The sequence below is a fragment of the Bufo bufo genome, chromosome 2 (assembly GCF_905171765.1).
Source record: "Bufo bufo chromosome 2, aBufBuf1.1, whole genome shotgun sequence".
Taxonomy (NCBI): Eukaryota; Metazoa; Chordata; class Amphibia; order Anura; family Bufonidae; genus Bufo; species Bufo bufo.
The window spans coordinates 15188738-15260826 of NC_053390.1; the positions used below are offsets into that span (position 1 = coordinate 15188738).

Here is a 72089-nt window from a genome sequence, read left to right on the forward strand (position 1 = left end):
GGCTCCAAGGTACTGGGGTGTGTGGCCAATCTGGCACTGTTTACTACTGCTCCTGGCCCCTTCTTAGCTCGAGCCCTGAAGCAGCGACTTCCCCAGTATATGTCATGGCCTCCTGGGTCAATGTTTTTTGAGGCAGCGGTGAAGCTGCACCCTGGCAACGAAGCCAAGTCCTTTTGACCCACTCCATTATTGTGTTGGCCAGGCTCCTCCTTCATGGACGCTAACCCTTCACCAACAGCAGCAGGGCAGTGTTGCTTGAACTACCCCTCCTTCCTATTACATGTGTCAAGTCAAGCATTTCCACAATGTGTAGGAGCTGATCAGCTTGGGCCAGAGTAGCCAAATCTGTGAGCAGTTGCTAAAGTACTTCAAGCAGCAAACATCCGCTGGATGTCACCCCACCAACACCAACTGGGTCAAGGTGATCAGCGACAATGGTCGCAACAACCATGCCACCCTGAACCTGGGGGAAATAACACATGCTCCACCATGGTACACATCATGAAGAATGCTCTCCAGGACCTGCAGCGACAGAATGGCCTACTGCTACACTGCTTAATCCACAAATTGCCAACTCATTGGAATTCAACATTTCACATGCTCAAGCGTCTGTACAAGCAGCAGAAAGCCATGAAGGATTTTATCACACACCAGACAGCCTCAACAGCAAGGACCATGTGTTGCATTGAGGTCTGACAGTGGCAACTTATTTGAGACGTCTGTCGGGTGTTGAGGCCACAAAACCGTGGCATGAACAATGTCATCCCTCTGATATTTATCTTGGAACAGATGCGGACACTCATGCAGTAGGGGACAGTGGGGGGTGGAGCTGGAAAGAAGTGGCTCGTCGGGCACGCTGGCCAGACCTGTATGCTGGCTTGTCTGCGCAGTGACAGGCGTATCATTGGCATCAAGCCAATGATAGTCTGATAATTACTGGTATGATATGGTAGGCTTATTTTAAACATAATTCAATCTTGGATATACCTGGGTTGCAATATTTGGCATAAAAGCTAGATGGCTACCTAGGAGACCTCATGTATCTAGACAAGGAATTCCTCTGCTGGTTTTCCCATTTGGAGTACCCTAATTGTGTCCAGATATATACTATGAGGATATATATGTTACTCTTTGCTAAAACATGTCACATTCCTATTGGCCCATTTGTATCTTTAGGTTGTACAGGTGACACCCAGGGCTTTGCTAATAAAGAGAGGGTCTTCTGCTGTTTTGCAGTTGGAAGAGATGGAAGAAGACTCACATACCACCATGATTCATGTCTTCTCATTATTTTACCCCTAGACTAAATTTTAACATCTGAAGCTTTGCAGACAACATGGTTAGAATTTCTACCATGATAGTTTTTGGGGGCTCGCCCGGGATTCCTATAGCAGTCCGGAGGGATGATTGCAGAGGATTGATGATATTGAGCAACTTGGAATGCATAAAAGCCACGGTGAGGGATGAGCGAATCGACTTCGGATGAAACATCTGAAGTCGATTCGCATAAAACTTTGTTCCAATACTGTACGGAGCAGGAGCTCTGTACCGTATTAGAATGTAGCCGAAGTTATTGCTTCGCAAAGTCTCACAAGACTTGGGGTAATAACTTAATAACTTAATTTGTACTGTAAAAAATAATTTCCCGAACTCGGGTTCAGTTCCAAGGTACCACAGACTTCGCGAAGCAATAACTTTGGCTCATCAGAGCCAATACATTCTAATACTGTATGGAGCTCATGCTCCGTACAGTATTGGAGTGAAGTTTTATGTGAATCGACTTTGGATGTTTCATCCGAAGTAGATTCGCTCATCCCTATTGGTAATTTATGAGTAGAGATATTCTGTAATCAATTTGGTTATATATGGAATAAGTAATTGTATTAACTGATAGCACAGTTTTATTTGAGGGAACAGTTTTACTTTTAATGTTTAAGGGTACGTTTACACTAGCATTTAAGTTTTCCGGTATTGCATTCCGTCATAGGGGCTCAATACCGGAAAAAACGCTTCAGTTTTGTCCCTATTCATTGTCAATGGAGACAAAACTAACTGAACGGAACAGAATGCTTCAAAATGCAATCCGTTTCTGTTTACTTGCGTTCCCAGACCAGAGAGAAAACAGCAGCATATATTTTGCTTTCCGTCCTCGGAAACTGATCAAGACGGATCCAATGCAAGTCTATAGGGAGGGATCCGTTTTCTCTGCCACAATCTGCCACACTAGAAAACGGATCCGTCCCCCATTGACTTTCAATCGAGCTATGTTGGCTATGTTAAAGATAATACAACCGGATCCTGTGGTGAGCATTAATACAGGAACAGGACCTTTGATGACGTCACTCCGGTCATCACATGATCCATCACCATGGTAAAAGATCATGTGATTGATCATGTGATGACCGGAGTGACGTCATCAAAGGTCCTGTTCCTGTAATTAATGCTCACCACAGGTCCTGTTCAGCAAAGGAGACAGAAGGAGATGCCGGGCCGCGATCAAGTGGACTAAGGTGAGTTAAATAATTTATTTCTTTTTTTTAACCCCTCCAGCGCTGTTTTACTATGCATTTTGTATTCAGAATGCTATTATTTTCCCTTATAACCATGTTATAAGGAAAAATAATAATGATCGGGTCTCCATCCCGATCGTCTCCTAGCAACCGTGATTGAAAATCGCACCGCATCCACACTTGCTTGCGGATTCTTGCGATGAAAAACGCAGAATATAGAGCATGCTGCGATTTTTACGCAACGCACAAGTGATGCGTGAAAATCACCGCTCATAGAAACGCACAGCCCCATAGAAATGAATGGGTCGGTATTCAGTGCGGGTGCAATGCGTTCAACTCACGCATCGCATCCGCGCGGAATACTCGCCCGTGTGAAAAGGGCCTTAGTCCAAAGCAGCAGCACCCACGGGGGAGTTCTAATCCTCCTGAAACATAGGACAAGGAGATATCAATTAATCAATTAATCTCAGGTCCTTTATTGCTCCCTAGGTTAGAACCTCCCACTGTGCAATTCTAAGTAGCCTAGGAGAGACAATAAATTACTCCGGTCTGTTTCAAGAATCATTTTATTGGGCGAGTAAGTATGTGCTGCTGCTTTGGACTAAAGTAAAGAGAATTTCCTTGTCATCCTTCAGCAGCAGCAGCACCCACAGGGATTTAGCAATTAATCCTAAAGGCAGGGCTCCAATTATACCGTGGACTTTATTACTGCTCTGCCAAAAGCCGTCTCTCCCATCTGCCGCATATCCAGTCTGTAGTGCTTCACAAACGTATTGGACGAGCTCCATGACGCTGTTTTACAGATCTGGTCTATGGGAACCAAATTCTTCTCTGCCCATGTTGTAGCCATCGCACGAGCTGAATGAGCTTTTATAGGCTTAGGTACCTCAAGACCCCTCTGCTCATAAAATATATTGATAGCCTCCCTTATCCATCTGGACAAGGAGGCTTTCATCAGCGTTTCCCCTTTTGTCTTTCCCGAATGAGAAACAAACAGGTGGTCCGTCTTCCTGAATGCATCCGTTCTTTGGACATATATCTTTAGGGCTCTGCTCCACGTCTGAGAGTGAAGTCTAATTTCTTCCTCCGAAGACGTCTCTGGGAAAAAAAATGGTAACTCAATCTGCAAATACGCAACGGTGGCCATGTTGTCTGACTTGACTCTTATGGCTTGTCCCTGGACCTAGGGGTGGAGCTGTGTTAGGGCATTGAATACAGCTCTCATTTCTCTGAGATTCGAGGATAACAGTCTCTCTGTTGGAGTCCAGGCTTCTTTTGCCCTCTGACCTCTCATGTGGGGACCCCAACCTGTAGCCGAAGCATCGGTAGTAATTTCGGTCCATCTGGGAAGGGCAAACTTCCTGGCATTGTTTAGAGCCATCCACAACCTCAGGGATTCTCTCGTCTCCTTGGAGACGATTGTCAAGCTGTCTAGAGAATTGAGGTCTCAATCCCACTTTTGCAGAATTTTGCATTGTGTGTGCCAATTCGCCCACGGAATTGCCTGACTGGCCGCCGTCAAGACCCAATGTCTTCATCATCTGACGAAGGGATATAGGTCTGACCTGTCTCAGAAGCTGTACATTCTGGTGGAGGAATGTTCATTCTTTTCACTGGAAGGGAAACGGTCATATCCTTGGTGTCCAGAATGAACCCCAGGAACTGTTTCTGCTGAGATGGGACGATACTGGATTTCTGTCTGTTGACTATCCAGCCTAAAGCTTGAAACCTGTTGAAGATTAACTGGAGATGCGCTTTGAGTATCTCTGCGGTCTCCCCCTTTACCAGCCAGTCATCCAAATATGGGATTATTGTTATCCCCGATTCTGAGGCCTGCAACAACCGCTGCTACCACCTTTGTGAATGTGAATGGGGCTGATGAAATCCCAAACGGGAGCGCCGTGAACTGCAGATGACAACCGGTCCCCTAAATAAACTGCTATGTGTAGGAACTTTCAATGCTTTTTGTGAATAGGAATGTGCAGATAAGCAGCTATTAAATCTATTGTAGCAAGGTAATCTACTGGTTCTAGCAGGTTTAGCGCAGACTGAACCGTTTCCATACGGAACCTTTTCTTGCGCATGAACCTGTTTAGATACCTCAGATCCACAATAGTCCTCCACCTCATCTGAGGTTTTGGGACTAGGAATACCCTTGAGTATACGCCCTGAAAACTCTCTCTTTCTGGGAGAGGCTCTAGTACATTCATCTGAATGAACTCCCTTATGGCCAGCCAATAAGGCCCTGCTTCTATACCCTGTATGAGTTCTAACATACCTGTCTGGGGGCTGGGAAGAGAGTTCTATACGATAGCCATTTATTACGGTTTCTAGGACCTATAAGTCCCTCACTGACTCCTCCAACTTTGAATAAAAATGGTTTAACCTTCCCCCCACAGGCATACCTCTTACGACAGAAGTCCAATTTTCGCTTGGAGGAAGGGACTCCTCTATCACGCCCTCTTCTTCGCAGTGTAGAGGATCTTCTGGAGATGACGCCTCTTGATGCAGATGTCTCTCCTCTCCCCGATCTTCTACGCTCCTTTCCTCTATTGGAAGAGCGAAAGGAAGAATACCACTTCTTTTTAGCAGCTGACAGATTTTCCATGAGCAAGTCAAGCTCTGGTCCAAAGAGCCTATTCGGATGATATTCCATTGCACAGAGCGTATTCTTCGAGTAGACATCTGCCCCCCAAGATTTTATCCATAAAGATCTTCTACCCACAGTAGATAACGTCATAGACCGGGCTGCAAATCTGGCCTGCTGCACCGAGACATCACATATAAAATCAGAAGCCAGAGCAACCTTTTTAAAGGACAATAATATATCATCCCTTGGTACACCTCTATCAATGTCTTCCTCCATCTGGAGAAGCCATGCACAAAGGTTTTTTGCAACCGTATAAGAGGATAGGACTGCCTTTGCCTGGCCTGAGTCTGAGAGGCAGCTTCTGCGCAAAGCACTATCCAATCTTCTATCCATCGGATCCGTAAAATTAGACTCATCCTCACTAGGGACTAAAGTGCATCTAAATAATTTTGATATGGCAATGTCTACTTTAGGGGCATCTCCCCACAGTTTTTCCTCTTCTTGCTCTATCATACACATGGTCTTAAACATCTTGTTAAATATTGGCCCCTCATCTGGCATTTACCACTTATTGACCATAAGCCTATTCACCATAGGATCTACCACTCTGGATTTCTTAGGGATACCATCGTCCCCTATTATCTCCACCTGTAATATGGCTTCAGGCTCCAAGGATTTAAATAACTTTGACATTTTCTGCAATCAAAAAAAATTCAGTTCCTAATCACTATCTTCAGATTCAGAGGTATCAATCTCGTCTATGACCTGGTATTCGTCAATCATGTCAGATTCTCTGGAGGATGAATCTATCCTTCCAGAAATAGCCCCCAGCCTTATATGAGAACCTTCAGCTTCATTATCCTTAGCTGCTGACTGTTTGAAAAGTTTAAATGCATCACGGACAAAATCCTTCATCCATAGTAACACATCCTTATTGGTTAAGGGCTGATCCTCCACCGGAACATCGTTAGCTCTGCAGTCTGAGCAGAAATAGAGAAAAAAAAGCCTAAATACTGCCTACAAAACCAGCGCATTAGAGACTCTCAACACAGAAGAACTAAAGGACTTAAGCGTGATGCCTAGCAATCTGGACGCCATAGCTCCCCTCACATTCTAGGGAGTACAGCGGAGCACGGCAGAACGGTGTGGAAGGTGGGCGCCGCTTGTTCTCTCTCTCCTCCCCACGTAGCGGTGCATGTGAGGTGATGCATGCATGCAGCTCTGGCAGGGAGGAGGCAGAACTTCCAGAAGGAAGTGTCACTACCACCAACAAAGGTAAAGTGGAAGACACCCAGGACTTCCTATTCTCAGACACCCTCAATGCTCAGCCCCGCTCTGTGCAGTGTAGCTTTCAGCATGAGCTCTAGTTAACTGAATGGGTCCAACCATTGGAATAATCCAACTGAGGCAAAGTTACCAGTGCATTAAATAGGCAGAATGAGCCTGCATCCTAAGAGACATACTTAAGTGACTAATAATGAATGATAGTGTAGTGTCCCACTAGGTTAAGGTGGGCACTGCACAAAAGGGGTTAATGTGTTGTTATTACCTGTAATGTTATATGTATGCATTTCCCTGTGTTAACTGGTGTCAGGCCTATTAGGGTGCAGTTTAGCCTCCCAGACGTTAGAGGGAGCCAGAGAGCCCTGGTCATATATAGGTAGGCCCAGACAGGGGAAGTTAGTTCATTCCAGGGGACTAGAGGAGTTACTTCGTCCACCTGAAGCTCCTGAGGCTAGGCTTAGCTCAGTAGAGACACCCCAGTTGCAGGACAGCACCCCCTGGGAGAAACCTGCAGCTTCCCAATCAAGCAAGGATTATACAAGTCAGATAAGTACCCTGATGGGCAGAGGTTCTATAAAGTAAAGCAAGCGCCAATACTGGAGGAAGGATTTATATACCAAGGATTAAAGCCAGCATTTAGGCATCCGGGCCTTGGGATTCAGCCAGCTAGAATAGCTGAAGGGAATAGAGCAGCATTGCACTGCAAAGCATTAACTGTTGCACCCTCCAAGTATCTTGCATGATTAATTCCTGCCACTATTTAAAGTCTACCTGCTTGTGAAGTATTGTTCAAGGGACTGCGTTATCATCACAATCACCTGTAACTGTATGTACAAAGTTGGACTGTGTTCACCAAGTAAAGCAACGTTTGGTTTACCCACTGCGTACTCAGTTATTCCTCCTATAAATCGGTGTGCCACCGTTACAGGCACTGGCGTCACGAAACCAACAGGAACCTTGCCCCAGGCACTCAAAATACCTGTAACATCCAGGGCACCTCATCCACCATCAGGCCTGGTCCCTACAAACAGAGTGTGCCCCAGAGGAACTGTGTCTACCTCTCATTCACTGCCGCATGCCTGCCCAGGGTTCTCCAATACAGTGAGCAACCCTCGATTGCCCATAACCGTGACCTCACATCGCAATACCCTGCAGGTCTGGCGTGCTGCAATAGTACACAGTGACCAGCACTGCAGCCCTTCATGTAGAAGCTGAAAAACAGAAGCTAAAAAGGGCACAGACCTAGGGAGTAAATACAAGCTTATGAAGTTAGGAATAAAAAAACGTATACATCCCAACATCTCCACCTCCTTCATAAATGTTTTATTGTCCTGATGAAGAGCCGAAACGCGTAGACCTGGAATAAAGAATTGTTACTGTTTTACCGATACTAATCTGGTCCCACGTCTTCTGCATCAGCGCATCCTGTTTTTCTTCCTTTCTATTATTACTTCATAGAAGGAGGCCATTCAGGAAGGACAGAATAAAACACAGTAGGAGGTTGTAAGCTAGGGAGTAATAAAGGATCTGAGATTAATTGATGAATTGACATCTCCTGTCCTATGTTTCAGGAGGATTAGAAATCCCCCGTGGGTGCTGCTGCTGAAGGACAACAAGGAAAGAAAAGGGGTTTTATTGCAAAAAAAAAGTAGTAAAACTATATGTATTTGGCATCACTGTAATCGTACTGACCCAGAGAATAAAGATATTATGTTATTTATACCGAAAAATGAAGTCATAAAATTTATAACGTAAAAACACAGTGGCAGTATTGTTTTTTCCATCTCCCTCCAAGAAAGAGTTAATAAAAGTTAATCAGAAAGTTATGTGTACCCCAAAATGGAGCCAATAAAAACTGCAACTTTTCCTGCAAAAACAAGCCCTCATACAGCTATATAGATGGAAAAATAAAAAAGTTATAGCTCTTGGAAGGCAAAGATAAAAAAAGGAAGAAAAAAGCTTGGTCAGTAAGGCCCCAAACAGGTTGGTCACTAAGGGGTTAATCAGATATCTTTGAAAATTGCGTTATAGAAAATCCATGTAGTAAAAAAAATTTAACTCATTGTTTAATTTAAAAGGGGTATTCCCATCACAGACTTATTGCTAGGATATGCCCATATTGTCTGATAGGTGTGGGTCCCACCTCTGGGATCCGCACCTATGCCAAGAACAGAGCGGGGAGAGTGGTGGCTGGAGGACCCCGGGGTCTGGCCACCACCAAGCATTCTCCCTATACAAGTGAAGGGGAGCGCACCGCAGTTGCTCCATTCTCGGTGTAGGGGTGGGTCCCAGAGGTGGGACAAGCACCTATCAGACAATGGGGCACATCATACATTTGTAGGAATGATGAAGGAGACCCTGACATAACGTCTGATTAAAAAATCGATGCACTAATTGAATTTTCCTTTTATGGTTTGCAGCTCCAAGACATGTTTTAAAGTGTGAAGATAAATGGCCCCTTGTCTGTTTTATGTTTGTATTAGTACTGTTGTATGCTGTATGTTACATGTTAAATGTTGTATGTTGAGACATCTTGTTAGGACCAGTGTATAGTTAAACAGCAGAACTGATTTAGGAAACCAGGCTACATTTCGCCAGGCCACTTTGTGTGGACAAGTGATGTAATGGGGAGGAGAAAAGGTGATTCCCAATACCTCTTCTCTACTGATATATGATGTTCTAGGTAGGAACCTTCTTCTTAACTATTGTATCTAAACCAAGCCCTGAGACTTCTCGAGTATAGCAAAAACCCTTCTTTAAGTTTAATGACCTCAAACAAACCCTCAGTAAGCATATCAATTCTCTCCAAGTATGACACCTACCTCCTCATTCTTTCCAGTTTGATTGCTAGATGTTGTACTATGCTGAACTCTACTATAATAAGAAAATCTGAGGTTAGTTAAAGAGATAGATTATTTTGAAAACCAATGAGGGGGGGGGGACCAACAAAGATCACCCATCAGCGTGGTCTGCATGCTAGACGACCTGCAAGGGTACCTGACCACAGGTGTCACCATCTTGCATGGACCAGGAACCAGTGGGCTTCAGTCAATTCACACTGAGCAGAAATGATGGCCGCCAATGATGTTGGAGACGTCAAGGAGAGCGCTATACATCTGTTGTCACCAGACGAGCCTTTGGTGGTGGTGTTACAGTGTGGGAAGATGTCTAGTCAATACAGAACTGCCCTACACTGTGTGACTGGTACAGTGACAAGAACAATGAATAAAATAAACTTAGGCACTCCTTGAGATTTGTATTGTATTGTACTGATTTTTATTTGGTTTTCATATGCAAGTCAACTTTATCATGTACATGTGACGTTTCGGTCCCACTTGGACCTTTTTCAAACACTAGAAGAAAAAAGAGAATAGTGATTTGAGGAAGGTGAAATCTCACCATGTGGTCTCCTCAAAATGCGGAACGGGTGTGGAACAAAACATACGACCATCTGAATGAGCCTTTATGAAGAGAAGACAAGCGCCGTGCATGCCGTCTCCTGTCTCTCTTCCTGCTTGCTGCTGCTATGTCTCTATGTCTATAGCATGGCATGGCACGTGCTTCTCTTCATATAGCTGATCATCAGGGTGCCCGGTGTCAGACCCCTGCTGATATGATATCGATAATCTATCCTGAGGATAAGTCATCAATATTTTAAACCTGGAAAATCCCTTTAATAGTGTCCTCAATGCTAAGAAATATAGGCAGATACTTAGTCATCATCAGGGATGAGCTAATTGGCAGATTTATTCTGAAGCAGAACAATGACCCAAACACACAGCCAATGTCGTTAAAAATTATCTTTATCGTAAAGAACAAGGAGTTCAGGAATTAATGATATCACATCAGAGCCTTAATCTCATTACCATCTAGTCTGTCATCCACAGAAGAACAGTGGGTAGTGTTCCAAGATGTTTGGAGCAACCTACCTGCCAAGTTCCTTCAAAAACTGTGTGCAAGTGCACCTAGAATTGATGCTGTTTTGAAGGCAAATGGCAGTCACGCCAAATATTGATCGGATTTAGATTTCTCTTTTGTTCATTCACTTAGCATTTTGTTAATTGATAAAAAGAAAATATTAAACACATCTATTTTTGAAAGCATTATTACTTTGCAGCATTTTTTTTCTACTCCTAAAACTTTTCCCTTTTTATTGGAAAGGTTTATCCATTGTATTCCAAATGAGTGAAAATATTCAATACTCACTACAATACTTGCTGCAGTGAGAGAGAAAGGACTCGACAGAAACAGTTATGTTTCTCTGACTATAGCTTGTAACCCGTTTATTTTAGAAAATCATTATCTAAAAGATAGAAAATCATCTTTATACAACTCATTTTTATAGCAGAATTTTACCAATCATTGTGAAACGGTTAATTTAACATGCACATATCTCAGCGTGAATATTTTAGTGATGTTGGAAATACATTAATTACATGACTAAGGCAGGACATTAGGGCCTTATTTGGTTTATCAGCTACTCCCACTACTGGATGAACAAACCAGTTCAGACTGACCTATGCCATCTTCTAGCTGGTTAAAACGAATTTAAAGAGGTTCTGTCAGCATGATCAACCCTATTAAACCAGACACACTGCCTGGTAGGGCTCATCATGCTGATTAAAACTAAACCTTTCTTTTGTCTGTATGCTAAACAGCTGCAGAGATATATGTGTTTTTATTCATGGGGAAATTAGCAATTTGGAGCACCAGGAGGCGGGCTGAATCCTTTGAGCACTACTTTGTAACACCCCCTGTGCTTTGCACATTCCCTCCCCTTGATTGACAGTATTAGACATCAGCATACTGAGGGGAGAGCTGTGTCCTAGCATCTACATATCATATACACTATGTACTATAGCTTCACCACACTGAGATCTCCTCAGAAAGCGAATCTACATATTACTGCTTTATTCATAGGCACAATATATAATTATAGACACTAGTAATGTGTGTTAGCATGTTTTGCATGTAGAGATTCCAGGTTTGAATCTTGGGAGATACTTTTTTATTTTTTTCTTCGGATATTTTTTTCCTCGACATTTAGCCTATAATAAAAGTCTATGGAGGAGATTTATCAAACTGGTGTAAAGTAGAACTGCTATAGGCAACTAAGCCAGTTCTACTTTATACCAGTTTGATAAATCTCCCCCTAAATCCTTATGATATTGAGAATAATATTTTTAGGCTTAAAAAACTAATAAATATTGTTGGTGTCTTTATCATCATATATTGTGCCTGTGAATAAACCAGTGATAGGTTTTATAACTAAACAACTATTCTCAATATTGAAAGGCCTTTAATTATGATTAGATATTATCTATTACAATGTAGCCTTTTCTTACAAGCTAAGGGTCCATTCACACGTCCGTAGAATGGGTCCCGATCCGTTCCGCAATGTTGCGGAACGAATACGGACCCATTCATTCTCTATGGGGCCGGAAGAGATGCAGACAGCACACAGTGTGCTGTCCGCATTCGCATTTTCGGAGCGCGGCCCCGATCTTCCTGTCCGCGGCTCCCGAAAAAAATAGAACATGTTCTATTCTTGTCCGCAATTGCGGACAAGAATAGGCAGTTCTATGGGGGTGCTGGCATTTTGCGGATCCGCAATACACTACGGACGTGTGAATGGACCCTGAATGAGAGAGAAAAACATTTAAGCAAGTCTCTCCTGGAACTTTAACTTCGGATCTCAGGATCGGCTGATCACTTAGCACTGAGCTATAGGATTACCACATAGAAAATAATGTTTTTTTTATGCTTATAAGCTATCACGTATTACTGGTGTCACATATTGTGCTTCTGAATAAAGCAGTATTATGTTTTTTGTTTGTTTGTTTGGGCGGGGGGGCGATTATTGAAATTATTCAAACCAGCATATTCAGTACACCAATACACACGGTAGCGCACCAAATTACCTGTGAGTGATAAGGTGACTGATATTAATCGCCAGGCCTCAATCATATATTTCTGTTTATTTCTTTCTCCACATGGTCGGAATTGTATTTTTTGGAGGGGTTGTTCAATTTAATTAAACAAGCACAATTGCACTGAAAAACAAATATATCAAGACTTGGGTGTCACGAGTTGGAGGTCCCAGGAGAGACCACCGCGTCGTCATGCAATAAACAGAAATCAGGTACAGACACATAAGAGTTTATTGCACAAACAAAAACATGAAAGGCAGCACAGAGAAAACATGAGCTCTATGTACCGTCAGCACAGTGGGAGAAAACCCCCACTGCGCCACTGTCTAGTAATACTCCAGAGGGGCGTGACTAAGCAACTCCTGGTTTTCACTAGAGCCCTAGATGGTAGGGTTAGACTTTGCCGCAGGAAGTTGCCAGGGTCCACTCTGGAGCGTGAACTAGACAGTGACAGCAGGGACGAATGGACAACAGGTACCAGAAGGTACCAACGGCACATAGGCATACATAACATACAGGCAAATACAAAACAGGGCAACTAATAATACAAGCAGGAGTTCACGCAAGGGAGCAGGAGTGGCAATGAGCAGAGAAGGACTTGCTCCACCAGTAGTAAACTGCATGGCCTTGTCATGCCACTCTGCTGCAAAGGCTTGCTGAACACAGACATCAGAATAAACACAAAGTAACTAAAACATAACTGGCAGAACAGATACAAGCAGGAGTTCACGCAAGGGAGCAGGAGTGGCAATGAGCAGAGAAGGACTTGCTCCACCAGTAGTAAACTGCATGGCCTTGTCATGCCACTCTGCTGCAAAGGCTTGCTGAACACAGACATCAGAATAAACACAAAGTAACTAAAACATAACTGGCAGAACAGATACAAGCAGGAGTTCACGCAAGGGAGCAGGAGTGGCAATGAGCAGAGAAGGACTTGCTCCACCAGTAGTAAACTGCATGGCCTTGTCATGCCACTCTGCTGCAAAGGCTTGCTGAACACAGACATCAGAATAAACACAAAGTAACTAAAACATAACTGGCAGAACAGATAACAGAAAGACAGGAAAGAGGACATCAAAGAGGACGGGAAAGGACGTAAATGAACAAGTAGGGAAACCCACAGAGCACAGGCAGACAGACACGGATCCCATGGGTCAGCAGCATGGGAGACAGAGTACAAACCAGGAGCAGGACAAGACAACACAAACCAGGAGAGCTGACCCAGAACTGAGGAAACCTCAGCCTTATATACAGGTTCCATGGGTGCAGCAGAGAGACCACACCCATGGAGCAGACAGAGGATTAACTCCTAATAGGCACACGGGGGAGTTAACCCATAAAGAACCACAAATACACAGAAACAGAACTTCAGCGAGGAGCGCCGAACGAGCAAGGACGGAAGGTCACAGCCAGAGATAGTGGCTGTGACATTGGGTATATAGAAACCTGTCACTGAGCAAAACAAAAATAACCTTAAAACGTCACTGTCACGGACGTTCCCGCGACAGGTGGCAGGAGATCGGTGAGACTGGCAACACATGGTTTGATCTGACATGTTTTCTGTTTGGATCAAATGACATCTGTGTTTTTTCTGGTGCTTGCCGCACCTTCTTTCCTCAGATGTGGCTATTATAATCATCTAACCTTCTCTATAGTTGCTTCTCCCACAATGCTGTGCGGTTTATAGCTTCTGTTTGGACATTTGGATAGATTGTGGTTGGATCTCGGCTGAGTTCCTGGTGCTTCCATTGCTCTTTTGAAGTTAAGTCTTTCCTTTCCCTTTTGTATTTTGTTTGGGTTCTGTGTGTTGCATTTCCCTATTGTTTGTATTTGGCCTGAAGGAGACTCCTGTTCGTCCTTCCTTTTGGAGGAACAGGAGTCTCATCCCTGCCATTAGTACCAGGGTCCTAGGGCTAGATAGGACTCTAGGTATTCCTGCGTATGGACTCACCTACCTTTGGGGTCTGTTCATACTGGTAGTCAGTCAGGATTTTGGTTAGGGTTTTCCCTAGGAAGTGTTCATCTTCCTTCCATAGTTTTCAGGCACGATTCCCTGTTACCCCCTTCCCTCCTATGCTCGGTGTGATGTTTCCCTCCCACACCAAAGCGTGACAGTCACTTTTAATAATTATAGACTAAAATAATCCCACATCAAAAACAAATGAAAAAATATATATAATTTCAAATATCAGATAATGCAAAAAGAGACAATTATCACAGTATAGGGGTATGATGAGGTGTACATAAGTGTTTGCCACACATGTGGTCACTCGCGGTTCTTTGGACCTTAAAGGGGTTGTCCAAGTTATATTTATTGATGACCTATCATCAGGATAGGTCATCAATATCAGATCGGCAGGGTTCCGACACCCGGCACCCCCGCCGATCAGCTGTTTGAAGATAAGCCGCGCGCCATGCCAGCGCCACCTCCTCTTCGCTGTTTACCTTCTCGCCGTTGCATCTGCAGCGTTGAGCAGGTGTAACTACACCCAAGCCGTCCCATTCATTTCAATGGTACGGATCACTCCTATACAAGTGTATAGGAGCGATCCATCCCATTGAAATAGGGGTGTCTCCAAGTTGCATGCGTTCCGACACGTTTCCGCTTTATGCGGTACATCAGGGGACCATTTCTATTGACTGCACGATGGCGCCTAGATGAAAAGCCTGCAGCGAGAAATGGTTATCCACCGCAGGTTTAAATATCTTTCCCTGCCCATTGCCAGGATCGGCGTGTGTCCATGTCAGCCGTGCATGCGCCCGCACTATGTGTGCATCTGTACCTGTTGCACATGTGCCCACGTCAGAGATGAAGATACGTACTCCTGGTGAGTGGCATCCAATCATGATACAGTGCATGCGCAAACCGTAAGTCTGTCCTAGTATTAAGTTCAGTACCACAATGCCAAAATGGAATGCGTTCAAGCCAACATGAATTGTAAGGGGACATGATTAGTCGAGCATATATATATAATGCACACGCATTGGCTGAAACAAAAAAGGGGGTAGGAGAAAAGGTGCAGTATTTGTGTCAGATAGCAACAAAATTATTCAAATAGTTCTTTCTCTTGTAGTTAACTCTGTTGCCCTCAATATCATAATAAAATAAAAAGCTACAATTGTATAAATACGGTATATAAATTATATAAATGCAATGATCAACCACTTGACAGCCTAATAAAAGTAGAGAAAAAATCTCAATCATAGAGGAAGGTATGAAGGATACTAAACAAATAAATAAGGGGCTAGTGTATGGTATGTATAATAGCCATATACCTAGCCTGCTAGAAGCACTGGCTCAGATGTGGGTCATGAAAACCGACCAAAAGGAGTGGGTCAAATAAATTGCAAATAACACAAGTAGTACAAAGATAGTCAAAAAACTAACATAATTTTATTGGAAAATCACAAGGAGACACATGATTGACACAAGTCACATAAAGACATTTAATACAGGTCACAACATATTAAAAACCAAGGGGAACGATGGTGGACTGCCGGTATATATAAATAAAGTGCACGTGCAAAAAATCTTTCTGATTGGTCATTAGAAGAAAGGTATGTTATGCCTATATATTATGGCTCAAGATTTACATAATTTCCCTAAATGCTTTGTTTGTACAACAGATACCAAAATGGGAGTGATAATACACACCACAAATGGCTAACTGAGGTAATAGGGTAAATTAAATTATACCAGCACATAACTGACCACAGAGTTGTAATGTACTGAACAGCAACACCACCGGTCCACTCCCCAACGCACGTTTCGCGTACAGATGTGGGTTAGTGAGGGGACAAGGGAGATCACTGCTATAAACGTCAGGGCCCTCCAGACAGATAAACCCCATCTCTATTATTGACCAACCTTGGTCAAATACAACGCTTGCTTAATGGCCAACATATTTCTTTTTACTCTTGTGGCTATTTTGTGAAACATACTCAAAGTGTATCATGAAATTAAAGAGACTTAGAGTTAAAGGAAGCCTGTAAATGACAACGTTTCATTTAAACCCTGTGGATTAACAGATTTTAATCTGAAAATCCACTCAGTCTCCTTCTGGAGAACCGTTTTCTCTAGATCTCCACCCCTTGGGGATGGGAGGACTATTTCAATTGCACAGAACTTCAGGGATCTAGGATTTCCAGCATGTATTTCATGTACGTGTCTAGAAATTGTGGTGTCTCTTTTAGGTTTATTATCACCTAGGTGATCTCCTATTCGTCTCTAATGTCCTGGAGAGGGCAAGAGCCTGTGCACAGGTACACCACCCCCATACTTTTACAGTTGACAAAATCACGGATCTCATATGTCTTCTGGGTAGTGATGCTCGAGAAAGTCTTTGTGGCATGCACAAATGGGCATGCTACACATCCACCACATCTGTACATACCACAAGGTCTCCTTTTAAGCCAAGTGCCTTGTTTTATAGGGGGTTGGTAGTCACTGTGCACAAACTGATCTCTCAATGATCTCCCTCTTCTGAAGGTAATAGCTGGATAATCCGATATTACGTCTCTTATATCTGGGTCCATCTTGAGGAGATCCCAGTATTTAGATAAGATGCTCCGCACCTTTCTACTTCGATCATCATAGGTCCCTATGATGCGCATGACATGTTTTCTATCTATAGTGGTGTTCTTGTTCATGTTTAATTATGGGTCCAACAATTCCGTCCTATCCTTATTCAAGACAAATTTAAAGGCGCTGTTTAGCACCTTTTGTGGATATCTCCTTCTGGCGAATCTGGCCTGTAGATCCCTGGCCTGGTGGTGAAAGTCCTCCGTATTAGAACAGTTTCTGCGTATACGCAGATACTGTCCTTTTGGTATACCACAACTTAAACTGAGGGGGTGATGGCTTTCCCACCTTAAAAGACTGTTGGTAGCTGTCGGTTTCCTATAAGTCTGAGTTTGTATGGTGCCATTCTGTAAAGCAATGTCAAGATCTAGAAATGCCATAGGACCATCATCTATCTCATAAGTGAAGCGCATCCCGACGTCATTCACATTAATTGCTTTTTGTTTTTGATGTGGGATTATTTTAATCTATAATTATTAAAAGTGACGCTTTAAGGGTATTTTTGTTTTGCTCAGTGACAGGTAAATTAAACTAGCAAATAGGTGATCGCTACGTCAATACACAGGGTAGTGCTCAACCTTATCTATAAGGCCCAAAAATGTCCAGGAGACTGTCCAAGCATTTCAGCCATTCGTACAGGGCGAGGAACGCTCTCCTGGACTTGCAGCAACAGAATGGCCTGCTGCTACACCGCTTAATCAGCGACATGCCAACTCAATGGAATTAAACGTTGCACATGCTCGAGCGTCTGTATGACCAGCGTAAATCTGTGAATGATTTTGTCATGCACTAGACCACCTCGCCTTAGCAGCAGGGAGCATGTGTTTCTTCGAGATCAGTGGCAGCCTAGAGGCTGCTGAAGCCCTTTGAAAAGGCCACAAAGTTTGTCAGCAGGGACAACTGAGGCATGAATAATGTCATCCCCCTCGTAGTTATCTTACAACAGACGCTGACACTCATGCAGCAATGGACAACGGAGGAAGAAGAACAGCTAATGCATTTTGCTCTTCATCCTGCAGCTGTTGGGGACCCAAAAAAGGGAACCTGCCATGAATGAGGAGATGCCACTGCAACAGGAGCAAGAGTCAGAGGAGCAAGAGAACGATGATGAGGATGGCAAGGGCCAGGACACCCAATTATTTCAGTGGGAGGCAGAACAGGAAAGAACTGGCTCCTCGTGCACGCTGGCCAGAATGGCGATCTGAATGCTTGCTTGCTTATGCAGTGACAGGCAGATCGTTGACATCAAGCCGTCTGATAATTACTGGATAGCCATGCTTTTAGACCCTCACTATCAAAGCAAAATGAAGGCATGTTTTCCTCCCGCAGAACAGGAGGACAAATTATATTATTACCAGGAAACACTATGTGTGCAGCTTGCTGCAGCTTATGGTGAGCAGATGCCTGCCACCAGTGTGTATGAAAGGGAGGCCTCTCTCCACCCCCCTGCTGCTGCCACAAGCAGCAGAAGCCATAGCAGCAGCTATTTGAGTCTCCTCAACATGATAGAGCAGTTTTTCCATGTGCTGTGCCAGGCTGAGACCAGTCAGCAAGAAGACAGCTCCCAGGTTCAGGCCTACCTACAATCTGTCCAGTCTCTGGTGCATACCCGGTTATCTGACCCCATGGTTTCTCACAGCATGTTCTCTCTTTTTTTTTTTTTTTTCTTGACCAGCCTTCAGTGTCATCTCGGAGAATTTTCAGTGGCGCAGTGGGTGTGATGAACAAATGGACCAAGTTGTCCACAACATCACTTTTGTCAAAATGAACAAGCTTGGATTCAGGAGGATTTTCACACTCCTCCGGCTGAGGACAAAGAATACATCCGGCCTTGGTGGCAGTGCCTAATCTTGCCGCTGTTGCTGTCTGCCTGCCTCCACCATTCCACTGCTGCAGCCTACCAACAATCATCTTCCATAAGGCTGCTGCTGCCTGCCAATATGTACTATATGGCTGCTTCTGCCGCCACCTCAGCTGCTGCAGCTTCTCACTGCTAATCCCCTGCTGCCATTGCTATTAACGCAAAACATCTGCCAATACCAACACTACTACTACCCATAGACAGCCGACCTACTGCCATGTATGTTCCATACATGCTGCCGCTACTATTGTGGCCACGTGCCACTATATCCGTAGCCTTTCCACACCCACACTGCTGCTGCTCCAAGTTAAAAGGGAGAATGGCCTAGTGGCCATAATTTCACAGCTTTTCAGGTGAATGTAGGCAGATTATTTTAATGAAGTGATTTAGACATTTGCTAGTTACACCATTCTTTATTAAATGAGATGATGTGAAAGTACAGTGACTCTTTAAATAGTGTTTAAGTTTTTCCTATGGGTGGAGGTGTGAATACAGTGATAAGAAGCAAGATTCGTGGAAACAATTCATCTTCACTGCTCTGGAAATAAACAAGGCTCTTCTGCCTTCTATCCATAAGGGAAATATAATTTGGTCATTTGTCAGATTCCACCAAAAAACTATTTTATTGGCTGTTAAAGGCCCATGAATAACATAATATGTTAAAGGGAAACTGACACCATGAAAATGCAGTGCAATCAGCTATCTCTATATACACGGTCATAGAGGGAAGCCTGTCAATCACTGATAGGACCACCTCCTAGACTTCAAAACTCAGAATGAGAAAATACAAAGTTAGGCCTCATGCACACGACCGTTGTTTTGGTCCGCATCTGAGCCGCAGTTTTTGCAGCTTGGATGCGGACCCATTCACTTCAACTGTGCTGTCCGCATCCGTTTTGCGGACAAGAATAGGCAGTTATATCAATGGCTGTCCGTGCCGTTCCGCAAATTGCGGAATGCACACGGACGCCATCCGTGTTTTGCGGATCCGCAATTTGCGGACGGTAAAACACACAACAGTCGTGTGCATGAAACGTTAAATTGATTTTTTTTGCCTTAAAACTATATATGAATCTGCTCTATAACATGTTGCCTGCAGCTCAAACATCATGTTCAATCTGACAGGATCCCTTTAAATATGTGGAATTGGCTTCTCTCGTGTGTGAATTCTTTCATGTACAACATGTTGTGATTTCCATTTAAAACATTTCCCACATTCTGAACATGAATATGGTTTCTCTCCTGTGTGAATTCTCTCATGTGTAACAAGATATGATTTATCTGTAAAACATTTCCCACATTCTGAACACGAATATGGTTTCTCTCCTGTGTGACTTCTCTCATGTATAAGAAGAGTTGATTTCCGTTGAAAACTTTTCCCACATTGTGAACATGAATAAGGTTTCTCTCCTGTGTGCATTCTCTCATGCACAGCAAGATATGATTTTTGTGTAAAACATTTCCCACATTGTAAACATGAATACGGCTTCTCTCCTGTGTGAATTCTCTCATGTATACCAAGATAATACTGTTGCGTAAAACATTTCCCACATTCTGAACATGAATACTGCTTCTCTACTGTGTGACTTCTCTCATGTGTAACAAGATTTGATTTCCTTGTAAAACATTTCCCACATTCTGAACATGAATATGGTTTTTCTCCTGTGTGACGTTTCTCATGTGTAAGGAGATATGATTTTCGTGGAAAACATTCCCCACATTCTAAACATGAATATGGCTTCTCTCCTGTGTGAAGTCTCTCATGTATAACAAGATATGATTGTTGTGTAAAACATTTTCCACATTCTGAACATGAATATGGCTTCTCTCCTGTGTGACTTCTTTCATGAATTACAAGTTTTGATTTTCCTGTAAAACACTTCCCACATTGTGAACATGGATACAGATTCTCTCCTGTGTGAATTCTCTGATGTTTAACAAGATCCGATTTTTGTGTAAAACATTTCCCACATTCTGAACATGAATGCGGCTTCTCTCCTGTGTGAACTCTCTTATGTGCAGCAAGGTTTGACTTCACTGTAAAGCACTTCCCACATTCTGAACAGGAGAATGGCTTTTCCCTTGTGTGAATTCCTCTGTGTGTGGAGAGACCTGATCTTTTTGTGGACTCTTTACCACAGTGAAACTTTTCACCCCCTTTCTGACTTATACTTGTGGTAACAATCTGTGATTGGTCAGGAGAAGGTTCCTCACGATTAGGAGGATTATATGATAGATCTGTACTGTGAAGTCCAGGACATACATTAAGGTTTTCTCCTGAAGGGCGATGCATGATAGCTTCATCTTTAACTTTATAATCTAGTGGTAACTTGAAGTTTCCCTCAGAATTCTTACTGGAATTTTCTGTTAAGATAAAAATTGGAATTTGTGATTTATTTTTTTCCAAACTACACAGCAAACAATCATACAACATTCCTATTAGACTAGAAGTGGACATTCAGCAGATATTCATTCTGAGTCCATTCCTGGCTTTGCAAATATGATTCCAGCCGTATACAGCTTTTTTTTTTTATAATTTCCTGACAGTGCAGGTTATGATTTATATTATATACAGTAAATTATGACTAAAATTTAAAAATATTGAAAAGCCTGACCATGTCTAGCACCCAGTCCTACACTATGTCAACACATTTTGCCAATCAACATCAATTAGGAATTACTTTAATACAAGTTCACATAAAAGCATCCATCACCATATTCCTCATCACACATTGTACTTCAGGTTAACCACCTGTTTTGCCCGAGTCCAGCTCGGGCAGTGGGAAAAGTAGCTAACTGAAGGGGGGAGGGCTGCTTTAGATGCTGATATCTCCTGAATGGAGACCAAAATGGCAGCTAAAGTCCAAGCAACAGAGGAGAAATCACTGTTAGAAATCGAGTCGGGAATAATTGCGGGTAAAACCTGTCTTTACTTTCAGCTGCATTCACAGCATCCCGATTTCTATCAGTGATATCTTCCCCGGTACTGAACGTATTGCTGTCATTCTGGTATTGTCTGAAAGCTTGGAATGCCAGCTTTCAAACAAGACAAGTGCATCTTTCTAGCTGCTACCACTCAGGAGATAGCAGCATCTAAAGCAGCCCTCCCTCCTCCAGTTAGCTACTTTTCCCACTGCTGGAGCTGGACTGGGGCAAAACAGTTAGGTGGTTAATGGGAAATTTGAGCTGGTTTGTTTTACCTTTATTTTGCAAAAAATCCCAAATTTACAATTTGGAAAATTATTATTATTGCAATTTTGTAAATTTGAATTTCTACGAAAAATATAATAGTTTTTTTTAATTACCATTCACCACATGTCTACTTTATGTCGGCATTATTTTGTAAATGTAATTTTATTTTTTAGGATGTTATATGGCTTAGAATTTTAGAAGCAATTTTTCACATTTTCTATAAACTTTACAAACTGACTTTTTTAAGAACCACTTCAGTTTCGTAGTTACTTTGAGGGCCTCACCTTAGAAACCACCCATGAACATTAGCCCCCATATGCAATTGTAAACTGCTGTATGGGCACATGGCAGCGCTCAGAAGGAAAGAGCGCCATATGGTTTTTAGAGGGCAGATTTTGCTGGAATGGTTTTCGGGAGTCATATCAGATTTGAAGGAACCATGAGCTACCCATAGAAAGAAAACCCACAAAAAGTAACCCCATTTTGGAGACTACACCCCCCAAGAAATTTTTTGAGGGGTGTAGTGAGGACTTTGACCTCACAGGCATTTAACAGAATTTAGAAACACTTGGCCATAAAAATAAAAAAATAAATTTTTACAGGAAAATGTTGCTTTAGCCCCAAATGTTTAATTTTCACAAGGGGTAACAGGGGAAAATGCACCCCACAGTCTGTTACCCATTTTCTACTGAATACAGCAAAAGCCCATATGTGCTTGTAAACTGCTGTATGGGCAGATGACATAGAATATGTAGAAATTGATTGTAGGGGCCATAACTTTTTTATTTTATTGTTGACTGAGCTGTATGAAGGCTCATTTTTTGTGGCACAAAGTGTAGTTTCATTTTTTAGGAGCTGAGGTGGGCAAAAATTGCTATTCTGTCAGTGTTTTTTATTTATTTATTATTATGTGGTTCTCCATATGGTATATTTGATATGATAACTTTATTCTGCGGGTTGTTACAAATTTGTATTGTTTTTTTATGTTTTACCACTTTTATATCATCAAATCACTTTTTATTATTAGTTATTTTTTGTTTTTTTGCATCACTATATCTAAAAGCCATAACTTTTTTTTATTTTCCAGTCAATGTACCTGTGTGCTTGCATGGCTCAAGGGCCGTCATGGCTCAAACAGAAGGCTGCTGGGGGACTCGGAGCACTACTTTTATGCAGGTTCTGATCTCCACTGTCATGAACAGATCAGAGCCTAAAACCAGCATTTTCAGCTGAAGTACGCTCTGATTGGTTAGTCTGTTCGGGCATAACTGTAGGCGCAAAGTTAATGCTCACCTGGACATATATTTACACCCAGGTGCGGGAAGGGGTTAAAAGGAATGTGTTACCAAAAATTTTTAGAAATAGAAATACAGCTTTTTTCTAATATGTTTTTATTTTTTACTCTATTTCCTGAACATGATTATGGGGGCAGCCATCTTGCCTGAGCTACTCTTAACAGCATATATATATATATATATATGCTTTATGGCAGCCCCACGGTCCAATGGCTTGGAGCTCACACATTGACTTCTATGGAAGTGTTTTCTAGGCATGCTCTGTGATCTGTGCAGAGCTCATTGTACAAAGAAAGAATAGATAAGCTTTGACAATCGCCTATTGTGAATGGCAGATCCTGTGTCCTATATAGATATATACAGAGAGAGTGAGGGGAGATATGTCATCACAATCCTACCTGTAATGATAAGCAGATAACTGTAGTAAAGTGGCCCCTATAATTAGGCTTAGTGTCTAGTGTGTAAACTGCAGATGTTGACATGGAAAATTAAAAATAATATTACCCATAGTTTTAAAAAAAGTATGTATGACATACTAACATGATTTAAACAATAGGTCATTTTCTGATGACACATTCCCTTTAATTCACAAGCTCTTTTTAGTGCACCTCCTCCCCTGCTGCTGCTGCTGCTGAAACCTCACACTGCTCAGTACAGTCTCCCTGGTTCTTTAGTAAGAGAGCGCCTGTCTTCCAGGAGCAGTTTCACTGTAGAATTACAGCTTCTAATTCTGCCTGCTGCTTTATACTGCAGCTTGTACTGAGAATATGTGAGTTAGCAGCAGCAGCAGGGGAGGAGGTGCGCTAAAAGGATCTTGTCAATTAAGCAATCAGTGGACACAGAACAGGTAAAGCTCATGAGTACAGGTCACATGATTGCTGGGCTATCTCACAATAAAATACTAATTTTAATATCAACCATTCCGAAATAGAATTTTACAGTAAGTACACCGGCCTCTTCAGGTCTAAAAGATCTATTTAATCGGACATGCAGTTTGTATTGTGAAATCTAGTGATTATGGCAAGGGTCTACAGTTGAAACACATAGCAACAGCAAAGATTGAATATATCAACTAAAGCAGGCATGCCTGACCTGCGGCCCTCTAGCTGTTGCAAAACTACAACTTCCAAAAAGTACGGACAACCTACAGCTATCAGGGGATGTTGGGAGCTGTAGTTTTGCAATAGCTGGAAGGATGTAGGTTGGACATCGCAGAACTGAAGCAATATTTACTATATAAATTAATAATAAATAATAAAGTAATATGTTTTAAACAAAACCATTTGTGCCCACCCACCATGACAAGGTGACCTCTTTAAGATGGGACAAATGACCCAACCACTACGACACGGTGACCTTTTTAAGATTGGAAAAGTGACCTATCCACCACGACAAGGTGACCTCTTTAAGATGCGACAAGTGACCCATCCACCAAGACAAGTTACCCATCCACCACGACATGGTGACCTCTTTAAGATGGCACAAGTGACCCATCCACCATGACAAAATGACATCTTTTAGATAGGACAAGTGATTTTGATCTCAGATTCTTGTATATAGTGATGTAGTATTCTGTTTTCACAGTCTATATTGAACAAAAAATTGTGCCATGAGGTAACCTATTTCATGGACACGACAATGTGGTCTGTATGGCCTAATGGCCGAACAGTCCCCAGATCTCAGCTTTATAGACGTTCACATATAGTATAACACGGATGTGGTCAATCAGCACCATATAATCAATCCTAACAGTGTATGACAGTAATGGTGGTGTGCACTTCTGGGCCCTGGTATCACACTTCACTCCTACTCATACAGTCACATGACAGACGGGTCATTGCTATACTGACCAATACTAAACGGAACCAACAAATGGCAAACTGACGCTCAAAACATCTACTTGGATGTTTTTTACCTTAGATGGTCGTTAGATTTCTGGGGAAAGGGACCATTCACATGACCGTATTTTTTTGTCCGCATCCATTTTGCAATTTTGCAGAACAGAAGTGGAGCCATTCATTTAAATAGAGTGTGAAAGATGTGTAGAGCACAGTGTGCTGTCCGCAACTGCATTTTTGTTCTGCGGCCCCCAAAAAAAGATAAAAATGGACAATAATACAACATGTTCTATGGACAAGAATATACATTTTATCATAGTAAAGGACGTTCCGATCTGACACAGAATGCACGCGGCCAATATCCTATAGGATGGACCCTTAGAGTGAGATTGGATTTACTCCACCGCCTTGTATTCTAGAACAAGCAAAGCTCAACAATGAACATATTATATCACCTAGTGGCTGACTTCTGTGACACAATGGCGTAACTTAAGCCCCCCCCCCCCCCCCCCATCCTCCGGCAAAAATTTCTAGTTGTTTGCTGTCTCCATATGGTGGAACCTTACAATCCCAATTTAGGACAGACTACAAGAGCAGCACAGATCAGTCACTGGTTATCTAAGAGCACGTTCACACATGTCAGTCACTTTCCCCATTCATGATTCCATACCTGTGGTGACATCTCCTGGAATGTCCTCCTCCACCTCACTCTTACACGGGGGATCGCCCATCATCCTCTCTTCTTCATCCTCCACTTTAATATCAGTCAGATCTTCCCCCTGATTTGTCATCTGTAACAATTCAGTACAATACAGCAGACAGGTGGGAAATCTAACAGATCCACAGAAGAGACCCCCACAATCTATGACCCCTCTATGACTGCAGGACCCCCCTATATAGATGTGTACAGGGCTCAGCTCCATCTACCTGAGGGTTCTCTGGGACCTTCTCCTCTGGACAGTCCTGGGAATACAGAGGACGGGGACATCTCTCTGGTGGATTTCTCCTCCTGGATCCATCTGTGGAGACACAAGCACACAGTGACTGAATACATGGCCTCCTGTAGATCTGTCTATAGATCAGACAAAAGTACTCCTCCCAGTCTCCGAGATGTCGCAGAAAGCTCTACATCTATATCCCCCTCCAAGTCTTCTTTCCCTGTTCAGGAATGAGGAACATTAAAAAAAGAGATGATTCGTCTACAAACTCCCAAAAAGAATTCACATAAATCATCTATTTTTGCTGTAAACTGCTTCCCCCCCCCCTTCCTGACACAATAGGCAGGTGCCTTGTTTTAAATAGGATAGGATGTCATTTAAGAAGAGAAAAAATTGTGAGACTTCTCCATTACATGTTACTGCACACACGTGTATACACTGCAGATGACGGGTCTTACCTTGTGATATAAGAGGCTGGTGCTCCTCCATTACATGTTACTGCACACACGTGTATACACTGCACATGACGGCTCTTACCTTGTGATATAAGAGGCTAGTGCTCCTCCATTACATGTCACTGCACACACGTGTATACACTGCACATGACGGCTCTTACCTTGTGATATAAGAGGCTGGTGCTCCTCCATTACATGTCACTGCACACACGTGTATACACTGCACATGACGGCTCTTACCTTGTGATATAAGAGGCTGGTACTCCTCCATTACATGTCACTGCACACACGTGTATACACTGCACATGACGGTTCTTACCTTGTGATATAAGAGGCTGGTGCTCCTCCATTACATGTCACTGCACACACGTGTATACACTGCACATGACGGCTCTTACCCTGTGATATAAGAGGCTGGTGCTCCTCCATTACATGTCACTGCACACACGTGTATACACTGCACATGACGGCTCTTACCTTGTGATATAAGAGGCTGGTGCTCCTCCATTACAGGTCACTGCACACACGTGTATACACTGCACATGGCGGCTCTTACCTTGTGATATAAGAGGCTGGAGCTCCTCCATTACATGTCACTGCACACACGTGTACACACTGCACATGACGGCTCTTACCTTGTGATATAAGAGGCTGGTGCTCCTCCATTACATGTCACTGCACACACGTGTATACACTGCACATGGCGGCTCTTACCTTGTGATATAAGAGGCTGGTGCTCCTCCATTACATGTCACTGCACACACGTGTATACACTGCACATGACGGGTCTTACCTTGTGATATAAGAGGCTGGTGCTCCTCCATTACATGTCACTGCACACACGTGTATACACTGCACATGACGGCTCTTACCCTGTGATATAAGAAGCTGGTGCTCCTCCATTACATGTCACTGCACACACGTGTATACACTGCACATGACGGCTCTTACCTTGCGATATAAGAGGCTGGTGCTCCTCCATTACATGTCACTGCACACACGTGTACACACTGCACATGACGGCTCTTACCCTGTGATATAAGAGGCTGGTGCTCCTCCATTACATGTCACTGCACACACGTGTGTACACTGCACATGGAAGGGTCTTACCTTGTGATATAAGAGGCTGGTGCTCCTCCATTACATGTCACTGCACACACGTGTATACACTGCACATGACGGCTCTTACCCTGTGATATAAGAGGCTGGGGCTCCTCCATTACATGTCACTGCACACACTGCACATGACGGCTCTTACCCTGTGATATAAGAGGCTGGGGCTCCTCCATTACATGTCACTGCACACACGTGTATACACTGCACATGACGGCTCTTACCTTGTGATATAAGAGGCTGGTGCTCCTCCATTACATGTCACTGCACACACGTGTATACACTGCACATGACGGCTCTTACCTTGTGATATAAGAGGCTGGTGCTCCTCTATTACATGTCACTGCACACACGTGTATACACTGCACATGACGGGACTTACCTTGTGATATAAGAGGCTGGTGCTCCTCCATTACATGTCACTGCACACACGTGTATACACTGCACATGACGGCTCTTACCCTGTGATATAAGAGGCTGGTGCTCCTCCATTACATGTCACTGCACACACGTGTATACACTGCACATGACGGCTCTTACCTTGCGATATAAGAGGCTGGTGCTCCTCTATTACATGTCACTGCACACACGTGTATACACTGCACATGACGGGACTTACCTTGTGATATAAGAGGCTGGTGCTCCTCCATTACATGTCACTGCACACACGTGTATACACTGCACATGACGGCTCTTACCCTGTGATATAAGAGGCTGGTGCTCCTCCATTACATGTCACTGCACACACGTGTATACACTGCACATGACGGCTCTTACCTTGCGATATAAGAGGCTGGTGCTCCTCCATTACATGTCACTGCACACACGTGTATACACTGCACATGACGGCTCTTACCTTGTGATATAAGAGGCTGGTGCTCCTCCATTACATGTCACTGCACACACGTGTATACACTGCACATGGAAGGGTCTTACCTTGTGATATAAGAGGCTGGTGCTCCTCCATTACATGTCACTGCACACACGTGTATACACTGCACATGACGGCTCTTACCCTGTGATATAAGAGGCTGGGGCTCCTCCATTACATGTCACTGCACACACGTGTATACACTGCACATGACGGCTCTTACCCTGTGATATAAGAGGCTGGTGCTCCTCCATTACATGTCACTGCACACACGTGTATACACTGCACATGGAAGGGTCTTACCTTGTGATATAAGAGGCTGGTGCTCCTCCATTACATGTCACTGCACACACGTGTATACACTGCACATGACGGCTCTTACCCTGTGATATAAGAGGCTGGGGCTCCTCCATTACATGTCACTGCACACACGTGTATACACTGCACATGACGGCTCTTACCCTGTGATATAAGAGGCCGGTGCTCCTCCATTACATGTCACTGCACACACGTGTATACACTGCACATGACGGCTCTTACCTTGTGATATAAGAGGCTGGTGCTCCTCTATTACATGTCACTGCACACACGTGTATACACTGCACATGACGGGACTTACCTTGTGATATAAGAGGCTGGTGCTCCTCCATTACATGTCACTGCACACACGTGTATACACTGCACATGACGGCTCTTACCCTGTGATATAAGAAGCTGGTGCTCCTCCATTACATGTCACTGCACACACGTGTATACACTGCACATGACGGCTCTTACCTTGCGATATAAGAGGCTGGTGCTCCTCCATTACATGTCACTGCACACACGTGTACACACTGCACATGACGGCTCTTACCCTGTGATATAAGAGGCTGGTGCTCCTCCATTACATGTCACTGCACACACGTGTGTACACTGCACATGGAAGGGTCTTACCTTGTGATATAAGAGGCTGGTGCTCCTCCATTACATGTCACTGCACACACGTGTATACACTGCACATGACGGCTCTTACCCTGTGATATAAGAGGCTGGGGCTCCTCCATTACATGTCACTGCACACACTGCACATGACGGCTCTTACCCTGTGATATAAGAGGCTGGGGCTCCTCCATTACATGTCACTGCACACACGTGTATACACTGCACATGACGGCTCTTACCTTGTGATATAAGAGGCTGGTGCTCCTCCATTACATGTCACTGCACACACGTGTATACACTGCACATGACGGCTCTTACCTTGTGATATAAGAGGCTGGTGCTCCTCTATTACATGTCACTGCACACACGTGTATACACTGCACATGACGGGACTTACCTTGTGATATAAGAGGCTGGTGCTCCTCCATTACATGTCACTGCACACACGTGTATACACTGCACATGACGGCTCTTACCCTGTGATATAAGAGGCTGGTGCTCCTCCATTACATGTCACTGCACACACGTGTATACACTGCACATGACGGCTCTTACCTTGCGATATAAGAGGCTGGTGCTCCTCTATTACATGTCACTGCACACACGTGTATACACTGCACATGACGGGACTTACCTTGTGATATAAGAGGCTGGTGCTCCTCCATTACATGTCACTGCACACACGTGTATACACTGCACATGACGGCTCTTACCCTGTGATATAAGAGGCTGGTGCTCCTCCATTACATGTCACTGCACACACGTGTATACACTGCACATGACGGCTCTTACCTTGCGATATAAGAGGCTGGTGCTCCTCCATTACATGTCACTGCACACACGTGTATACACTGCACATGACGGCTCTTACCTTGTGATATAAGAGGCTGGTGCTCCTCCATTACATGTCACTGCACACACGTGTATACACTGCACATGGAAGGGTCTTACCTTGTGATATAAGAGGCTGGTGCTCCTCCATTACATGTCACTGCACACACGTGTATACACTGCACATGACGGCTCTTACCCTGTGATATAAGAGGCTGGGGCTCCTCCATTACATGTCACTGCACACACGTGTATACACTGCACATGACGGCTCTTACCCTGTGATATAAGAGGCTGGTGCTCCTCCATTACATGTCACTGCACACACGTGTATACACTGCACATGGAAGGGTCTTACCTTGTGATATAAGAGGCTGGTGCTCCTCCATTACATGTCACTGCACACACGTGTATACACTGCACATGACGGCTCTTACCCTGTGATATAAGAGGCTGGGGCTCCTCCATTACATGTCACTGCACACACGTGTATACACTGCACATGACGGCTCTTACCCTGTGATATAAGAGGCCGGTGCTCCTCCATTACATGTCACTGCACACACGTGTATACACTGCACATGACGGCTCTTACTTTGTGATATAAGAGGCTGGTGCTCCTCTATTACATGTCACTGCACACACGTGTATACACTGCACATGACGGGACTTACCTTGTGATATAAGAGGCTGGTGCTCCTCCATTACATGTCACTGCACACACGTGTATACACTGCACATGACGGCTCTTACCTTGTGATATAAGAGGCTGGTGCTCCTCCATTACATGTCACTGCACACACGTGTACACACTGCACATGACGGCTCTTACCCTGTAATATAAGAGGCTGGTGCTCCTCCATTACATGTCACTGCACACACGTGTATACACTGCACATGACGGCTCTTACCTTGTGATATAAGAGGCTGGTGCTCCTCCATTACATGTCACTGCACACACGTGTATACACTGCACATGACGGCTCTTACCTTGTGATATAAGAGGCTGGTGCTCCTCCATTACATGTCACTGCACACACGTGTATACACTGCACATGACGGCTCTTACCTTGTGATATAAGAGGCTGGTGCTCCTCCATTACATGTCACTGCACACACGTGTATACACTGCACATGACGGATCTCACCTTGTGATATAAAAGGCTGGTGCTCCTCCATTACAGGTCACTGCACACGCGTGTATACACTGCACATGACGGGTCTCACCTTGTGATATAAGAGGCTGGTGTTCCTCCATTACATGTCACTGCACACACGTGTATACACTGCACATGACGGGTCTCACCTTGTGATATAAGAGGCTGGTGCTCCTCCATTACAGGTCACTGCACACACGTGTATACACTGCACATGACGGCTCTTACCCTGTGATATAAGAGGCTGGTGCTCCTCCATTACATATCACTGCACACACGTGTATACACTGCACATGACGGCTCTTACCCTGTGATATAAGAGGCTGGTGCTCCTCCATTACATATCACTGCACACACGTGTACACACTGCACATGACGGCTCTTACCCTGTGATATAAGAGGCAGGTGCTCCTCCATTACATGTCACTGCACACACGTGTATACACTGCACATGACGGCTCTTACCTTGTGATATAAGAGGCTGGTGCTCCTCCATTACATGTCACTGCACACACGTGTATACACTGCACATGACGGCTCTTACCTTGTGATATAAGAGGCTGGTGCTCCTCCATCATGGCCTCCTTGTACAGGTCCTTGTGTCCTTCTATATACTCCCACTCCTCCATGGAGAAATAGACAGTGACGTCCTGACACCTTATAGGAACCTGACAACACAATGACACCGTCATCACCCAGACCCCTCCAGTGCTGTTACTGGAGAATTTCCCAGCATTCCCAGCAGTGTCACCTCTCCAGTCAGCAGCTCCATCATCTTGTGGGTGAGCTCTAGGATCTTCTGCTCATGTATCAGGGGGTGAGGGGGAGGCTCTGTGATGGGGGGAGGGGTCCTGCTCCGCCCTCCTGACTCCTGGAGATGGATGATGGGAGTCACACAGTCCCCTGATGTCTTCTTCACTATTGTGTACTCCTGTGGATGGAGAGAGACACTTAGGGAATAAACCCTTCAGGGGCCATGTGCTCTCCTCCGGCCCTCTCCTCCTGGTACAACGTGCCTACTTACCTCCTCATGGCTCCTACAACATGACTATTGGTCACTGGTCACATGATACATCACTCACCATACTGGGGGCTGATCTTCAGGTTCTCCATCACTTGGAAGGTCTGGAGGCCGTTCTCCAGGACCCTGGACTCTTCCTATCACTTCCTATGATGGATTCTCCTTCCCGATGTCTGACTTGTTACAGAATACAATAAAGAGGAGAGAAATCTAGAAAAGTTTACCTCTCCGCTCAGCAGGGAGATGATCTCCAAGGTGAGGTCTAATATTCTTCTGCTGATCTCCTTCCTGTCCATCCTTGGTGGTCATTCAGGAGAAGAGGAGAGAACTGGAGGAGCTGGAGGCTTCTAGTACTGCAGGCGCCTTTATGAGAAGAGGAGAGGAAATCATCCAGGGGACAAGACCAGATGTCACCTCCAGAACCGCACTTCCTGAGCCTGGAGGGGCCCCGCTTCTCAGAGCCCCCACCACATGGATTCCAGGGGCCCCAACATGGAGATCTCTGGTGGCTCCACAGGAGATAAATGTCTGGTAGATGCAGGTCCCACCTCTGGGCTGTGCTCAGCTGTGTCCAGAACTCCTAGAGAAAAGACTGGAGAGAGCTGAGCTCAGGCCGGGCCCCGCTCCATTCATTCTCCTCCTGGAGGCAGGGGCCCCTCACCAGGACAGTCAGGGGCCAGAAAATGATGACAACCCCCATTATCCCTGATAGGTTCTATTTCAGTCCAAATCCTATATTTTTTTATATAAGCTTATATTCCATCACTATCTATACATCACGCACACAGGAACACGTAGCAGGCAAAGTTCTTAAAAAAAACTACTACTAAAGTGGTTTTGCTCACATATCAAATATAGCCTTGGACTCTGGTATAAGATAAGATAACTGAAATGTGTAGCTGGCTAAAAATGTGTGTTACTGGTAACTTAAAGGGAGTCTGTCACCACATTTGGGCATATTAGACCGATCAAATAGGGTTATATGATCCACCCAGAACTTAAAAACTGTACCTTTGTTGTAGAAAATTGACTTTTCTTTTAGCCGAAAATGAACTTATAAGGTTATGTTAATGAGCCCTCTCAAGTGCCCAGGGCGGTCTCTCAATCCTCCGAGCCCAAGGCAGCACCTCCTCCACGGCTCATAACCCCGCCCTCCGTGCGCCTCTGCCCGCCCGTTTACTCCCCTCCCCTGTCCTTTTCCACTGCGGCTGTGCGGTCCAAATCGTAGCGGGCGCATGCGCAGTAGGTATCGCGATGCCCTGCCAGGAGCGGGCATCGCATTGCGCATGCGCCCGCTACGATTTGGACCGCAGAGCCGCAGTGGAAAAGGACAGGGGAGGGGAGTAAACGGGCGGGCAGAGGCGCACGGAGGGCGGGGTTATGAGCCGTGGAGGAGGTGCTGCCTTGGGCTCGGAGGATTGAGAGACCGCCCTGGGCACTTGAGAGGGCTCATTAACATAACCTTATAAGTTCATTTTCGGCTAAAAGAAAAGTCAATTTTCTACAACAAAGGTACAGTTTTTAAGTTCTGGGTGGATCATATAACCCTATTTGATCGGTCTAATATGCTGAAATGTGGTGACAGACTCCCTTTAAACATCATGTCAGTTAGGACTATATATGTCTCATGAGATCAATAAAGATGCAGAGTGACTGTGAACTGCACAGAAGTGTGTCTTGTGTCATTGTCGCTCTCTCTGGCGTCAGATTAAGAATCAAATCAAGCTGAATACCGAAGTCTTGTACCTGGGGTACAATATAAAGGGAAAGATAAGAATATTCCTTACAATCCCCACTACCCCTCCCCCATCATACTAAGCTGAGTTGTGGAGAAGGATTTCTTGCAGTGCAGTGTGTGGAGGCAGGAGACTCTGAGCTCCGGGTGTATCTAAGCTGCTGGCAGTGAAAACCCTCATTCACACGGAGCAGATTCTTTTGTTCAGCAGCAAATGATGACAACCCCCACTCTCCCCACTACTCCTCCCCCATCATACTAAGCTGAGGAGCGGAGAAGGATTCCTTGTGTGTAATGGAGGAGAATCTCCAGAGGTGACATGTCTGAGCTCTCCACCACACTGTCTCCTCACAGCTCATCTTACCTGCAGGCTGGAGGAATGGCTGATACCAGAGAGAACAAGAGCCCTGACTACCGACCAGGACCTGCCCAGTATCTGCTGCACTGCCAGAGCTGAAGGACCTGCGGTGACCTCACTGTCATGTGATCAGTGCAGGGGGCGGGGCTCAGCAGTGGAGAGGAGGTGGTGAAGGACCTGTGATGATGTCACTGTCATGTGATCAGTGCAGGGGGCGGGGCTCAGCAGTGGAGAGGAGGTGGTGAAGGACCTGTGATGATGTCACTGTCATATGATCAGTGCAGGGGTGGGGCTCAGCAGTGGAGAGGAGGTGGTGAAGGACCTGTGATGATGTCATCATCATGTGATCACTACAAGGGGCGGGGCTCAGCAGTGGAGAGGCGGTGGTGAAGGACCTGTGATGATGTCACTGTCATGTGATCAGTGCTCTTCACAGATGAACTCCGCCCCCTGTACTGATCACATGATGGTGACATCATCATAGGTCCTTCCCGCCTCTTCATTGCTGAGCTCCGCCCCCTACACTGATCACATGACAGTGATCCACAGAATTGAAAAAACGCACAATGTGAACAAAATAAAAAGGAAAAAATATACAATTCATTTTCTTAATTTACATTAATAATAATAAATAATAAATATTAGTAATCTGTTGACAATATATAACGGGATTTGCTTTTCGTGTACAAGGAAAACATGAAAACTCAGTAATAATACATGAACTCTTTTCTCCTGTTTAATCCCATTGAAGACCTGGTGTTCAACCTGAAAATCCAGAATGGGGGGGGGGGGGGGGGGGGGACACCACTTTTTCTATTGCAAATGTTTGGAATCTCTTCAAACTGCGGTCATGTAAAGATATACAATGTTTGGCTGCAGTCGATGCACCCAGGCAGGATTAGTTATATCATTAATATGTTCTAATATTCTACTTTTACAATTCCTAGAATGGCCGCCTACGTACGAAGATGACATCTTATATGAAGTATAAAAAAATGGCTGTAGAGAAGTTTCAAGGCGTTCACGAACATTGGCGAATACTCTTATCCCCTTCATGACCAAAACCACAACTAACACTTGGTTGAAATATACAGGTTATTCAAGATGTGGAAGTCATGCATGTAAATCTACTGCGACTGTCCAAAGCTTTCATGATTCAACACAGACACCTTGGAGTTCCCAATTACAGGTAACATCAACTGTAATATGGTGTCGGTGAAGTCCATATTATACCACGTGGTGACTGTGTCTGATGTACGTAGGAAATGTAAAACTACAAGAAGAAATAAAGTGCAACTGAGTTTTATTTCAAGTGCTGGAACTATTTTCTTCTATTTCCCACAAGGTTGACTTGCTTGGCACGTTCCGTGCACAGGGCTTTGGATGAGAGGTGAGCTGGATTTTCTATAAAGGGTGTCATTGTGTTGTCAGGTTCCTATAAGGTGTCAGGACGTCACTGTCTATTTCTCCATGGAGGAGTGGGAGTATATAGAAGGACACAAGGACCTGTACAAGGAGGCCATGATGGAGGAGCACCAGCCTCTTATATCACAAGGTAAGACCCGTCATGTGCAGTGTATACACGTGTGTGTAGTGACATGTAATGGAGGAGCACCAGCCTCTTATATCACAAGGTAAGAGCCGTCATGTGCAGTGTATACACGTGTGTGCAGTGACATGTAATGGAGGAGCTCCAGCCTCTTATATCACAAGGTAAGACCCGTCATGTGCAGTGTATACACGTGTGTGTAGTGACATGTAATGGAGGAGCACCAGCCTCTTATATCACAAGTAAGAGCCGTCATGTGCAGTGTATACACGTGTGTGCAGTGACATGTAATGGAGGAGCACCAGCCTCTTATATCACAAGGTAAGACCCGTCATGTGCAGTGTGTACACGTGTGTGCAGTGACATGTAATGGAGGAGCTCCAGCCTCTTATATCACAAGGTAAGAGCCATCATGTGCAGTGTCTACACGTGTGTGCAGTGACATGTAATGGAGGAGCACCAGCCTCTTATATCACAGGGTAAGAGCCGTCATGTGCAGTGTATACACGTGTGTGCAGTGACATGTAATGGAGGAGCACCAGCCTCTTATATCACAGGGTAAGAGCCGTCATGTGCAGTGTATACACGTGTGTGCAGTGACATGTAATGGAGGAACACCAGCCTCTTATATCACAGGGTAAGAGCCGTCATGTGCAGTGTATACACGTGTGTGCAGTGACATGTAATGGAGGAGCACCAGCCTCTTATATCACAAGGTAAGAGCCGTCATGTGCAGTGTGTACACGTGTGTGCAGTGACATGTAATGGAGGAGCACCAGCCTCTTATATCACAGGGTAAGAGCCGTCATGTGCAGTGTGTACACGTGTGTGCAGTGACCTGTAATGGAGGAGGACCAGCCTCTTATATCACAAGGTAAGACCCGTCATGTGCAGTGTATACACGTGTGTGCAGTGACATGTAATGGAGGAGCACCAGCCTCTTATATCACAGGATAAGACCCGTCATGTGCAGTGTATACACGTGTGTGCAGTGACATGTAATGGAGGAGCACCAGCCTCTTATATCACAAGGTAAGAGCCGTCATGTGCAGTGTATACACGTGTGTGCAGTGACATGTAATGGAGGAACACCAGCCTCTTATATCACAGGGTAAGAGCCGTCATGTGCAATGTATACACGTGTGTGCAGTGACATGTAATGGAGGAGCACCAGCCTCTTATATCACAGGGTAAGAGCCGTCATGTGCAGTGTATACACGTGTGTGCAGTGACATGTAATGGAGGAGCACCAGCCTCTTATATCACAAGGTAAGAGCCGTCATGTGCAGTGTGTACACGTGTGTGCAGTGACATGTAATGGAGGAGCACCAGCCTCTTATATCACAAGGTAAGAGCCGTCATGTGCAGTGTATACACGTGTGTGCAGTGACATGTAATGGAGGAGCACCAGCCTCTTATATCACAAGGTAAGACCCGTCATGTGCAGTGTATACACGTGTGTGTAGTGACATGTAATGGAGGAGCACCAGCCTCTTATATCACAAGGTAAGAGCCGTCATGTGCAGTGTATACACGTGTGTGCAGTGACATGTAATGGAGGAGCACCAGCCTCTTATATCACAAGGTAAGAGCCGTCATGTGCAGTGTATACACGTGTGTGCAGTGACATGTAATGGAGGAGCACCAGCCTCTTATATCACAAGGTAAGAGCCGTCATGTGCAGTGTATACACGTGTGTGCAGTGACATGTAATGGAGGAGCACCAGCCTCTTATATCACAAGGTAAGACCCGTCATGTGCAGTGTGTACACGTGTGTGCAGTGACATGTAATGGAGGAGCTCCAGCCTCTTATATCACAAGGTAAGACCCGTCATGTGCAGTGTATACACGTGTGTGTAGTGACATGTAATGGAGGAGCACCAGCCTCTTATATCACAAGTAAGAGCCGTCATGTGCAGTGTATACACGTGTGTGCAGTGACATGTAATGGAGGAGCACCAGCCTCTTATATCACAAGGTAAGACCCGTCATGTGCAGTGTGTACACGTGTGTGCAGTGACATGTAATGGAGGAGCTCCAGCCTCTTATATCACAAGGTAAGACCCGTCATGTGCAGTGTATACACGTGTGTGCAGTGACATGTAATGGAGGAGCACCAGCCTCTTATACCACAAGGTAAGAGCCGTCATGTGCAGTGTATACACGTGTGTGCAGTGACATGTAATGGAGGAGCACCAGCCTCTTATATCACAAGGTAAGAGCCATCATGTGCAGTGTCTACACGTGTGTGCAGTGACATGTAATGGAGGAGCACCAGCCTCTTATATCACAGGGTAAGAGCCGTCATGTGCAGTGTATACACGTGTGTGCAGTGACATGTAATGGAGGAGCACCAGCCTCTTATATCACAAGGTAAGACCCGTCATGTGCAGTGTGTACACGTGTGTGCAGTGACATGTAATGGAGGAGCTCCAGCCTCTTATATCACAAGGTAAGAGCCGTCATGTGCAGTGTATACACGTGTGTGCAGTGACATGTAATGGAGGAGCACCAGCCTCTTATATCACAAGGTAAGAGCCATCATGTGCAGTGTGTACACGTGTGTGCAGTGACATGTAATGGAGGAGCACCAGCCTCTTATATCACAGGGTAAGAGCCGTCATGTGCAGTGTATACACGTGTGTGCAGTGACATGTAATGGAGGAGCACCAGCCTCTTATATCACAAGGTAAGACCCGTCATGTGCAGTGTGTACACGTGTGTGCAGTGACATGTAATGGAGGAGCTCCAGCCTCTTATATCACAAGGTAAGACCCGTCATGTGCAGTGTATACACGTGTGTGCAGTGACATGTAATGGAGGAGCACCAGCCTCTTATATCACAGGGTAAGAGCCGTCATGTGCAGTGTATACACGTGTGTGCAGTGACATGTAATGGAGGAGCACCATCCTCTTATATCACAAGGTAAGAGCCGTCATGTGCAGTGTATACACGTGTGTGCAGTGACATGTAATAGAGGAGCACCAGCCTCTTATATCACAGGGTAAGACCCGTCATGTGCAGTGTATACACGTGTGTGCAGTGACATGTAATGGAGGAGCACCAGCCTCTTATATCACAAGGTAAGAGCCGTCATGTGCAGTGTATACACGTGTGTGCAGTGATGTGTAATGGAGGAGCACCAGCCTCTTATATCACAAGGTAAGACCCGTCATGTGCAGTGTATACACGTGTGTGCAGTGACATGTAATGGAGGAGCACCAGCCTCTTATATCACAGGGTAAGAGCCGTCATGTGCAGTGTATACACGTGTGTGCAGTGACATGTAATGGAGGAGCACCAGCCTCTTATATCACAGGGTAAGAGCCGTCATGTGCAGTGTGTACACGTGTGTGCAGTGACATGTAATGGCGGAGCACCAGCCTCTTATATCACAAGGTAAGAGCCGTCATGTGCAGTGTATACACGTGTGTGCAGTGACATGTAATGGAGGAGCACCAGCCTCTTATATCACAAGGTAAGACCCGTCATGTGCAGTGTATACACGTGTGTGCAGTGACATGTAATGGAGGAGCACCAGCCTCTTATATCGCAAGGTAAGACCCGTCATGTGCAGTGTATACACGTGTGTGCAGTGACATGTAATGGAGGAGCACCAGCCTCTTATATCACAAGGTAAGAGCCGTCATGTGCAGTGTATACACGTGTGTGCAGTGACATGTAATGGAGGAGCACCAGCCTCTTATATCACAAGGTAAGAGCCGTCATGTGCAGTGTATACACGTGTGTGCAGTGACATGTAATGGAGGAGCACCAGCCTCTTATATCACAAGGTAAGAGCCATCATGTGCAGTGTCTACACGTGTGTGCAGTGACATGTAATGGAGGAGCACCAGCCTTTTGACAGAGAACACCAAGATTGGCAGATTCAACATTGGCGCTCTGTGCTCTTCTCAGATGAGAACAGGTTAGCACTGAGCACATATGACAGACGTGACAGAATGTGGAGAACGTTCTGCTGCCTGCAAAATCCTCCAGCCTGACCAATTTAGCAGTGGGTCAGTAAAGGTGTGGGAAGGCATTTTTTTGGAGGGCTGCCCAGCCCTTCATGTGCTCGCCAGAGGTACCCTGACTGCTATTAGGTACTGGGATGAGATACTCAGACCCATTGTGAGACCATATACAGGTGCAGTGGGCCCTGGGTTCCTCAATGCTAGGCCTCATGTGGCTGAAGTGTGTTAGCAGTTCCTGCATGATGAAGGCATTAATGCTATGGACTGGCCCGCCCGTTACCCAGACCTGAATCCAATCGAGCACATCTGGGACATCATGTCTCGTTCCATCCACCAAGGCCACATGGCACCACAGACTGTCCAGGAGTTGACTGATGCTTTAATCCAGGTCTGTGAGGAGATCCCTCAGGAGAACATCCTCCGCCTTATCAGGAGCATGCCCTGGCATTGTAGGGTGGCATTCCCACTGAAGTTTGATCAGTCTGAAATTTTATTTTCCACTTTGCTTTTGAGTATCATTCCAAATCTAGACCTCCATGGGATATAAATTCTGATTTACATTGATCATTTTTATGTTTTATTGTTCTAAACGCATTCCACTATGTAATGAATAAAGATTTGCAACTTGAATATTTCATTCATTGAGATCTAGGATGTGGTACAATTGTGTTCAAAATAATAGCAGTCAGACATCACTAACCTGATCAATCACTGTTTTTGGTAGAAATTATATTTCTACATGCCAAATAATTTACTAGCAGGTGTCGTAGAGTTATAGAAATCCAACCATCATGACATGCATGCTCTGTAATTTAATCACTTGTTGAAAGGGGCATGTTCAAAATAATAGCAGTGTGGAGTTCAATGAGTGAGGTTCATTCTTTGAAAAACAGGTGACAATTATTGCCCTTATTTAAGGAAGGAAGGCAGCAAATGTTGTACATGCTGGTTACAGTGCATTTCTCTCTGAAATTCTGACGAAAATGGGTCGTTCCAAACATTGTTCAGAAGAACAGCGTACCTTGATTAAAAAGTTGATTGGAGAGGGGAAAACATATAATAAAGTGCAGGAAATGATAGCCTGCTCAGCTAAAATGATTGCAAATGCTTTAAAATGCCAACCAAAACCTGAAAGACGTGGAGGAAAGCGAAAAACTACCATTCAAATGGATAGAAGAATAGCCAAAATGGCAACAATCAGCTCCAGGAAGATGAAAGAAGGTGTAAAGTTCCCTGTGAGTCCTGTTACAATTAGAAGACGCCTATGTGAAGCCGAGCTATCTGCAAGAAGCCCCCGCAAAGTCCCACTGTTGAAAAAAAGACATGTGCTGAAGAGGTTACAATCTTTTTTTTGGGAGTCTAGTGGACGGAGACAGTTTGTCAGACGACCAAACACTGAATTCAGCCCCAGTGCACTGTGAAGACAGTGAAGCATGGTGGGCAAGCATCATGATATGGGGATGTGTCTCATACTACGGTGTTGGGCCTATTTATCGCATACCAGGGATCATGGATCAGTCTGAATACATCAGAATACCTGAAGAGGTCATGCTCCTTATGCTGAAGAGCAAATGCCCTTGAAATGGGTGTTCCAACAAGACAACGACCCGAACGTGCAACATCTTGGTTCCAGACCAAGAAGATTGACATTATGGAGCGGCCGGCCCAATCCCCGGATCTTAATCCAATAGAAAACTTGTGGGGTGACATCAAAAATGCAGTTTCTGAGGCAAAAACCAAGAAATAGAGAAGAACTGTGGAATGTAGTCCAATCCTCCTGGGCTGGAATACCTGGTCACAGGGCCCGAAGGTGGTGACTCCGAGCAGCACAGACGTCCAGCAGGTCTCAGAGACAGCGGGTATACAACTAGATATTAGTGAAGTGATTCAGAGGAAAGCAAAATCTTCAAACATTTCTCAGTTTATATAGTGAATGTTTGAGTTTGTAAAGAAGAATACAAACACTGCTATTTTTTTGAACAGTCTAATATTCACTTTTCAATTTTTTTTTTGAGAAACAACACAAATTTGATATATTTTTCTTCATGTTTTGATTTGGAATAGAATGTGTAGTGTTCTCAATGCATCTGTGTGGATGGAAATAAAAGCTATTAGAAGGATTTTGAGCTTTATTCACTTTTTTAAACACACTGCTATTATTTTGATACCACCCCCCCCCCTCCAAAAAAAATCTATGAAAATTGATACCATGAGGATATAGAAATTAAGGAAATGGACTTAGGTCTAAATTTGTCATCACTCATAGATAATTTGGTGCACTACCCTGTGTATTGGTGTAGTGGTGTGTATGATGTAATTAAATTGAAGTCCCAAAAAAAATATGAAACTCAAACTTGTTGTGATATAATAAACAAAAACAAATGATTGAGGGCAAGGCGCCTGACCCTTAATGTCATGTTATCACTCACAGGTAAATTGTTGCACTACCCTATTGTATTGATGTACTGGTCACCGATATGCTGGTTCAATTAAATTGAAAAAGTCCCCCCAAAAATTAAATTCCAACCATGTGGAGATAGAAAAAAACAACAACGGATGATTGGATGCCTGATGCTTAATTTCCCATTATTATTACCAGGTCAACTGTGGCACTACCCTGTGTATTAGTGTACTGATCACCTATATGTTGGTTTAAATAAATTGAATTAAATCATAACTGTGTGAAATCTAGACAGAATAATGAAAATGGATGATTAAGGGCCAGGCCTGACGTTATCACTCACAGCTAATGTGGTGCACTACCCTGTGTATTGGTGTACTGATCCCCTACATGCTGGATTTAGCCCTAATATTACATTATCAATCACTGATTTATATGGTTTTTAACCCTAAAAACTAAAAATTAGACTAAATATGTAACATCACCTGACACACTAGTGTGTCTAGCGTGTTTTACCATGCAAGATTGATGGTAAAACATGTGTTATACAGTTTTCGCTTATTCCACCCCCCCACCCCACCCCAAATGGGGGGAAAAATGAAAGGATATCTTTGCAGGTAGCTGATTTTGAGGCTTGCAGCAGTTGTGCTAAGAGGCACAGCCAGTCTCAGTTGCTCACTTTTCACTCCCTGACTGACAGCTTTTTCTTCTTGTCCTTATTCTACACACACAATTCTTCTTCTTTGCAATTCTATCCTTTCCCTTCACTGTTCCTGGCAGTAGAATAGAAACATGATTGATTTCTGACAGTCCCCGAATCCCTAAGATCTTTTTTTTCTGTCAGACACTGTAAGACCCAACCCTCCTCATTCACAGAGTGACGTTCTGCTAGGACACTTCCCTGCAGGCTACAGCACTGATTGCCTTATCCATGTGAGCACGCTTCTTCTTCCTCTTTAGTAGTTTTTTCCCGCTGACATGTGCACCAAAATGGTGCTACACAATGTTTTACTGGATTCGTATGAAACTAACGTGAAAAGGTTTGGGTTCATCTGACATCCAAAAAATAGCAACGTTCAGGCCAAACCCGGTTCAATACCAACTGGTTCGCTCATCTTTACTTAGTTCCAGTCTCTAGATAGGTTTACTATTAAACCGCAGGAATGTACATATGGGGTTAATTATCACAGATCACCCGGTCAGATAAATCAGTGATATAGTCATCATGCCACCAATATCACTGTCTCCGCACAGGAGGGTTAGTCTGTAGGAGCAATGAATGTCACAGCGCTAGGAGAAAGTATAATATGAGCCAAGAAGACAATGTCTGTCAGTGACAATGGTGACGCTGTCGTGGAGCAAATAGAAGAGTTTATTTTATCTGTAAATACTGTTTTGATGAAGATGAAATATTAAGGGTACTTTCACACTAGCGGCAAGGAACTCCAGCAGGCTGTTCCGGCGGGTGAACAGCCTGTCGGATCTGTGCTGCCGCTAGTGCACGCATGCCCCTGGACTACCGATCCGGCCCAATTAACTATAATGGGGGCGGGCCGGAGTTCTGGCGGCAGCACGGCAAACATGCCAAGAGGCGGTCGGAATAAAACTGCGACATGTCGTAGTTTTATTCCGGCCGCCTCTCGGCATGTTTATAGTCAATGGGGTCGGAGCGGTAGTCCGGGGGCATGCATGCACTAGCGGCAGCACGGATCCGTCAGGCTGTTCACCCGCCAGAACAGCCTGCCGGAGTTCCTTGCCGCTAGTGTGAAACTAGCCTAATATGTCCACATATATTATAAAATTATTATATGGAGCATCATTACTTCTCCCCATGTCACTCTGGACGCTCACGAAGTGTGGGTAGAGGTGTGAATACAGTGATAACAAGCAAGGTTCAAGAGGACAATTCATCTTCACTGCTCTGGGAGTAAACAAGGCTCTTCTTCTTTTCCTTACATCCACAATACTTTTCCTCCATGGATCTCGGTCACAGTTGATCTCATAGAAATATAATTTGGTCGTGTAGGAGATCAAACATATTTCCTTCCAAAAAATATATTCTCTTATTGGCTGTTTAAGGTCCATGAATAACATTCATTACATATGTGGAAATGGTTTCTCTTCTGTGTGAATTCTCTCATGTATAGCAAGATATGATTTTTGGGTAAAACCTTTTCCACATTCTGAACATGAATACGGCTTCTCTCCTGTGTGAATTCTCTCATGTTTAACAAAATATGATTTATCTGTAAAACATTTCCCACATTCTGAACATGAATATGGTTTCTCTCCTGTGTGAGTTCTCTCATGTGTAACAAGGTTTGATTTATCTTTAAAACATTTCCCACATTCTGAACATGAATATGGTTTCTCTCCTGTGTGAATTCTCTCATGTATAACAAGAGATGACTTTTGTGTAAAACATTTCCCACATTTTGAACACGAATACGGTTTCTCTCCTGTATGAGTTCTCTCATGTGTAACAAGGCACGATTTATCTTTAAAACATTTCCCACATTTTAAACATGAATATGGCTTCTCTCCTGTGTGAATTCTCTGATGTGTAACGAGATATGATCTCCGAGCAAAACATTTCCCACATTCTGAACACCAATATGGTTTCTCTCCTGTGTGACTTCTCTCATGTGTGGAAAGATCAGATTTTTGTATAAAACATTTCCCACATTCTAAACATGAATATGGCTTCTCTCCTGTGTGAATTCTCTCATGTTTAACAAGATATGGTTTCAGTGTAAAACATTTCCCACATTCTGAACATGAATATGGTTTCTTTCCAGTGTGAATTCTCTGATGTGTAAAAAAATTCGATTTATGTGTAAAACATTTCCCACATTCTGAGCAGGAGTGTGTCTTCTCTCCTGTGTGAATTCCTGTGTATGTGGTAAGACCTGAGCTTTTTGTAAACTCTTTACCACACTGAAACCTTTCCCCCTCTTTCTGACCTGTACTTGTGGTAACAATCTGTGATTGGTCAGGAGAAGGTTCCTCATGATTAGGAAGATTATACGATAGATCTGTACTGTGAAGTCCTGGATGTACATTAAGGATTATGAGGTTTTCCCCTAAACGCTGCGTGATATCTTCATCCTTATGTGATATAAAGTTTCTCTCAGAATTCTTACTGGGATTTTCTGTTAAGATAAAATTTAGAAATTGTGTGTTTTTTTTAAACTAGAGAAACTTATAACATTCCTATTAGGCTGTAAGTGGATCCAACAGGAAGGAGAAACATAAGCCATTTTCTTCACGCCTGGATTTGTGAAAAAAAACACCAAAAAGTCCACATAAGACTGAAACAACTAATAACAGAAAATATTCCACAGTTACAATTAACTGCGGCCACCCCTCTCTACTGTTTCCATCGCTGCAGGCAGTGGTTTCTCTGGGATATATGGAGGTGCACTAGATAACAAACATACCCTGTAGTATCACTGGCACTGCTCCTTTTAATGGGAGTACCATCTGTATACGATTCAATCAAAGAGCAGTGGATGTAGCATTTGTAAGTGGCAGGGTACATATATGTTGTATCCATCAGGAAACAGCAGCTGGATGTGGTAGGAGTACCTACACCAGCTTTAGCTTCCTTTAAATGGGATTACCACCTGTCCTTGGAGGAGACAACACAGTGTAAAGGAGGCGGGTGTACCTTCTGTACAGGGCAATGTCCTCAGCTTTGTATAGTGAACTGTACAGGAGATGGAATGCTTACAGCTGGATATTAGATTACTACCACCACCACCACCATCATCATCATCCTGAGCTGATTTTAATAGGAGATACAACCTGTCTTGGGGGACAAGGCTATTCCAATTGCATCTGGGAGTACCACCCTTTTATGCAGGGCAATTGTCACGATCAGTGTGGGGGGAAAACTCCACACTAAACACAGGAGGGAAGGAAGGCAGTAACTGGTCCTGGAAACTAGGGAAGAAACAGGTCACCTCCTAAACAACCCTAATCCGGGACCTAACTACCTATCAATATGAATAGACCTTGAAGGTAGGAATATTCATATGGGGATACCTAGGCCTTTATATCCCTATAAGGCCCTGGAATGAGGTTAGGACCAGACAACCCATTCCTCCCCAGATGGACGAATGGAAGTCTCAGTCTCAGGTCCAGATACAAACAACAGGGAATATAACAAGCACAGTACAATAAGAACAGACAAGACTTAGCTTAAAGTAGAAAACTGGCAACTCCAGAAGCACCACAGTACAACCGATCAGCTAGTAAGAAGACAGGAAGAAAATCTATAAACAGCACCTCCAAGAGTGAGAAGCGGCTACTTATGGGGAAGGTAAATTACCAACAAGCAACACCTAAAGCAAGGGGTGTGGCATTCACCAAAACACAGACACAATAAGATCCACAGTGAACTTGTCAATAAATTACCAACAAGCAACACCTAAAGCAAGGGGTGTGGCATTCACCAAAACACAGACACAATAAGATCCACAGTGAACTTGTCAATTTAACCCACGAGTTGCCAGTCTCTCCAATCTCCTGGTACCTGCCACGGGAATGTCCGTGACAGCAATACACTCAGCTATGTACAATATATATATATATATATATATATATATATATATATATATATATAGAAGGACCTATACAGTATATGTGTGTATGTATGTTCCACAATCACTCAAAAACGCAACCATCGATTTTAATGAAACTTGGTATACACATCCCTTGCTACCTGGAAAGAAATTTTGTGGGGGTCATTCGCCCCTACACAGCAGCTGCATGGAGTGTGTATACTCCAACTGTTTTTGCTACACACATATTGCTCTGTAACTCAAAAACTCATCAATCAATTTCTACTAAACTTGGTACACAAATCACTTACTATCTGGGAAAGAATACTGTGGAGGTAACATACCGGTACACAATGAGTTTCTGTCTGTCTATTCTTTATGTGCGACCAAAAGACTGGGCCGATCTTTACCAAATTTGGCACACAGGTACATCAGTTGTCCGGGAAGGTTTTAGACCGGGTCTCAGCTCTCTAGGATGTACCGTTCACGGGATATTCCCAAAAAATGACCTGCATTAGCCAATACAAGCCTGCAAGCCTTTCTCCTCATATCCCAACTGCCATACACACGGTCACATTACCCTTACCATTCAACAGAAGCTTGCAGGCCCTAAGTCTCCACATACACAAAATTTTACTCCAGGTTTCCATAACAACCCAGCCATTTTTCTTCACTGCTGTAGGTCAGCTTTAGGCTAGGGCTACACGACGACAATAAGTCGCACGACACATAGGGCACAACTACGCTGCTACATGGGTCGCGCCACAATTTTTATAATGACTGTGTATGGTGTTGCACTGCGACATGCTGTGACTGCGACGCAACAGTGGCAGAAAAATCCATCTTGGATGGATTTTTTGCAACTGTCGTGTTGCAGTTGCAGCATGTCACAGTGCGACACAATAGCCTATCATTATAAAAATTGTTGATACAAAATATTGCGCGACACGTCATCATGTAGTCCTGGCATTAAAAGGGGCAGGGCACTGTGAAGGTCACTGTTAAAGGGGCGGACACTGTGGAGGTCACTGTTAAGGGGGCAGGGGCCACTATTAAAGGGGCAACTGCTGTGGAGGTCACTGTTAAGGCAGCAGGGTACTGTGAGGTCACTGTTAAGGCAGCGGTGTACTGTGGAGGTCACTGTTGAGGGGGTGGGCCCCTGAGGAGGTCACTGTCAAGGGAGAGGGGTGCTGTGAAATTCACTGTTAAAGGGGCGGGCTGCTGTGAAGGTTAAAGTTAAGGGGATGGGCTGCTGTGGAGTTCCCATTTTAATGTGGCGGGGCACTGTGGGGGGGTCAGTGTTAAGGGGTGGGGGACTGTGGAGTTCACTGTTAAAGGGGTAGGGTGCTGTAGAGGTCACTATTATGGGGGATACTGTCGATATCTTTTAACGTCCCACACAAAAACATTAAATGAAGTAGATTAAATATACTCGTGCAAAGCTGGGTCCTTCTGCTAGTATCTTATATAAGAAATGAAGTATTTTCAGAAGGACATTACATGACGACTACCACCACCACCACCACCATCCTGAGCCACTTTCAATAGCTCAACTAATAAAGTTTTGCTTCTCATACAGCGGGTCCTGGATTTGAGACCCAGCAATATTCCCCTAAGCACCTCCATCCCTTCCACAGGACTCCTTACAGCTCTGCTGAAGGGCCCTTCCCTGAGGAAATCCCCATCCCTATGACGGGACTCCTTACAGTGCAGCAGAGCCGGTGAGGGCGAGGACACGATCAGGTCAGTTACCGAGTCTGCATTTTGGTTTCTATTCTATTTCTATTAATTGCCCAGACCAAACTCCACGTGTGATCCCATAAAGCTTTCTATAAGTTCCTGACAGAATCCAGGATTCTTCTCTACACCCGGTCATGACTTACATATAAACGTCCGACCATCTCTGACAACCAGCCCTGCACTCTTCCGACACATTTTACCCTTCAACACCAACTGGACAACACTTTAATTTAACAAGTTTAAAATTCTCGCCTGGTCTTTCCAATATACTCTTTATGGCATTCACAGGTAATTTTATAAATCACTCCTGATGTGCGACAGGTGATCCACATTTGGTGAACTTAATGGTGCCTCCTGTTGAGCACTTATGGTTCACCTATAAGAAAGTTTCTTTGCCCTACTGTCCTGATATTTCCCCTGATGAGTCTTGAAAGGCGAAACATGCATGTTGGGAATAGGATAGGGTTTTTTTAAGGCCAGTTTTTGAGGACAAGGTTCCAGACGGGGTCGCTCTTTTTAGGATGAGTGCCCTGTGGTGAGGTTGCTCTATTTTCAAGCTTATAGGGCCAGCCTATCAGTTATACCATAGGGCCGCAATAGGGATCATCTTCTGCCCAACTCCGTCATAAATCTATTTGTTGCAGCTCTTTGGACTACATCAGCGAGGATTTTTCCCTTCTCAAGGACAACGTCCGCACTTTTGAACCAATGAAATGGTAGGACAATGGCTATCTTTAAGTGCTGCATTCTAATTGTTACTACTTCCTGCACTTTGTGTATCGCTTGACGGGAAGTGATATTTAGCATTCTTCTGATTATGTATTTTGAGTGTGCATCTTTATAATCACGTATTGTGTAAGGGCTGATTACTTTAATGATAATATTAAAGGTTATATTTAATTCATAGAATTGGATTACCTCCGTTAGTTTACTGAATACTTGGTGATCTGTGATAATTGTATAGCGCCATTTGATATTGGCTTATTTTTCTTTAACAAGATAATGTGCCAGGAGGTAAAGCGCACGTCTCAGGCTGAATTTATGGACATGACAATGAGGTGTAAAATGCCGGTCTTAATTAATGGCTCCCATTATTTTTTCATTGTGCAAATGTGGCATCTCCTATTACACAGATACTGACAGCAGGTCTGGGGTCTTTGTAAGGCCTCTGGGCGCCATTGACCTGATTGAAACCCTACAATTACATTTTTGGGTGCCTGTGGCCATAAAGCTGGAGACCGACCCTCTTGTCAACCACTTAGACGTTGCTACACATATGATGGACATTTCCATTATGAGTCCAGTGTATTCATGAGATATGGGCTCCCCCCACCCTCATACTACTGACTGACAGTAATAGGGAGAAAGCTGTCAATCAGCGGCAGGTGGGCAGTAAGAGCCTCATCTCCGGACTCCTAGCACTCACACTGCACTGCCACCATCAGTGACTTCTCCAGAACTACTGCAGAGTCACAGATATGTGATAGACCAGAGACATCAGCCGTCACCGCTCAGAGAGGGGGCATAAGGGGGGAAAGGTTCCCTCCATAGACCCTTATAGGAGACCCCCAGAAGACATGTTCCCGGAGAGCTGTATAGTGGGCACTAGATTATAGACATCAGCCGTCACCGCTCAGAGAGGGGGCATAAGGGGGGAAAGGTTCCCTCCATAGACCCTTATAGGAGACCCCCAGAAGACATGTTCCCGGAGAGCTGTACAGTGGGCACTAGATTATAGACATCAGCCGTCACCGCTCAGAGAGGGGGCATAAGGGGGAAAGGTTCCCTCATAGACCCTTATAGGAGACCCCCAGAAGACATGTTCCTGGAAAGCTGTATAGTGGGCACTAGATTATAGACATCAGCCGTCACCGCTCAGAGAGGGGGCATAAGGGGGGAAAGGTTCCCTCCATAGACCCTTATAAGAGACCCCCCAGAAGACATGTTCCCGGAGAGCTGTATAGTGGGCACTAGATTATAGACATCAGCCGTCACCGCTCAGAGAGGGGGCATAAGGGGGGAGAGGTTCCCTCCATAGACCCTTATAGGAGACCCCCCCAGAAGACATGCTCCCGGAGAGCTGTATAGTGGGCACTAGATTATAGACATCAGCCGGTCACCGCTCAGAGAGGGGGCATAAGGGGGGAAAGGTTCTCTCCATAGACCCTTATAGGAGACCCCCCCAGAAGACATGTTCCCGGAGAGCTGTATAGTGGGCACTTGATTATAGACATCAGCCGTCACCGCTCAGAGAGGGGGCATAAGGGGGGAAAGGTTCCCTCCATAGACCCTTATAAGAGACCCCCAGAAGACATGTTCCCGGAGAGCTGTATAGTGGGCACTAGGTTATAGACATCTGACTGCTGATATCACAGCCTAAGGTTGTTCTATAGGAATATCATGAGGCCAACATGTCCCCTGTGACTAGTGGGCAGAGTTGTCAGGAGACCTTGTGTGGTATCAGTTCTTGCCCCCAGCCTCATATATGAAATATAGAAGTAAGATGAGGAGCATTCTTTTCCGCTGTTATTATTAGGGGATTTCTTCACTAATTTATTTTATTTAAAGACATCACCAAAATATCTGGATTTTATTGTAATATCTGAGCCCCAAATGATGCTTAACCCTAGCACAGCAGCCGGTGATCAGATTCTCCTCCTGCCCTGAAGACACCAAGGACAGAACCTGAAGTCACTTTCCCCATTCATGATTCCATACCTGTGGTGACATCTCCTGGAATGTCCTCCTCCACTTCACTCTTACACGGGGGACCGTCCATCATCCTCTCTTCTTCATCCTCCTCTTTAATATCAGTCAGATTTTCCCCCTGATTTGTCATCTGTAACAATTCAGTACAATACAGCAGACAGGTGGGAAATCTAACAGATCCACAGAAGAGACCCCCACAATCTATGACCCCTCTATGACTGCAGGACCCCCCTATATAGATGTGTATAGGGCTCAGCTCCATCTACCTGAGGGTTCTCTGGGACCTTCTCCTCTGGACAGTCCTGGGAATACAGAGGACGGGGACATCTCTCTGGTGGATTTCTCCTCCTGGATCCATCTGTGGAGACACAAGCACACAGTGATGAATACATGGCCTACTGTAGATCTGTCTATAGATCAGACTCTTCTCTCAGCTCCTTCACTTCTAGGTTTAGTGATCGTAGGAAATAACACTGGAAGGTTTCCTGATATCTCCCTCTGACAGAAGCTCCGACGTCAGGCTCTATACCAGGGGAGCACAACCTATTTTGGTCTGAGGGCTGCATTGTCGCATTGTTGCATTGTTCTGCCTCCTGGGGCCACAAAAGAAATGCAAAACGGAAGCCTTTAAAAGGCATTCCGTTTGCTTTCCGTCCTAATAGAAGTTTATGGGAAAACATAACGGATCCGTCTGAGTCCCGTTATGCAAGACTGAAAACAAAGTCCTGTCGACAGGACTTTGTTTTCCATCTTGCATAACGGGACCCAGACGGATCCGTTTTGATTCCCATAGAATACTATTAGGACGGAAAGCAAACGGAATGCCTTTTAAAGGCTTCCGTTTTGCATTCCGTCATAATACAAGTCTATGGGCAGAAGAACGTCCTTCCGTCTTATGGATTCCGTTATTACGAAAAGCCATAACGGAATCCCTAACGCTAGTGTGAACCCACCCTAACAGTTAAATAGCACATACTGCACAATACAGAGATGTTAATTAGAGGTTAGTAATTAGTCAAATCAACTTTAGGACTGCAAATATAAAAGCAACTGGGTGGTGATTTCAGCAACTTTTTAGTTAAAAAAACTCTGAATAAAATCAAATTGAACATTACATTTAAATGTTAAACAAAAAAGTCTGAGATACATTTTTGAGGTATTTTTCCTGCAGAGAACGTCTACAAAATGCTGTGTTTGAAAAACATACCCCAGTTGAAATAAAATGCATGTGTGCCCTTTATTCAAAAATTCCGAAAGACTTTCAGCCAGCTTATGCATCTGCTATTTTTTCTGCAAAAACACAGCAATGCAAAAAAAATAATTACCTACAAAAATGCCACAAAAAACTGTGTGAAGCCAGGTTAAAAATCAATGTGACATATGAGAGATGTGGATTTCACACTTCCATGTCCTTGATGACAACTATAGTTGACAAAGGCTCTGCATCGGCCAAAATGCGTTGTATGTAACAACCGATGTTGTAATAAAAGCTTATTGAAGAAAGCGAGTGCCAGGATTATCTGCTCTCAAAAGACTGGCAATGCATCCCTTCCACGTTGTGAGGGTTAAGACTCCATGTTTGTATTTTATACTGCCATTTTTTGTGTAATGAACTGAGAGCTTCTTGTGGAAAGTTACTGTAACTTCAAGGTCACTCCTTGCCCCCACCAACGCTTGTTAGAAAGGAATCTTAACAAGCACTAGGAGTATTCGTATGTGGCTAGCACCCACAGTTAAGATTAAGGAGACGTTCTAGGCGTATAGCCAAGTAGATGCTCATTTCAGATTGTGGTTTTAATGAGTTAATGATGCGAATGTTTAACTACGTCTTCAGTTGAAAATGATCCAGAAATTTGCTTTATAACTCTTTCTTTCAATAAAGTTTAGAAACTCTTGAAACACAGCTCTATGCCTGTGTTGCGTTTTCTCTATGGATATCCTTAACTTCTTATTTGGAGTCCACCGGTCATCCGGCATTGGGGTATTTGCCCTAACAACGTGCACCACCACAAGCCCGAGTGCCAACAAGATCTTCTACTCATGATGACATCCATAACAAGGTGGTCAGTAGTTTGTCCATGAAGGATCCGTGTTTGGTCCGTGGCTTCTGGCCTCCATGTGTCATCCATATTCCATGTTCATCGTAGGCCGAAAATTAGTTTCCATAACATCTTCTTCTAGTGGTCTGTGAAGACCACTGACAGAACATGGATGCCATTCATGGTCAGTGGTTTTCATAGACCCATAGACTTAAATGGGGGTGGTGTCTCTGTGGGTCCATGGACCAGTGGGGAAACTACTCATGTGTACATAAGCACATTAAAGTCAATGGGTAAGTGTGCTGTCCATGGAGAACACAGACAGCACATGTGTATAATCCACTGATGTGTGAAAGAGGATTTCTGGGGTTGCATATTTTTCACAAGTTTTTGGATGTTAGGTCTCCCCTCAGTTGTGCCTAGTTGCAGAATTGACTGAAGATTCTCATTAGTAAGTCTTCTCCTACATTTTGACTTGCTAATGTTCATAATAGAAAATGCTCACAAGAGTATGTTGACTCAAACAGGCAGGCATAAATAGCTGCTCTTTCACACAATTTTGGACATTCATCTCCTGGCACACATTTATAGAAGTTAAGTAAATCACCTTCCTTAAACTTGTTTCGTAGACTGTCACATGACTGAAGATCAGTGAGTTCCAGTTGAAATTCCGGGGGTGCCTCATCAGGAACAACTGGAAAGTGCTCTGCAAACATTTCAAAACCCTTTTTCTAATTTTTAAAATCAGTGAAGCGGTGCTCAAATATGGACTGGAGATGTGCAAGTTTTTCTACATACTCCGACACGTTTGCGTCACTGCAATATTTTTGTCTACATGCTGGGAAATGCACAAGATTGCCATTTTCAAGCTGAGATTGAAACAATCTTAATTTGGATTGTAAAGCAAAGATATAGTTACGAAGATTACTAACAAGCTGATTTTTTAACTCAGTGCATTCAGATGTTGTGTGATGTCTACCAAGAAAGCAAGGTCACCCAGCCACTTGTCATCTTGTAGTTCTTCAACTATTTTATCCTTCTAAAACAAGAAATAATTTTATTTTCTTCTAACAATAAAAAAACAAAAAACTTTGCAAGGTTTTCCCCCGGCTCATCCACCTTACTTCTGTATAAAAAACCAGGTCCTGATATTCTGCATCAATCTCTTCTAGAAAAGATTTAAATTGCTGATGGTTAAGTCCTCGCGATTTTATGAAGTTGACAACGCTGACAACAACTTTCATTACATTTTCAAATCCAAGCTCTGAGATTGTCGGTGGATGATGTAATGAAACTGAATCAGCTGGTGCTTGTGCTCTCCAAGGTGTTGCCACTTCTGGGGCCTATCATGGCTGGAGCTCCATCAGTAGCAATTCCAACTAGCTTACTTAAATCTAGATCATCTTGGCACATAATTCCAATATACCACTTAATAAATCATTTCCCTTTGTTTGCCCTTGAAATTAGATAATTCCAAGTAATCCCTCAAAAATTTGAAAATCTGTGGTGACCCCCCCCCCCCCCCCCCCCCCCGAATAAAAACCCGTAGTTGAGCAGTGGAACTGATATCTGTTGACTCATCTGCCGCCAGAGACAAGAAAATAATTTTTTTTGCCTTTTCTTCTGTCTGTCCTGAAATGTCTGCAGCCAATCAGCAATCCTCGTACGACAGACTCTGGGCATAGTTTCTGTGAAGAAGTCACCATCTGTGAAAGGTCTAGACCAGGCATGCTCAACCTGTGGCCCTCCAGCTGTTGCAAAACTACCCTCCCACCATGCCCGAACGGCCTACAGCAGGGCATGGTGGGAGTTGTTGTAGCTGGAGGGCCGCAGGTTGAGCATGCCTGGTCTAGAAGACTTTGCAATCAATTCTGATATCTCAGAACTAACTTCCATAGCCATTCCATCTTGGTGAACATGGTCTGCTGTACAGTTTGGCTGCGCTGCAAAGATAAGATCTTTGGTTTGTCCAATTCTCCCTTAAATTGCTCAAAATTGGAATGTTTGGTTTCGTAGTGCCGCGTAACATTGAATTCCTTCGGCACTGCAACTACACTTTTGCAAATTAAGTAAACGAGCTTTCCTCTTTCTTCAATAAAGAAGAATTTTTCTGTCCAGGTCTCATTAAATTTCCTCTTCACATCTGCAATTCTTCTGTTCTTCGCACGGCCTGCAGCAGCTATTTTAGGTATGTGCAGCAAAGACACTTTCACACCAGCGTTTTTGCTGGATCCGGCAGGGTTCAGCCAAAACACTTCCGTTACTGATAAGACAACCGTCTGTATCCCAGGACGGAAAGCAAAATACAACATGCTGCGGTTTGCTCTCCAGTTTCGGAACGCAACTAAACGGAACAGAATGCATTTTGGAGCGCTCCGTTCTGTTCAGTTTTGTCCACATTGACAATGAATAGGGATAAAACGGAAGCGTTTTTTTTTTTTCCGGTATTGAGCCCCTATGATGGATCTCAAAACTAAAACACTAGTGTGAAAGTACCCTTAGCTGTCTCATATCACATATAGGCCTCATGCACACGACCGTTGTTTTGGTCCGCATCCGAGCCGCAGTTTTTGCGGCTTGGATGCGGACCCATTCACTTCAATGGGGCCACAAAAGATGCGGACAGCACTCCGTTCTGTGGTCCGCAAAAAATATATCCTGTCCTATAACCTGTCCTATTCTTGTCCGTTTTTTCCGGAGAATAGGCAGTTATATCAATGGCTGTCCGTGCCGTTCTACAAATTGCAGAACGCACACGGACGCCATCCGTGTTTTGCGGATCCAGATAATACAACCGGATCCGTTCATGACGGAAGCATTTTTGTTGGTCCATGACGAATCCAGCAAAAACGCTGGTGTGAAAGTAGCCTTATTTGGGTCAGTAAAATTTTGGCGATACCAAATTTACCATATTTTCTGCTTTATAAGATGCACTTTTTTTCACCCAACTTGTCAGTGAAAATGTATGTGCGTCTGACAAAGCGAATACTAGTGAGTGCTCCATTATGGAAGAGCTCAGTATTATGCGGGAGTCGCAGGGAGCGGTGAGTGAAGCGCTGTACTCCCCCCCTCCTCCTTGGTTACCTCTGGGCTGCGCTGCTGTGTCCTGACTGCGTACACCGCTAGAAAGTAGTGTGCGCGCTATGACCTGATGCTGCATGCGGCGTGGGCCCAGAGAAGATCGGGAGTGTGACTGCAGGAGAGATCGCTGGATCTGGAGAGTAGCAGCGGAGCAGGAGAGGTAAGTGAATTTATTGATATGATTTCTGAAGGCCTCTGATATGGGAGGGGTCTGATAGGAGGTCTGATATGGGGGGTCTGATCTGAGGTCTGATGTGGTATGGGGGTCTGATCGGAGGTCTGATATGGGGGGTCTTATCGGAGGTCTGAGGTGGTATGGGGGTCTGAGCTGAGGTCTGATGTGGTATGGGGGTCTGAGCTGAGGTCTGATGAGGTATGGGGGTCTGAGCTGAGGTCTGATATGGGGGGTCTGATCGGAGGTCTGATGTGGTATGGGGGTCTGAGCTGAGGTCTGATATGGGAGGTCTGATCGGAGGTCTGAGGTGGTATGGGGGTCTGAGCTGAGGTCTGATGTGGTATGGGGGTCTGAGCTGAGGTCTGATGTGGTATGGGGGTCTGAGCTGAGGTCTGATGTGGTAGTATGGGGGTCTGAGCTGAGGTCTGATGTGGTATGGGGGTCTGAGCTGAGGTCTGATGTGGTATGGGGGTCTGAGCTGAGGTCTGATGTGGTATGGGGGTCTGAGCTAAGGTCTGATGTGGTATGGGGGTCTGAGCTGAGGTCTGATGTGGTATGGGGGTCTGAGCTGAGGTCTGATGAGGTATGGGGGTCTGAGCTGAGGTCTGATGTGGTATGGGGGTCTGAGCTGAGGTCTGATGAGGTATGGGGGTCTGAGCTGAGGTCTGATATGGGGGGTCTGATCGGAAGTCTGATGTGGTATGGTGGTCTGATCGGAGGTCTGATATGGGAGGTCTGATGAGGTATGGGGGTCTGAGCTGAGGTCTGATGAGGTATGGGGGTCTGAGTTGAGGTCTGATCGGAGGTCTGAGGTGGTATGGGGGTCTAAGCTGAGGTCTGATATGGGAGGTCTGATGAGGTATGGGGGTCTGAGCTGAGGTCTGATGAGGTATGGGGGTCTGAGCTGAGGTCTGATGTGGTATGGGGGTCTGAGCTGAGGTATGATGTGGTATGGGGGTCTGAGCTGAGGTCTGATGTGGTATGGGGGTCTGAGCTGAGGTCTGATGTGGTATGGGGGTCTGAGCTGAGGTCTGATGTGGTATGAGGGTCTGAGCTGAGGTCTGATGAGGTATGGGGGTCTGAGCTGAGGTCTGATGTGGTATGGGGGTCTGAGCTGAGGTCTGATGTGGTATGGGGGTCTGAGCTGTCTGATGTGGTATGGGGGTCTGAGCTGAGGTCTGATGAGGTATGGGGGTCTGAGCTGAGGTCTGATATGGGGGGTCTGATCGGAGGTCTGATGTGGTATGGTGGTCTGATCGGAGGTCTGATATGGGAGGTCTGATGAGGTATGGGGGTCTGAGCTGAGGTCTGATGAGGTATGGGGGTCTGAGTTGAGGTCTGATGTGGTATGGGGGTCTGAGCTGAGGTCTGATGAGGTATGGGGGTCTGAGCTGAGGTCTGATGTGGTATGGGGGTCTGAGCTGAGGTATGATGTGGTATGGGGGTCTGAGCTGAGGTCTGATGTGGTATGGGGGTCTGAGCTGAGGTCTGATGTGGTATGGGGGTCTGAGCTGAGGTCTGATGAGGTATGGGGGTCTGAGCTGAGGTCTGATGTGGTATGGGGGTCTGAGCTGAGGTCTGATGTGGTATGGGGGTCTGAGCTGTCTGATGTGGTATGGGGGTCTGAGCTGAGGTCTGATGAGGTATGGGGGTCTGAGCTGAGGTCTGATATGGGGGGTCTGATCGGAGGTCTGATGTGGTATGGTGGTCTGATCGGAGGTCTGATGAGGTATGGGGGTCTGAGCTGAGGTCTGATGAGGTATGGGGGTCTGAGCTGAGGTCTGATGAGGTATGGGGGTCTGAGTTGAGGTCTGATATGGGAGGTCTGAGGTGGTATGGGGGTCTAAGCTGAGGTCTGATAAGGTATGGGGGTCTGAGCTGAGGTCTGATGAGGTATGGGGGTCTGAGCTGAGGTCTGATGTGGTATGGGGGTCTGAGCTGAGGTCTGATGTGGTATGGGGGTCTGAGCTGAGGTCTGATGTGGTATGGGGGTCTGAGCTGAGGTCTGATGTGGTATGGGGGTCTGAGCTGAGGTATGATGTGGTATGGGGGTCTGAGCTGAGGTCTGATGTGGTATGGGGGTCTGAGCTGAGGTCTGATGAGGTATGGGGGTCTGAGCTGAGGTCTGATGTGGTATGGGGGTCTGAGCTGAGGTCTGATGTGGTATGGGGGTCTGAGCTGAGGTCTGATGAGGTATGGGGGTCTGAGCTGAGGTCTGATGTGGTATGGGGGTCTGAGCTGAGGTCTGATGTGGTATGGGGGTCTGAGCTGTCTGATGTGGTATGGGGGTCTGAGCTGAGGTCTGATGAGGTATGGGGGTCTGAGCTGAGGTCTGATATGGGGGGTCTGATCGGAGGTCTGATGTGGTATGGTGGTCTGATCGGAGGTCTGATATGGGAGGTCTGATGAGGTATGGGGGTCTGAGCTGAGGTCTGATATGGGAGGTCTGATCGGAGGTCTGAGGTGGTATGGGGGTCTAAGCTGAGGTCTGATATGGGAGGTCTGATGAGGTATGGGGGTCTGAGCTGAGGTCTGATGTGGTATGGGGGTCTGAGCTGAGGTCTGATGTGGTATGGGGGTCTGAGCTGAGGTCTGATAAAGTATGGGGGTCTGAGCTGAGGTCTGATGTGGTATGGGGGTCTGAGCTGAGGTCTGATATGGGGGGTCTGATCGGAGGTCTGATATGGGGGGTCTGATCGGAGGTCTGATATGGGGGGTCTGATCGGAGGTCTGATATGGGGGGTCTGATCGGAGGTCTGATATGGGGGGTCTGATCGGAGGTCTGATATGGGGGGTCTGATCGGAGTTCTGATATGGGGGGTCTGATCGGAGTTCTGATATGGGGGGTCTGATCGGAGGTCTGATATGGGGGGTCTGATATGGGGGGGTCTGATATGGGGGGGTCTGATCGGAGGTCTGATATGGGGGGGTCTGATCGGAGGTCTGATATGGGGGGGTCTGATCGGAGGTCTGATATGGGGGGGGTCTGATCGGAGGTCTGATATGCGGGGGGTCTGATCGGAGGTCTGATATGGGGGGTCTAATCGGAGGTCTGATGTGGTATGGGGGTCTGAGCTGAGGTCTGATGAGGTATGGGGGTCTGAGCTGAGGTCTGATGAGGTATGGGGGTCTGAGCTGAGGTCTGATGAGGTAAGGGGGTCTGAGCTGAGGTCTGATATGGGGGGTCTGAGCTGAGGTCTGATGTGGTATGGGGGTCTGAGCTGACGTCTGATGAAGTATGGGGGTCTGAGCTGACGTCTGATGAGGTATGGGGGTCTGAGCTGACGTCCGATATGGGGGGTCAGATCAGAGGTCTGATTTGGTATGGGGGTCTGAGCTGAGGTCTGATAAGGGGGGTTTGATCGGTGGTCTGATTTGGTATGGGGGTCTGAGCTGAGGTCTGATATGGGGGTCTGATCGGAGGTCTCATGTGGTATGGGGGTCTGAGCTGAGGTCTGATGTAGTATGGGGGTCTGAGTTGAGGTCTGATATGGTATGGGGGTCTGAGCTGAGGTCTGATGAGGTATGGGGGTCTGAGCTGACGTCCGATATGGGGGGTCAGATCAGAGGTCTGATTTGGTATGGGGGTCTGAGCTGAGGTCTGATAAGGGGGGTTTGATCGGTGGTCTGATTTGGTATGGGGGTCTGAGCTGAGGTCTGATATGGGGGTCTGATCGGAGGTCTCATGTGGTATGGGGGTCTGAGCTGAGGTCTGATGAGGTATGGGGGTCTGAGCTGAGGTCTGACATGGGGATCTTTGATATAGGGGTCTGATAAAAAAAAAAAATCTTATTTTGCTCTTCTAAAACCTAGGTGCATCTTCTAGTGGCAGTGCTTGGTATTGCAGCTCAGCCTCATTGACTTGAATGGGGCTGAGCAGCTACTAATCCATGTGACTGATGTCACATTACCTAGGAAGAGGCTGCAGCACTTAAAGGGGGTTTTACCATCTCAGACAATGGGGGCGTATCGTTAGGATATGCCCCCATTGTCTGATAGGTGGGACCCGCACCTACAATGAGAACGGAGCCGGGAAATGAACGGAGGGCGCACTGCGAATACGCAGCCGCCCTCCATTCATTTTTATGGGGCCGCTGTAAATAGCCGAGCAGTGGCTCGGCTATTTCCGTCTACCCGATAGAAATTAATGGGAGCATGGGCCGCGCATGCGCGGTGTGCTCCCATTCACTTCTACAGGAGCAGCGCTTGGTGGTAGACGGACACCGGGTGTCCTCCAGCTACAGCGCTCCCTGATATAGGTGCGGGTCTCAGCGGTGGGACCCGCACCTATCAGACAATGGGGGCATATCCAAGCGATGTGCCCCCATTGTCTGAGATGGGAACACCCCTTTAACGCCTCTTCTAACAGCTGATAGACGGGGGTCTGTGGTGTCTGACACTGAGGACCCATCCTGAGGAGAATTCATTAGTATCTGTTCCTGGATAACCCCTTTAAGTACCGGGCCCATTTAAATTTTTGAATTTTTTTCTCGCCAGAACTTAATTTTCCATTCATATGGCCAGACGAGGGCTCATTTTAAGCGGGATACAGTAGGTTGTGTTTCTTAATGGCACCGTTTCATTTACCATGTCTTGTATTGATAATTATTTGAGGGCTGATAATTATTATGGCGTTCACTGTGACATCATTAATTCTGCGGCTCGATCTGAATACATCATTACCAAATTTGGATAGTTATTTTTGTTTTACTACTTTTAAAAAATAAAAAATTTCAAATGAAATAAAATTCTCGGTGAATCGCCAGCCATAACTTTTTTATATTTCCGTCTACAGAGCTGTAACGAGGGCTTGTTTTTTGCGGGACAAACTGTAGTTTGCATCGACACAGTTTTTTGGGTGCATACAACTTTTTGATCACTATTATTCAGTTTTTTTGGGGGGGAGATAAATAAGGTGACCAAAAATGGCAAATCTTGCTTTTATTTAATTTTTTCGTTACGGTGTATATTTTAATAGTTCAGACATTTTCAGACGCAGCGATACCTGTCCATGTTTATTTAATTGGTTATTTTTATATGTAAAATTGGGAAAGTCGGGTAATTTGAACTTTTAATATTTTTATGTTATTTTACACTACTTTTTGAGGTGTTAGAACCTGGGATCTTTTGATCCCTTGTCACATTCACCATAATACATATGGGAGTCGGCCACTCCTCCTGATGAGCTCTGCCGTCTCTGGGTCTCCCATACGGAGCGGCTGCATGCATTCTGACCAGCCGCTGTGTCCATTTTAGGGGGGCTCCACTGACTATGGGGCCCCCATTCTCGTAATCAGTGGGGGTCCCAGCAGTAGGACCCCCAACGATCTAATCATCGTCCCCTATCCTTGAAGTGGCGGTGCAGTGTAAGTACATATAATCATTATGGGACGAGCAATACACTGTAAATACACTGCACCGACACTACAAGCTAGATGGCGCGCAGATGAACCGGCAGAGCTCGCGTCCCTCATAGGAACACCGCAACTTCTTTATACAGCTGATATGTAATGTGAGAAGAAACTGTGGAGCTCCTCCATTACATGTCACTGCACACACGTGTATACACTGCACATGACGGCTCTTACCTTGTGATATAAGAGGCTGGTGCTCCTCCATTACATGTCACTGCACACACGTGTATACACTGCACATGACGGCTCTTACCTTGTGATATAAGAGGCTGGAGCTCCTCCATTACAGGTCACTGCACACACGTGTATACACTGCACATGACGGGTCTTACCTTGTGATATAAGAGGCTGGTGATCCTCCATTACATGTCACTGCACACACGTGTATACACTGCACATGATGGCTCTTACATAGTGATATAAGAGGCTGGTGCTCCTCCATTACATGTCACTGCACACACGTGTATACACTGCACATGACGGCTCTTACCCTGTGATATAAGAGGCTGGTGCTCCTCCATTACATGTCACTGCACACACGTGTATACACTGCACATGACGGCTCTTACCCTGTGATATAAGAGGCTGGTGCTCCTCCATTACATGTCACTGCACACACGTGTATACACTGCACATGACGGCTCTTACCCTGTGATATAAGAGGCTGGTGCTCCTCCATTACATGTCACTGCACACACGTGTATACACTGCACATGACGGCTCTTACCTTGTGATATAAGAGGCTGGTGCTCCTCCATTACATGTCACTGCACACACGTGTATACACTGCACATGACGGCTCTTACCCTGTGATATAAGAGGCTGGTGCTCCTCCATTACGTGTCACTGCACACACGTGTATAAACTGCACATGACGGCTCTTACCTTGTGATATAAGAGGCTGGTGCTCCTCCATTACATGTCACTGCACACACGTGTATACACTGCACATGACGGCTCTTACCTTGTGATATAAGAGGCTGGTGCTCCTCCATTACATGTCACTGCACACACGTGTATACACTGCACATGACGGCTCTTACCCTGTGATATAAGAGGCTGGTGCTCCTCCATTACGTGTCACTGCACACACGTGTATAAACTGCACATGACGGCTCTTACCTTGTGATATAAGAGGCTGGTGCTCCTCCATTACGTGTCACTGCACACACGTGTATACACTGCACATGACGGCTCTTACCCTGTGATATAAGAGGCTGGTGCTCCTCTATTACATGTCACTGCACACACGTGTATACACTGCACATGACGGCTCTTACCTTGTGATATAAGAGGCTGGTGCTCCTCCATTACATGTCACTGCACACACGTGTATACACTGCACATGACGGCTCTTACCCTGTGATATAAGAGGCTGGTGCTCCACCATTACATGTCACTGCACACACGTGTATACACTGCACATGACGGCTCTTACCCTGTGATATAAGAGGCTGGTGCTCCTCCATTACATGTCACTGCACACACGTGTATACACTGCACATGACGGCTCTTACCTTGTGATATAAGAGGCTGGTGCTCCTACATTACATGTCACTGCACACACGTGTATACACTGCACATGACGGCTCTTACCCTGTGATATAAGAGGCTGGTGCTCCTCCATTACATGTCACTGCACACACGTGTATACACTGCACATGACGGCTCTTACCTTGTGATATAAGAGGCTGGTGCTCCTCCATTACATGTCACTGCACACACGTGTATACACTGCACATGACGGCTCTTACCTTGTGATATAAGAGGCTGGTGCTCCTCCATTACATGTCACTGCACACACGTGTATACACTGCACATGACGGGTCTTACCTTGTGATATAAGAGGCTGGTGCTCCTCCATTACATGTCACTGCACACACGTGTATACACTGCACATGACGGCTCTTACCCTGTGATATAAGAGGCTGGTGCTCCTCCATCATGGCCTCCTTGTACAGGTCCTTGTGTCCTTCTATATACTCCCACTCCTCCATGGAGAAATAGACAGTGACGTCCTGACACCTTATAGGAACCTGACAACACAATGACACCATCATCACCCAGACCCCTCCAGTGCTGTTACTGGAGAATTTCCCAGCATTCCCAGCAGTGTCACCTCTCCAGTCAGCAGCTCCATCATCTTGTGGGTGAGTTCTAGGATCCTCTGCTCATGTATCAGGGGGTGAGGGGGAGGCTCTGTGATGGGGGGAGGGGTCCTGCTCCGCCCTCCTGACTCCTGGAGATGGATGATGGGAGTCACACAGTCCCCCGATGTCTTCTTCACTATTGTGTACTCCTGTGGATGGAGAGAGACACTTAGGGAATAAACCCTTCAGGGGCCATGTGCTCTCCTCCGGCCCTCTCCTCCTGGTGCAACGTGCATACTTACCTCCTCATGGCTCCTACAACATGACTATTGGTCACTGGTCACATGACACATCACTCACCATACTGGGGGCTGATCTTCAGGTTCTCCATCACTTGGAAGGTCTGGAGGCCGTTCTCCAGGACCCTGGACTCTTCCTATCACTTCCTATGATGGATTCTCCTTCCCGATGTCTGACTTGTTACAGAATACAATACAGAGGAGAGAAATCTAGAAAAGTTTACCTCTCCGCTCAGCAAGGCGATGATCTCCAAGGTGAGGTCTAATATTCTTCTGCTGATCTCCTTCCTGTCCATCCTTGGTGGTCATTCAGGAGGAGAGGAGAGAACTGGAGGAGCTGGAGGCTTCTAGTACTGCAGGCGCCTTTATGAGAAGAGGAGAGGAAATCATCCAGGGGACAAGACCAGATGTCACCTCCAGAACCGCACTTCCTGAGCCTGGAGGGGCCCCACTGCTCAGAGCCCCCACCACATGGATTCCAGGGGCCCCAACATGGAGATCTCTGGTGGCTCCACAGGAGATAAATGTCTGATAGATGCAGGTCCCACCTCTGGGCTGTGCTCAGCTGTGTCCACAACTCCTAGAGAAGAGACTGGAGAGAGCTGAGCTCAGGCCGGGCCCCCGCTCCATTCATTCTCCTCCTGGAGGCAGGGGCCCCTCACCAGGACAGTCAGGGGCCAGCGAATGATGACAACCCCCACTATCCCCACTACTCCTCCCCCATCATACTAAGCTGAGGAGCGGAGAAGGATTCCTTGTGTGTAATGGAGGAGAATCTCCAGAGGTGACATGTCTGAGCTCTCCACCACACTGTCTCCTCACAGCTCATCTTACCTGCAGGCTGGAGGAATGGCTGATACCAGAGAGAACAAGAGCCCTGACTACCGACCAGGACCTGCCCAGTATCTGCTGCACTGCCAGAGCTGAAGGACCTGCGTGACGTCACCGTCATGTGATCAGTGCAGGGGCGGGGCTCAGGAGAGGAGAAGAGGTGGGGAAGGTCCTGGGCTGACGTCACCTTCATGTGATCAGTGCAGTGAAGGGGCGGGGCTTAGGAGTGGAGAGAAGATGCGGTGGGGAAGGACCTGGGGTGATGTCACCATCATGTGATCAGTGCAGGGGGCGGGGCTCAGCCATTGATGCACTGATCACATGATGCTGACATTATCACAACTCCTTCACCGACTATTCTCTTCTTCAATTCTGACCACCAGCTCCTCCAGGTCTCTCCTCTTCTCATAAAGGCGCCTGCAGTACTAGAAGCCTCCAGCTCCACCAGTTCTCTCCTCTTCACCTGAATGACCACCAAGGATGGACAGGAAGGAGATCAGAAGAAGAATATTAGACCTCACCTTGGAGATCATCTCCCTGCTGAGCGGAGAGGTAAACTTTTCTAGATTTCTCTCCTCTTTATTGTATTCTGTAACAAGTCAGACATCGGGAAGGAGAATCCATCATAGGAAGTGACTGAATCCTATACTACGTAAGGACCTGCTCCTCACCAGTGATAGGAGATGGCCGACTCTACAGGAGCTGTCTATGTCCCATCATCTTCTTCTGCCTCGTTGATCTGGTTACTGAACTGTGTTAGGATTTAGTTGCTTCTCAATGACTCGGCTAAACCCACTTGTCTACCAGGACCTGCTCAGTAACTATGTCCAGGGACAGATCTTCTACATGGACGCAGTGTCAGGGTCTACAATAACCTTCTATAGGCGACTATCGGAGAATAAGCCTCTTTTATGTTTATTTTTATTTCTGAAAAATCTTTACAATAAACAATAAAGAAAAAACTATCACGTGACTTCTGAGCACTTGTATCTGCAGAATTGTCCGGTCCTGTGATATTCATGGTAAAGCGCTTTGCAGAAACATCTGGTCATGTGATCTCTGGACTTTCATAGAAGTTAAAGGGGTTATCCGATATTGAAAATATCCCCGCCAATGCCCGGGCACCTTGTATGGATTATACTTACCTGCTCAGTGGCACCCGCATCGCTCCAGATCCCTGCACGACCGCTTCTGCATCTCCCTGTCGCTCAGATCAAAACATCCAGTGACGGGGGAGCAGCCAATAGCAGGCCGCAACGGTGACCAGACCCAAGGGGGCTCGTCCCAGTCCCGGCTGCTATTTCCTGCTCTCCCTGTCGCCGGATATTTTGATCCGAGTGACGGGGAGATGCAGCGGTGGCCATGCAGGGATCTGGAGCGGCACTGGTGCTCTGAGCAAGTACAGTTGTGTTCAAAATAATAGCAGTCAGACATCACTAACCTAATCAATCACTGTTTTGGGTAGAAATTATATTTCTACATGGCAAATAATTTACTAGCAGGTGTAGTAGAGTAATAGAAATCCAACAAACCCAACAGTCAGGACATGCATGCTGCTGATTCTGTGGAATTGAATCACTAATTGAAAGGGGCATGTTCAAAATACTAGCAGTGTGGAGTTCAATAAGTGAGGTCATTCATTCTTTGAAAAACAGCAATTATGGCAAAGTGGCAATTATTGCCCTTATTTAAGGAAGGAAGGCAGCACATGTTGTACCTGCTGGTTACAGGGCATTTCTCTCTGAAATTCTGAGGAAAATGGGTCGTTCCAGACATTGTTCAGAAGAACAGCGTACCTTGATAAAAAAGTTGATTGGAGAGGGGAAAACATATAAAGAAGTGCAGACACTGATAGGCTGCTCAGCTAAAATGATCGCAAATGCTTTAAAATGCCAACCAAAACCTGAAAGACGTGGAAGAAAGCGAAAAACTACCATTCGAATGGATAGAAGAAGAGTCAAAATGGCAACAATCAGCTCCAGGAAGATGAAAGAAGGTGTAAAGTTACCTGTGAGTCCTGTTACAATTAGAAGACCTAAAGAGACATTTTGTGGACTGATGAAAGTAAGATTATTGAAGACAGTGAAGCATGGTGGACAAGCATCATGATATGGGGATGTGTCTCATACTACGGTGTTGGGCCTATTTATCACAGACCAGGGATCATGTATCAGTCTGAATCCATCAGAATACTGGAAGAGGTCATTATACCTTATGCTGAAGAGGAAATGCCCTTGAAATGGGTGCTCCAACAAGACAACGACCCCAAACACACCAGTAAACGGGCAACATCTGGTTCCAGACCAACAAGATTGACGTTATGGAGCGGCCGGCCCAATCCCCGGATCTTAATCCAATAGAAAACTTGTGGGGCGACATCAAAAATGCAGTTTCTGAGGCAAAACCAAGAAATAGAGAAGAACTGTGGAATGTAGTCCAGTCATCCTGGGCTGGAATACCTGTTCACAGGAGCAGAAGGTGGTGACTCCGAGCAACACAGACGTCCAGCAGTTCTCAGAGACAGCGGTTATACAACTAGATATTAGTGACGGGATTCAGAGGAAAGAAAAGCTTCAGACATTTCTCAGTTTATATAGTGAATGTTTGAGTTTGTAAAGAAGAATACAAACACTGCTATTTTTTTGAACAGTCTAATATTCACTTTTCTTCAATTTTTTTTGAGGAACAACACAATTTTGATATATTTTTCTTCATGTTTTGATTTGGAATAGAATGTGTAGTGTTCCCAATGCATCTGTGTGTATGGAAATAAAAGCTATTAGAAGGATTTTGAGCTTTATTCACTTTTTTAAACACACTGCTATTATTTAGAACACAACTGTCTAATCCATACAAGGGGCCTGGGCATTGGTGGGGATACTCTCGATATCAGATAAACTCTTTAACATTATTTGTTTAGAAAACAAATTAGAAATTTCCTATATTCTCAAAAGGACCTTTTCCATCTATTATGTACTAGGAAGGATTCATACTGCTGAGGTCCTTTTCAGGGATAGGATTTAACCGACTCACATTAAAGTGACTATTTCCCGTACCCCAAAAGGACCGATTCCATCCATTATGTACTAGGTCCTTTTCCTGCTGAGGTCCTTTTCTGGGATTTAGCTTACTTACATCGAAGTGACTATGTTCCTTACCCCCAAAAGGACCTTTTCCATCTATTAACAAGGAAGTTGTTACACAAACTTTATAAAAATACAGTGATCATGATCGTGGTTCAGAAATGAAGAAGCGGCTTTTTTTTTTATGGCCTTTCAAAATGCATCCCTTTAGGAGGGGCAGATCCTGGACGGAGCTGACACATTACTAGTGGACGGGGGCAGTGAAATGAGATGTCAGCGAAGTCAGAGTAGTAGGAAGAGGCAAAAAATGAGGGTGACGTCACTGTCAGAGGTAGCATCATCCTGTTGTCAGATGATGCTGTTGATGGCTCAGTCGTCCTTTCCACATTTTCATCTCCTTTATCCATAATAACAGTCGCCCAACAGTTAGTGGAGTCACTGGTTAATACTGACTGGGAGGCTGGTGCGGAGTCTGACAGTGCCCCCACCGCCACTGACATTACTGGTGGATATGTGGTTTTTCCTCCATTATCCCGTCCTCTTTCATTTTCTGTTGCCAAACATCCTAATCAAATATGACTCTGTTTTCAACTACTCACCAAACTGCAGTCTGTGATGCCAGAAATTCTTTTCCTGTCCTACATGCAATATTCCAGTCTACGTTTTTATTTAAATACACACATAAATGGTGATTGTACACAGAGTGATGCAAGAAAGTAAATTGCCTTAGAAAATGCAATATTGAAATGTACGTTTTCTCAAATATGCACCAAAATGCCGTGGGATGATTGTCTGCTGTACAAAATGCAGGTTTTGGTCAATAAAAAAGAAAAATCCAATTTTATCTGGCACTGCACTAAATAAAGAATGTGCAGTCACTTAATTCTCACTTTTCTGTTGCACAGATAGATTGTGTGTGTCACAGTGTGAAGGACTCCCTCCCTGAACTCACTATATTTTCACTATCCCTAAATCTATCCAGCTATTATTTAAATAACTATTCGCTTGTATTCACACACTACATTGCTCACACTATCGACACCACTCACTTGGCTTGTGGGTGAAATATCAGGATGAACCTAAAATGCCCTCTAACCTTTACTGGTGAACTTAATGTGACCTTCTCTAAACCTTTGAATGCACATGTCCAACTGTTCAGTGTTTTCAGGAGCTTTTGCACAACTTGCTGTTCTCTAACAAGGAGCTTAACGGCAAAATTCACAACAGGTGTTTGATCCATGAATCACCTAATAAATTTTCTGGTTCAATAAGAATTAGTATTTAAACAGTCCTCCTCATCATGCTGTTAACATTTTACCATCATGAGACCAAGACGACACCTAACAATTCATCAGCAGTACTTCGCCATTGCGAGGCTTCAAGCAGGATGTTCTCAGATGGAAGTGGCCACTGAGCTTAGAGTGTCACAGAGAGTCATCAGCAGGTTGTATCAGAGATACAGAGAGACTGGAAGAGTCACAGAAAGGCAGAGAAGTGGAAGCCCTTTGGCCATTGTAACGGTCGCGTACACACACACACACAGGGGGAAGGGAAGTGACCACTGCGCTCCACCCTTACCCCTGGCCCTGCCTACTTGCCTCGCGAGTCCTAATGACAGGGGACAACTGGACGGCAATCCCTAACTTGGAATAAGTGCAGGGATGACAGACAGACAAACAACAGGACGTGAACGGACCGAGTCAATACCAGGAAAGCTACAAAGTACAAAGGGAGCAAGCAGAGAATTGTCAGGAGAAGCCGGGGTCATAAATACCAGGAGAGCAGCAAAGTACACAAGGAGCAGGCAGAGGATCGTCAGGAATTCAGCAGGAGGTAAGTACGCCAGGAAAGACCAAATCACAGGTGGAACCTAAATTAACAGGCAACCTGTGGCCAGCAGGCTGCCTGTATTTATAGTGGGGAGTGAGGGTCATGTGACGTGGCTAGCGTCACATGACCGACAGACCAACCAGTTGAGCACCGAGTGATCAGCTCGGCGCTCAAGGCAGACTAGGAGCAGGGAGCCACCCAGCTAGTAAAGCCGCCCTGGGAATGAGGTCAAACACAGATCCTCATTCCCAAAGCTAAGCAACAGTTCTGCGGGCAATGGGGGACTGAGTGCACCTTCGGAACCCTGTTACAGCCATATCCCATACTGATGACCAATTTATTGTGAGCAATGCCCTGCGGAACCAGATGATGAATGTCATACAACTCCAGGCACAAGGGAGGTGAGAGGCAGCCAAGTGTCAAGTCAGACCATTGGAAACCGTTTACATCTGCTCGCTAGACAACCTGCAATGGTACCTGACCACACCACCAGGCATAGGCGTCATCGTTTTGCATGGGTCAGGGAGCATCTACGCTGGACGAGGGACCAGTGGGCCTCAGCGCTGTTCACTAATGAAAGTTGATTCACGCTGAGCAGAAATGATGGCCGCCAACGATATTGGAGATGTCAAGGAGGGCGCTATGCATCAGCCACTGTTGTCACCAGACGAGCCTTTGGTGGTGGTGATACAGTATGGGCAGATGTCTAGTCAATACAGAACCTTCCTACACTTTGTGAATGGCCCATACTACTTGAAGAACATCATTAATCCAGTCATTGTGCCTCTGCAGGAACAACACAGACCTAATGTCATCTTCATGGAGGACAATGCGCCAGCTCATCGAGGTCCATCATTAGGGAACGACTGCTGGAGACTGGGGGACCAGAACCTCAATGTCCTGCGGGGCACACTTCACGAAGAGTGGGATGCCATGCCTCAGCACACAATAAGTTGACTTGTGAACAGCAGGAGACATCGTTGTCAAGCTGTAATTGACGCTTAAGGCCACATGACAAGTTCTGGAGACACTGACATTTTGTGGCGGTATATAGACCACTGGTGTTGGTTTTTGTTTCAATAAATAGTTTGAGATGAGGAAATCGCCATTGCTGCTTCTACCTAAATGCCCGACTTTCATGATATAATATCACTGGAGCCGGATTTACATTTCCCACAAATTATCTAGGAGGTCTGTTTTTGCCTTGGACAACCCCTTTAACCCATTCAGGACAGGGCCATTTTAGTTTTTTACTGCCAGCCTTAACTTTTTTTATTTTTTTTATTTTCACATAGCCATGTTGTACTTTCTAGTAATTTTATATTGCATATGATGTAGTGGGAAGCTGAAAAATAAATTCCAATTGGGGTGGAATTGGAAAACAAAAGTCAATTCCACCACAGTTTTATGGGTTTTGTTTTCACAGCGTTCCCTATGAGAAAAAACTGACCTGTTCTCTTCATTCTCCAGGTCAGTACAATTACAGTGATTTATATAGTTTTACTTGATTTTTAATCAGAAAAAAAAATTTTTTTTACATCGCCATATTCTGACCCCCCGTAAAATTTTTATATTTATATGTACGGAGCTGTTTTTACTGATACTATATTATTTTTTTATTGCTGTTTCTAAAAAATTGTTGGGGAGGTGAAATGACAAATAGTGACAAATCAGCGATTTTGAAGTTTTTTTTTATTCCCATTCACCGCATATATTTTTATATTTTAATAGTACCGGCGGTTTCACATGCGTCGATACCAATCATTAGACTGCGCCTCTCGTAGACTCCAATGCACAGGCAGGGTCTTCATAGGAACATAGC

General features: G+C 45.1%; 1 protein-coding gene across 1 annotated transcript; it reads right to left on the bottom strand.

Moving 5' to 3' along the window:
• Nucleotides 1–19787: 19787 nt before the first annotated feature.
• On the bottom strand, nt 19788–54180 carry LOC120990626 (zinc finger protein 260-like). The gene is made up of 4 exons (XM_040419545.1): nt 54072–54180; nt 51435–51476; nt 44535–45563; nt 19788–20839 (listed from the first exon to the last, which is right to left on the bottom strand). The coding sequence occupies exons 1-4, from the start codon at nt 54178–54180 to the stop codon at nt 19890–19892; spliced, it is 2130 nt and encodes a 709-aa protein (XP_040275479.1). The 3' UTR covers nt 19788–19889.
• Nucleotides 54181–72089: the final 17909 nt, after the last annotated feature.

Coding starts and splice junctions, on each gene's coding strand:
- LOC120990626 (XM_040419545.1), bottom strand. CDS start 54,180: ATGTTTGCAGAGCACTTTCCAGTTGTTCCTGATGAGGCACCCCCGGAA. Junction 51,477..54,071: donor ACGAAACAAGTTTAAGGAAG/GTGATTTACTTA, acceptor GTCCCCCGTGTA/AGAGTGAAGTGGAGGAGGAC. Junction 20,840..44,534: donor ACATGAGAGAATTCACACAG/AAGAGAAACCAT, acceptor GAATTCACACAA/GGGAAAAGCCATTCTCCTGT.